At 42.2% G+C, this 68,706-nt stretch overlaps 4 non-coding genes across 4 annotated transcripts; all 4 read right to left on the bottom strand.

Annotated features, from left to right (window-relative positions):
* Positions 1–14,749: 14,749 nt before the first annotated feature.
* Positions 14,750–14,864, bottom strand: trnal-caa (transfer RNA leucine (anticodon CAA)). Its single transcript has 2 exons — positions 14,827–14,864; positions 14,750–14,795 (listed from the first exon to the last, which is right to left on the bottom strand). It is a non-coding gene; the product is annotated as a tRNA-Leu (tRNA).
* A 1,210-nt stretch (positions 14,865–16,074) lies between these two features.
* trnal-caa (transfer RNA leucine (anticodon CAA)) lies at positions 16,075–16,189 on the bottom strand. The gene is made up of 2 exons: positions 16,152–16,189; positions 16,075–16,120 (listed from the first exon to the last, which is right to left on the bottom strand). It is a non-coding gene; the product is annotated as a tRNA-Leu (tRNA).
* A 1,371-nt stretch (positions 16,190–17,560) lies between these two features.
* Positions 17,561–17,675, bottom strand: trnal-caa (transfer RNA leucine (anticodon CAA)). Its single transcript has 2 exons — positions 17,638–17,675; positions 17,561–17,606 (listed from the first exon to the last, which is right to left on the bottom strand). It is a non-coding gene; the product is annotated as a tRNA-Leu (tRNA).
* A 1,371-nt stretch (positions 17,676–19,046) lies between these two features.
* trnal-caa (transfer RNA leucine (anticodon CAA)) lies at positions 19,047–19,161 on the bottom strand. Its single transcript has 2 exons — positions 19,124–19,161; positions 19,047–19,092 (listed from the first exon to the last, which is right to left on the bottom strand). It is a non-coding gene; the product is annotated as a tRNA-Leu (tRNA).
* Positions 19,162–68,706: the final 49,545 nt, after the last annotated feature.

Below are 68,706 nucleotides of genomic sequence, written 5' to 3'. Positions count from 1 at the left end.
ACTGCTATATCAGCGATGACATAATAGAAATCGAAAGATGTATTCGTAATGAAGAGAAACCCAGGTCCAACCCTCCGGTCCAGCCACAGACAGCCACAGAAGTAGTATAGATGGCGGCATCACTTATTTTGACAGCTGGAAGTCTCGCCCTCCCTATGTACCTTTGAACCGAAACTCCTCTCTCCTTCCCAGCACCCCCCTTAGGTTATCATTTGACCCTCCCTTGTCAGCCATCTTGGATGATATTGGCTATTTTGGATGTCAGCCATCTTGGCTGACATCGGCCATTTGTAAGGTCATAGGTCATCTGGTAAGATGGTAGCTATTTTGTTAGGGTGACATCCATCATGGTGAGTGTCCAAGTGCACCTCACCCTGCTGGTGTGGAGATGTAATGTTTAATAGCGTAAACTGTGTTTTTAAGGTTATATTGTTTTATGATACTGTGTTGGAAGATTAAGAAATAAGAAAATAAAAGTTTTATATATTTTAGGTTATAATGTTTTATGATACTGTTTAAGTAAATAAAAAGAATAAGAAAAGTTATATATATATATATATATATATATATATATATATATATATATATATATATATATTAGGTTATATTGTTTTATGAAACTGTTTTGGTAAATTAAAAAATAAGAAAAGTTTTAAATACATATATATATATATATATATATATATATATATATATATATATATATATATTAAGGTTATATAGAGAATAAGAAAATAAAAGTTTTATATTTTATTTTAGGTTATATTGTATACATTTGAGAAAAATAAAAGTTGTAAATACACATATACATTTTATTTTAGATTATGTTTGATTATACTGTTTTAGTAAATTAAAAAATAAGAAAAATAAACGTTGTATATATATTTAAGGTTATACTGTTTTATGATACTGTTTTAGTAAATTAAAAAAGAAACATGAATATTTACCCAGAGTGGGATTTGAACCCACATGTGTTTTTAGTTTATATGTTTTATGATTAGGCTTAGGATGATACTGTGTTGGCAAAATAAAAAGGTAAGAAAAAATCAATTAAGAAATGTATAGACTTACATATATTGCATGTCATTACATATATATTTAAGCAAACACTGATAAACACACATACCTATATCTCTTTAGTTTATATTTATCAATAGACAATAGAGAACAACAGTGAAATGTATAGAATTATTTCTGTACATTTTGACCAGCCCTGTACTTATTATATTTGTTACATTAGTGAATGCTCAAACGTAGCCTTAACATGTATCATATTTAAGAATATACTGCATTTCATTCCATTACACACACACACACACACACACACACACAAACATATATATATATATATATATATATCTTGTAAGGTTTTATTTATCAATAGACACTAAAGACATGCACACCACTTTTCTTAGAGAGACACAGTGAAGCACTATTTGTGAATACTCATATGTAATAAATAATATATGTATATATGATTTGTTTGTGCTCAAATGTATAGAATTAATAAAATACACACACACACACACACACACACACACACACACACACAATGGTGACTTTTATTGTGACAAACAAGCATTTTACAACATGGAACATAGTCAGAAGTAGAAAAAGATACTCCATGAAATGTTGTATAGATACTTGTAATCATTAATTTCTGGTTCACAACACCAACATTGGACAGAAAGAAACACTGACCTGTACGGAGTAATGTCATTTCCAGCATATTCCATATATATTCTATTAAGTCTTTCACTCTTGGCTTCTTTTTCAAAGTTATACCAGGTTCTGGCGACAAAGTACATCAGGTATCTATTGTAAATAAAGTGAGAAACACTTAAGTTTCTATTCCTTTGGAAATACCTTATTTTTCAAACCTACAAATACATGGTGACAACTGCAAGCATGACACACATACAAAACACAGAAATAGGGACCACATTGCAAGGATATAATAAGCACAGATGGTATTTTACTGCAAATTTTAAGTTTTGTAAAATTATTTATATAACTTCTAGGAATAATCTGCAAACTACATAGTGAAAATGCAATCAGTCTTCAGGAAACACACACAGCAGACTGAAATAAGCACAACGTCATATTTATATGAACCAAAACTGCATTCTACTAAACCCTGAAACTCTGAAAAATCACTACAAACTCTATGTTTTGTAAAATGGCTTATTTCACAGACACAGAAACAAATAGGCTCACCCTCAACATATTCCAACACTTACAAAAATTATGATGTAAACTTAAAGGTTTACCAGTAGTACAGGGGTATTATTAATCTATTCATGCAACTTTTAGACACTTGTTTAATACAGAGCTAACAACTGCATTGATAACGGGTAGCAGGGCTTTGACAATGCTGTGCAGTGGGGTTTAAAATGACTTTGTAGGCCAGGGCTTCAAAACCTTACCCCATTTTAACATTGTCAAATTAGCCTCCAACCCCTAAAATACTAAGACATGTTTTTTGTATCATATGTATCATGTTGTATTACTATGTACATTAATGTGGTTTATAATTTTGATTTAATTTGACATAATTGTATCATATTTTTAATTACAAATTCATATATATAAATAACAAATACTATATAATAATAGTAATAATAATGCAAAAACATATTAAGCAATCATATTTTTACTTACAAAATAATATATATAAAATAACAATATAATAATTTAATAATAATAATAATAATTTAAAAACATATTAAACAAAACTCACCCTGACTTTGTCACAACCTCAGGATGGGGAACCTCTGCTGTAGACCCTCATCCACTCTGTCAACAGTTTGTAGGTGACATGTGCAGAAACATGAAAACTCAGTCTTGGTGGGGTGTTTCTGTCCAGTGGTCTGATCTGATACAACTTTCTACTACATTTCATATTCTATTAAAATAGAACAAATTAGTAGTTCATAAAAAAGTGTTAAATCTGCTACTCTTATGAGTGTCTCTACAGCCCCTCATTGCTCCCTTGCATTACAGAGCATGACACGTGCTCTTCACATTGAATTTCACATTCATGTTGATGTAGGACTCGTCAACACAAAACTGTACAAAAATACATGAAATACGTAAACAATACAAACATTAAGAACAGAAACCACTTTCAATCTGACATTTCACAGTATAGAAATTAAATAAGTTTGAATTACCTCATGGTTTTCCTCAGGCTCGGAGCCAGGCCCCATGTTGCCATCAGCGTCAGAAGCTGAGCGCTCTGTGTAAGATTCAGAATAACGTTCAGCTGTGTGCGGTGGAGAGGGGAAATGGCGATGCAGAGCAGGCAGAGTGTCTGTGAGACGGGTCTCTGTCCTGCTTGTCCTGCAGAGCCTCTCTTATCTGAAATGGCACTGGACACAACCAAAGCAGCAACGTCCCACAGGCAACAGGTCCTTAAGAGAGAACACTGTCAAATTTAACATTCAATAAAAGTCCACAGTTTTGACCATTTTCAGTTGAATTAATCCTCCGCATCAAATGCATTGAGACCATACACAGCTTTCAGATGCCTTGTACTTTAAGATATGTTGTATATTTAGGCTACCCTGTTATTGCTTGAATAAAATGTTATTTTAAGAGAGCAGTAAGAAAAAGGGGGAACAAAGATATATAATTCAATTAATAATTTTAAGCACTCTTGCCATTAGAAATAACTAAGATGAAGGCCTAAACTGGCTATCTAGTAACTGTTTAAAAATAAATGGTTTTCCGTGAGTGTGCTAAAGAAATGAACTTCTCATTTCTGTCATTACAGTGAACTAACTGGAATACGTACAGCATACACCTAACAATTGCTAAGAATTAAATGCTTTTCTTTATGAAATGTAAGATTAGTGCTCAAAATAATTAGACATCTATATTTCTACCTGGGCTTGATTATGTTGACAGTTTATGGCTGTGCTTTGCCATTAATCCAGATTTCACCTTGTTCTCTATGGGTTGGTTTCAGAGCATGATTAGCACTAGTTTAAGTACATTACTCAGAATATGTCACTCACCATTGTTTGGTATACAAAATGATTTAGCCTGAAGGACAATAAAGCATTGGTATATAGTACTATACTAGGCTAGCAAAAGTAATTTACCCATGTACATAAACAACCTACAGTCTGAATTCAACCTTCTTGGCTCTGTCTCACATGTACCAACTTTTAAAATCTCAATTTGACTTACTAGTAAAAGTTACAAAGTGAGAGGGATTTAACCATAGACAAAGAATGATAGGTTGCATATGCAACCCCGGTTATCTGAGAAAAGAAGGACTTCCCAAGGGGGAGGGGTTTTCAGCGTGCATCGCTGGAACGCATCAAAGACTTTTGTCTATCAAAGCTGCCATTGGCCCTTGTGCCCGTCACTCAAACAGGACCCTTCCACTTCCTGTTTGTATAAAAGGTGATGGCTGACCGGAGTGCTCGCTGCGCGCGTACGTTGCAGTGCACGAGCGTGGTATTGACGGTATGGAGAGACCCCGTTCCTTCTCCTCCCGTCCCCGCTGCTGTGCCACGTGTGGCCACCGCATGCTACCGGCTTGGAGTGGTGACGTGATCTGCCCCCTCTGTCAGGGACCGGGGGTCCTAGTCACGTCCTGAAAGACAGGGGGCGAGATGCTGCTCCAGGATGGACCAGATCTGTGCCCTACTGGCTGCTCAAGGTTTATTTAGCCGCCCTCTCCTCATGTCATGTCAGGATTGATGGCGAGCCTCCGGGCCCTCATTTTTTAGCAGCGCAGTTTCTGAAATTTGCCCGCATGGCGCCTTGATGTAGTGCTGGACGCGCTTTCCAAGGCCCCATTTGAGCCCTTGCTCATATGACTTAAGGTTTGCGTCACTGAAGACGGCGTTTTTGCTGGCAATCACGTCAGCAAAACGTGTGAGCGAGTTACATGCCCTGTCTGTTCACCCTGTGTGTGTGCGTTTTGCAGGAGATGGTTCCAGGGTTACACTTTGGCCTAATCCTGCATTCCTCCCGAAGGATATGTCTCCTTTCCATATCAACAGGCCTATTGAGTTAATGGCTTTCCATCCTCCACCCTTCTCTTCGGAGGAGGAGAGTAGGCTACACCTGTTGTGCCTGCTGCGGGCTCTCAGGTGCTATTTGAAGCGCACCAAGGACATTCGATGCTCGGACCAATTGTTTGTGGCCGGGCGCTTTCAAAGCAGCGCCTCTCGCACTGGATTGTGGACACCATTACCACGGCTTATGAGTCAACTGGAGCCCCAGTGCCTGAACACCTGCTGGCCTACTCGACTCAAGGTGTAGCCACGTCGTGGGCCCTTTTTCCAAGGCGCCCCACTGGCAGACATCTGTGCGGCTGCGAGTTGGGTCTCACCGCACACCTTTGTTCGGTTCTACAGGCTGGACGTGACAGGCCCAGTTCCTTCTATTGGGAATCCGGTGTTGGCTTCAGCTGAGTCGCAGTAGCCTGTTAGGCACTGGCTCCTGGCTTTTCTATCCCTGTCTGCCCCTGTTGAGCATGCTTGGGAAAAGCAATGCAGAACCGTTATCCCTTCCTACCGGACTGTGACTTGTATACAGTTCATTCTATAGGTGGGAGTGCATGTGTTTTTTACACGTGTACCCCGCCATTGTACATAGTTCCTTTGTCAGCAGGCCTTGGCCCCTCCCTAGCTATACTAGCTGTGCTGAGGGCCGCTGCTGCTGTATTCAGCAGTAGGCTTTGAGTTTGCTCTTGTGCCCCGTTGTGTATATAGTTCATTTATTGACATCAGTAGAGCATCTGTTGCCGCTAGCTGCCGCAGTGGGTAACCTGCTCCTGTGTCTTGTGTGTGGTGCATGAACTGGCTCCTGCGCCCCGCAGTGTATATAGTTCTTTAGAATATACAGTTGAGCTTGTCCGCTCCTTATTAAGTTTAGCATGGACAACTGCTCCTGTTGTTAGCGAGGGCACTTGTGCTTCGCTATGTATATAGTTCCTTTGCCAGCAGTCTGTGGCCCCGCCCTAGCTATGCTAGTACTGAGGCCACTGCTGTGGTGTCCAGCGGAAGGCACTTGAGTTGGTTCTTGTTGGTCCACTGTGTATATTGTTCCATTATTCATAATTGAACTATCCAGCAGTGGCTATCTAGCCTGGTTAGCCCGCTGTATGTTGAGCACGGGCTGCGACACTACGCCCTGTGCTTATATGGTGTGGTCTGGGTATTGGCCCTGCTCCTAGCCCTGCTAGTAGAGCAGGAGGCTGCTATTACTAGGCTTCATGGTAGGCACAAGGTCTTGTTGCCTGTGGATACACCATTGCTTATTTCTTCCCAGTTCAGCGTGACTGTGGTCTTCGCGTCTGAGCAGCACAGATGTGGCCCAAGGGGCCCCTGTGGTTCTATCATAGAGTTGGTACGGCTCCTAGTAGGTTCGCCTCGGGGCAGGCTCTCTTACCAGCTCGCTGCCTCCTCCCTTGCGACGGTTTGGTTATACTGTAACCCCTCCCCCTTGGGCAGTGCTTCTGACTCGAAAGATAACGATAGGTTGCGTATGAAACCCCGGTTATCTGAGAAAAGAAGCACTGCCCAAGGGTTGCAAGCTCGCGCGGGAGTTCAAGCTCCCAGCAAAAAGAGGAAGTCCTTGTGCAGACGTCACCTTTTATACAAACAGGAAGTGGAAGGGTCCTGTTTGAGTGATGGGCACAAGGGCCAATGGCAGCTTTGATAGACAAAAGTCTTTGATGCGTTCCAGCGATGCACGCTGAAAACCCCTCCCCCTTGGGAAGTCCTTCTTTTCTCAGATAACCGGGGTTGCATATGCAACCTATCATTCTTTGTCTATGGTTAAATCCCTCTCACTTTGTAACTTTTACTAGTAAGTCAAATTGAGATTTTAAAAGTTGGTACATGTGAGACAGAGCCAAGAAGGTTGAATTCAGACTGTAGGTTGTTTATGTACATGGGTAAATTACTTTTGCTAGCCTAGTATAGTACTATATACCAATGCTTTATTGTCCTTCAGGCTAAATCATTTTGTATACCAAACAATGGTGAGTGACATATTCTGAGTAATGTACTTAAACTAGTGCTAATCATGCTCTGAAACCAACCCATAGAGAACAAGGTGAAATCTGGATTAATGGCAAAGCACAGCCATAAACTGTCAACATAATCAAGCCCAGGTAGAAATATAGATGTCTAATTATTTTGAGCACTAATCTTACATTTCATAAAGAAAAGCATTTAATTCTTAGCAATTGTTAGGTGTATGCTGTACGTATTCCAGTTAGTTCACTGTAATGACAGAAATGAGAAGTTCATTTCTTTAGCACACTCACGGAAAACCATTTATTTTTAAACAGTTACTAGATAGCCAGTTTAGGCCTTCATCTTAGTTATTTCTAATAGCAAGAGTGCTTAAAATTATTAATTGAATTATATATCTTTGTTCCCCCTTTTTCTTACTGCTCTCTTAAAATAACATTTTATTCAAGCAATAACAGGGTAGCCTAAATATACAACATATCTTAAAGTACAAGGCATCTGAAAGCTGTGTATGGTCTCAATGCATTTGATGCGGAGGATTAATTCAACTGAAAATGGTCAAAACTGTGGACTTTTATTGAATGTTAAATTTGACAGTGTTCTCTCTTAAGGACCTGTTGCCTGTGGGACGTTGCTGCTTTGGTTGTGTCCAGTGCCATTTCAGATAAGAGAGGCTCTGCAGGACAAGCAGGACAGAGACCCGTCTCACAGACACTCTGCCTGCTCTGCATCGCCATTTCCCCTCTCCACCGCACACAGCTGAACGTTATTCTGAATCTTACACAGAGCGCTCAGCTTCTGACGCTGATGGCAACATGGGGCCTGGCTCCGAGCCTGAGGAAAACCATGAGGTAATTCAAACTTATTTAATTTCTATACTGTGAAATGTCAGATTGAAAGTGGTTTCTGTTCTTAATGTTTGTATTGTTTACGTATTTCATGTATTTTTGTACAGTTTTGTTTTGACGAGTCCTACATCAACATGAATGTGAATTTCAATGTGAAGAGCACGTGTCATGCTCTGTAATGCAAGGGAGCAATGAGGGGCTGTAGAGACACTCATAAGAGTAGCAGATTTAACACTTTTTTATGAACTACTAATTTGTTCTATTTTAATAGAATATGAAATGTAGTAGAAAGTTGTATCAGATCAGACCACTGGACAGAAACACCCCACCAAGACTGAGTTTTCATGTTTCTGCACATGTCACCTACAAACTGTTGACAGAGTGGATGAGGGTCTACAGCAGAGGTTCCCCATCCTGAGGTTGTGACAAAGTCAGGGTGAGTTTTGTTTAATATGTTTTTAAATTATTATTATTATTATTAAATTATTATATTGTTATTTTATATATATTATTTTGTAAGTAAAAATATGATTGCTTAATATGTTTTTGCATTATTATTACTATTATTATATAGTATTTGTTATTTATATATATGAATTTGTAATTAAAAATATGATACAATTATGTCAAATTAAATCAAAATTATAAACCACATTAATGTACATAGTAATACAACATGATACATATGATACAAAAAACATGTCTTAGTATTTTAGGGGTTGGAGGCTAATTTGACAATGTTAAAATGGGGTAAGGTTTTGAAGCCCTGGCCTACAAAGTCATTTTAAACCCCACTGCACAGCATTGTCAAAGCCCTGCTACCCGTTATCAATGCAGTTGTTAGCTCTGTATTAGACAAGTGTCTAAAAGTTGCATGAATAGATTAATAATACCCCTGTACTACTGGTAAACCTTTAAGTTTACATCATAATTTTTGTAAGTGTTGGAATATGTTGAGGGTGAGCCTATTTGTTTCTGTGTCTGTGAAATAAGCCATTTTACAAAACATAGAGTTTGTAGTGATTTTTCAGAGTTTCAGGGTTTAGTAGAATGCAGTTTTGGTTCATATAAATATGACGTTGTGCTTATTTCAGTCTGCTGTGTGTGTTTCCTGAAGACTGATTGCATTTTCACTATGTAGTTTGCAGATTATTCCTAGAAGTTATATAAATAATTTTACAAAACTTAAAATTTGCAGTAAAATACCATCTGTGCTTATTATATCCTTGCAATGTGGTCCCTATTTCTGTGTTTTGTATGTGTGTCATGCTTGCAGTTGTCACCATGTATTTGTAGGTTTGAAAAATAAGGTATTTCCAAAGGAATAGAAACTTAAGTGTTTCTCACTTTATTTACAATAGATACCTGATGTACTTTGTCGCCAGAACCTGGTATAACTTTGAAAAAGAAGCCAAGAGTGAAAGACTTAATAGAATATATATGGAATATGCTGGAAATGACATTACTCCGTACAGGTCAGTGTTTCTTTCTGTCCAATGTTGGTGTTGTGAACCAGAAATTAATGATTACAAGTATCTATACAACATTTCATGGAGTATCTTTTTCTACTTCTGACTATGTTCCATGTTGTAAAATGCTTGTTTGTCACAATAAAAGTCACCATTGTGTGTGTGTGTGTGTGTGTGTGTGTGTGTGTGTGTATTTTATTAATTCTATACATTTGAGCACAAACAAATCATATATACATATATTATTTATTACATATGAGTATTCACAAATAGTGCTTCACTGTGTCTCTCTAAGAAAAGTGGTGTGCATGTCTTTAGTGTCTATTGATAAATAAAACCTTACAAGATATATATATATATATATATATATGTTTGTGTGTGTGTGTGTGTGTGTGTAATGGAATGAAATGCAGTATATTCTTAAATATGATACATGTTAAGGCTACGTTTGAGCATTCACTAATGTAACAAATATAATAAGTACAGGGCTGGTCAAAATGTACAGAAATAATTCTATACATTTCACTGTTGTTCTCTATTGTCTATTGATAAATATAAACTAAAGAGATATAGGTATGTGTGTTTATCAGTGTTTGCTTAAATATATATGTAATGACATGCAATATATGTAAGTCTATACATTTCTTAATTGATTTTTTCTTACCTTTTTATTTTGCCAACACAGTATCATCCTAAGCCTAATCATAAAACATATAAACTAAAAACACATGTGGGTTCAAATCCCACTCTGGGTAAATATTCATGTTTCTTTTTTAATTTACTAAAACAGTATCATAAAACAGTATAACCTTAAATATATATACAACGTTTATTTTTCTTATTTTTTAATTTACTAAAACGAATCATAAAACATTATAACCTAAAATAAAATATCAAACTTTTATTTTCTTATTCTCTTTTTATTTACTAAAACAGTATCATAAAACAATATAACCTATTGTTATATATATATATATATGTATATATATATTAAACTTTAATTTTTCTTATTTTTTAATTCACTAAAACAGTATCATAAAACAATTTAAACTAAAATATATATATATATAAATCTGTATTTAAAACTTTTATTCTCTTTTTATTTACTAAAACAGTATCATAAAACAATATAACCTAAAATATATTAAACTTTAATTTTCTTATTTTTTAATTTACCAACACAGTATCATAAAACAATATAACCTTAAAAACACAGTTTATGCTATTAAACATTACACCTCCACACCAGCAGGGTGAGGTGCCCTTGGACATTCACCATGATGGATGTCACCCTAACAAAATGGCTACCATCTTACCAGATGACCTATGACCTTACAAATGGTCGATATCAGCCAAAATGGCTGATATCATCCAAGATGGCTGACAAGGGAGGGTCAAATGGTAACCCTGGGGGGTGCTGGGAAGGAGAGAGGAGTTCCGGTTCAATGGTACATAAGGAGGGAGGGTCAAAGGGTAACCCAGGGTGGTGCTGGGAAGGAGAGAGGAGTTCCAGTTCAAAGGTACATAGGGAGGGCGGGACTTCCGGCTGTCAAAATAAGTGATGCTGCCATCTATACTACTCACAGACACAGTTAGCCACAGCCACGGCTTCTTCCAATTCTCGTCAGTGTTCCAGATTCAATGTTTTTTTTCTTCAGTGACGTTGTAAACACGCACGTGGGGAGCACATCAAAACCCAGTTTTGTGATTCAGTTACAGCAACAACTGACACAGCGGAGCAGTAGGGGTTGTAGCATTTTTTGGTCCAAGGTCTGGATCACAGCGACTGAGTGGTCCGGACCTCGGCACTGTGGTCCACGGAGTGGTCCCGATCACGTAACGCAAATTGGGATGGGTTTTTGTTTTGTTTTTTTGGACACAACGTATAAAACCCATTTACTGTCAAATATATTATCGACATATCCAAACTACAAACATAATGATCATAAATGTACAATATTAATAGTATAATTCTCATTTGTAACATAGCCGATAGCTGATTTCTTTTTTAATCTTATCTATCAGACAATTTGTAGGAAGCTGTGCTAACGTTACTCTGAAAAATGCGCTTACATTGAGCAACTTTGTCATTCTGAATGAAATTATTCAAGTTATTAATTTTTCCTCATCATGACTGAAGAGAAAAGATAGCTTATTTAGAATCTTATCTTTAATTTAATGTCAGCCTATTTACATGTCCTCTGTTTGCGCTCTGCCAAGAAATGTTTTATCAACTTTGGTTAAACCATATCTTCCTTATTTTATCACTGTGAGATCTAGCAACATTAAAAACAAAAGCATAGGTTGTTTTGTTTATGTATGGTTAACATTGTAATAGTTGGTATTTTAAAGAGAGATTATAAGAGATGTATTAACGTATTGATCATCTGATGCCCTTTGTCTTTTCTTGAAGGATAATGTCATTATGAAGAAGATAAAACTTTTTTTTTTTAAACACCTCCCCCCACCAGGATTAGGGTCGCCTCCGCACTGTTTCTACTGAAACAAAAAAACAAGTGTCAATCTCTGCAGGAATCTACTCCGGCTCCCCCTTCTGGTGATGAAGAGGAACCCGAGTCCAAGATGCTTCCAACCAGCCCTCAGGCGCTCCCTTCGGCTGTAGGTCACGCTCCAGGGGGCCGGGGGAGTTAAGAGGGAGTCACTGGACGGGGACGACAAACGCCTCCAGTGACAGACGGACGCACACAGAGAGAGAAAGAGACAGAGAGAGAGAGTTGCACTTCCTCCTGCAATGCAATAAATATGCCCAAAATAAGGGACACATTCCTTAACAAAATAATGAATGCCACCCTACCTTTGACAAAACTGAGAAAAAATTAAAATGGTCAGTCCTCCTGGAGGAGGGGCACACAGCCTCCCTGGCTGCCCAATATGTCACCACCTGCCACAGCCTGAGGGGCACAGTGACACATGAGCACCAGCTGTAAATAAAATGTAAATACTCATTTGTAATGCATGTCATTGTATTTCCAAAAAGGAATCTGTAAACACTAAACCTATTTTCTTTAGTTCTATGTATTAAAGATCATTTATAGTTTATTACATTTTGTTTTTCTGTACTTTTATACATCTTATTGTGATTTTGGCAGGACGCTGTCTGTCACGGCATGGCTGCTGCTGACGCACACTAATTAGGTGCTCATGTGTTGCAGCCGTGTTGTCCGCTGCTTCGCAGACAGCTTGTGAGCTCACGGCTGCATGCAATGAGCACTGAGGCGACTGTGACGTCATTGGCAGGTGTGCTTCATCTATTTAATCCCTCTCCTTCCCCGAGGGAGACAGCTAACCATTGAGAAGGAGGACTGGTGATCCTACCTCTGACTGCCCGGAGCACCCTGTTTATGTGGATGTTTTGTGTGCTGGTTTTGCCTTGTTTTCCCCTTTTTGTGTTTTTTTCTGTTGGACTATTGTGAACCCCAATAAAGCTCGGACACCGCCGGAACCCGAGACTCTCTCCGTTTATTGTGTCCGGCATTTACAATTGGTGGCCAATGTGGGGAAGCTTTGTGACATACTTACCCTGAACTCTGTACCCGGAAGGACAGCTATGGAGGCGTCTCCAGTGGAACAGTTGTTGGCCCCAGTGGTGAAGCTGCAGGCTCAAAAACAACAAACTCTCGAGACGCTTGTCCAGCAACTTCAAGTACCAACTCCTGCACCTAACCCTGCTGTGGCCGCAGCAAACCCAGCTTGGGCAGGTCTGCAGGTTCCAAAGATGGGACCGGAGGACGACCCAGAGGCTTTCTTCATCATCTTTGAACGTACTGCCCGGTGTTGCGGCTGCTCTGAATTTCTGTCCAATATTAAAGATCCTAGGCTCTCATTGTCTGATTTGGCTGGGGCACAATTGGGACATGTCTCTTGGGACCGATCACCATTAGTGACTGCAGGTGATGAGCGGGGCAGGGACAGCCTTCCCTCTGACTCCAGTCGTGTAGCAGCCAACAGTACCCTGTTGGACCCAGGGGAAGGAACGAGTTCTGGGACTCACCTCCTCTCTCCTTCTTCCCGTGGAAGGCCCAATACTGGATCCCACCTTCAACAGGTTTTCCGATTTCGCTATGGACCAGACACAGGATGATGCCCTGGGACGTATATATGACCAGGTCAGAGTTGTTGATGGTTGCATAGTGAATACACAGAGGGCACTTTGTGTTTCTCTCCAAACCAGCAGCCAAACCGGTCATGCTGGATGATGTTGCAGGCAGAATGACGTTCACCACGGTGCCTCCAGACTCTTTCACGAATACCAATCGAGCTGCACGGTGCTGGGCTGTGAGCACAGGTCCCACTAGAGGATGATGGGCCCTCATGCCACCCTCATAGAGTCTGTTTCCTCCTGTTCCTCCTCGCACAAAGAAGCAGATACTGGTCCTTCTGGTTCTTCTGATAGCACGTATGGATGTGACATCCTGGAGGAGCTGGACTTCCTACTCTACATTAATTGGGCTGCAGGGAGCGCCTCATAATACCAGTAGTGACAAGGACACTAGCAAAAGGCAAAACTAGAGAAGAATCAGTCAGGAAGGATAAGGAGAGAGCAATCGTCCGTGGCCACCACCTGCAAAACCATTCCCTTATTGGGGTGGTCTTGCTGTTTCCTCTCTCCGGTGCACCTGCTGTCACTTTCATTTGCACCAAAAAAGGAGACAGTGATTCACAACCGCTTAGGCTTCCTAACTGTACAGATTAATATGCCTGAAGTGTAACTGACTTGGTGTTATGCTGTGATGATTACTTGTTCCCTTATTTTTTTGAGTGGTGTATTATAGAAGATAGCCTTGAGAATGAGGCCACAGAATTGCGGGATTCCGTGACTTTCAACACTTATGAAACCGAGTCGAGGTGACGAAAAGCTAAATGTTTGGTTGGCAACATGGCTTAGATGTGCCATTCATGAAACTTGTGTTGATTCTTGAAGCCATTGGCTTTGCTTCCCTCTCCAAGTCTGTATAATTAAGAATTGGCAGGAGCCCACGAGTTGAAACAATCAGAGGACAGAATGCAAATGAAGTGTTCTGAGAAAAGCAAAGCAGAGAAAGGACATTTTCCCGTGTGCATGTAGATGGCCGACTTTGACACGGCTTGATGAAGTCTTGAGGATCCTACCACTGCTTAAGTGCACTACTACGCTTGCCTTCAGGGAGTGTCGTCTATAACTTTCAAAAAATAGGACTCGAACTAGGCAGACGAGCACCTTGGATTGGCCTGGGTCGATGTGAGGATCGAACCCAAGATCTTGTAGTTATTAACACCATGCTCTAACCAACTCAGCTAACCAGCCAGCAAAAGCAATCTCTCTGCCAGGCATTTGCTCATGTTTATGTAAAATGGCTGCAAAATGCATTACACACAAGTGTGAAAAGAACACTTTTGCAATTCCTAGCATTGGTGATGCTATAAACCAATCTGTCAGAAGTGGGATTTGAACCCACGCCTCCATCAGGAGACCAGAAAACCCTTCTACACTCTTCAAGGGAACAACACCTTGAGTCTGGTGCCTTATACCACTCGGCCATTCTGACAGGATGTACATGTCCACCGGGAGATTATATAGTGCTCAAGAAAACTGCGGGGACACTTAAATCACACATCCGATCTCCGTGATCGAAGTCTAGGAAACCTCAAAATCTTCACTGTACATTGCAAAATTCGTAACTCTCCCACCTTCATGCTTTTGAGACTGTACTGGGAGACACAGCAAACTTTCTTCAAGCGCCACGTATGGATGTGCCATACTGGAGGAGCTGGACTACCTGTGCAACCTGAATGGGCTGTAGGGAGCGCCTCATAATACCAGTAGTGACAAGGACACTAGCAAAAGGTAAAACTAGAGAAGAATCAGTTAGGAAGGATAAGGAGAGAGCAATCGTCTGTGGCCACCACCTGCAAAACCATTCCCTTTTTGGGGTTGTCTTGCTGTTGCCTCTCTCCGGTGCACCTGCTGTCACTTTCATTTGCACCAAAAATGGAGACAGTGATTCACAACCGCTTAGGCTTCCTAACTGTAAAGATTGATATGCCTGAAGTGTATCTGACTTGGTGTTATGCTGTGATAATTACTTGTTCCCTTATTTTTTTGAGAGGTGTATTATAAATGATAGCCTTGAGAATGAGGCCACAGAATTGCAGGATTCCGTGATTTTCAACACTTATGAAACCGAGTCGAGGTGACGAAAAGCTAAATGTTTGGTTGGCAACATGGCTTAGATGTGCCATTCATGAAACTTGCATTGATTCTTGAAGCCATTGGCTTTGCTTCCCTCTCAAATTCTGTGTAATAAGGAATTGGCAGGAGCCCATGAGTTGAAACAATCAGAGGACAGAAGGCAAATGAAGTGTTCTGAGAAAAGCAAAGCAGAGAAAGGACATTTTCCCGTGTGCATGTAGATGGCCGACTTTGACACGGCTTGATGAAGTCTTGTGGATCCTACCACTGCTTAAGTGCACTACTACGCTTGCCTTCAGGGAGTGTCGTCTACAACTTTCAAAAAATAGGACTCGTACTAGACAGACGAGCACCTTGGATTGGCCTTGGTCGATGTGAGGATCGAACCCAAGAGCTTGTAGTTATTAACGCCATGCTCTAACCAACTGAGCTAACCAGCCAGCAAAAGCAATCTTTCTGCCAGACATTTGCTCATGTTTATGTAAAATGGCTGCAAAATGCATTACACACAAGTGTGAAAAGAACACTGTTGCAATTCCTAGCATTGCTGATGCTATAAATCAATCTGTCAGAAGTGGGATTTGAACCCACGCCTCCATCAGGAGACCAGAAAACCCTTCTACACTCTTCGAGGGAACAACACCTTGAGTCTGGCGCCTTAGACCACTCGGCCATTCTGACAGGATGTACATGTCCACCGGGAGATTAAATAGTGCTCAGGAAAACTGCGGGGACACTTAAATCACACATCGGATCTCCGTGATCGAAGTCTAGGAAACCTCAAAATCTTCACCGTACATTGCAAAATTCGTAACTCTCCCACCTTCATGCTTTTGAGACTGTACTGGGAGACACAGCAAACTTTCTTCAAGCGCCACGTATGGATGTGCCATACTGGAGGAGCTGGACTACCTGTGCAACCTGAATGGGCTGCAGGGAGCGCCTCATATTACCAGTAGTGACAAGGACACTAGCAAAAGGCAAAACGAGAGAAGAATCAGTCAGGAAGGATAAGGAGAGAGCAATCGTCAGACGGCACGTATGGATGTGCCATACTGGAGGAGCTGGACTACCTGTGCAACCTGAATGGACTGCAGGGAGCGCCTCATATTACCAGGAGTGACAAGGACACTAGCAAAAGGCAAAACGAGAGAAGAATCAGTCGGGAAGGATAAGGAGAGAGCAATCGTCTGTGGCCACCACCTGCAAAACCATTCCCTTTTTGGGGTTGTCTTGCTGTTGCCTCTCTCCGGTGCACCTGCTGTCACTTTCATTTGCACCAAAAGTGGAGACAGTGATTCACAACCGCTTAGGCTTCCTAACTGTAAAGATTGATATGCCTGAAGTGTATCTGACTTGGTGTTATGCTGTGATGATTACTTGTTCCCTTATTTTTTTGAGAGGTGTATTATAGAAGATAGCCTTGAGAATAAGGCCACAGAATTGCAGGATTCCGTGACTTTCAACACTTATGAAACCGAGTCGAGGTGACGAAAAGCTAAATGTTTGGTTGGCAACATGGCTTAGATGTGCCATTCATGAAACTTGCGTTGATTATTGAAGCCATTGGCTTTGCTTCCCTCTCCAAGTCTGTGTAATTAAGAATTGTCAGGAGCCCACGAGTTGAAACAATCAGAGGACAGAATGCAAATGAAGTGTTCTGAGAAAAGCAAAGCAGAGAAAGGACATTTTCCCGTGTGCATGAAGATGGCCGACTTTGACACGGCTTGATGAAGTCTTGTGGATCCTACCACTGCATAAGTGCACTACTACGCTTGCCTTCAGGGAGTGTCGTCTATAACTTTCAAAAAATAGGACTCGTACTAGACAGACGAGCACCTTGGATTGGCCTTGGTCGATGTGAGGATCGAACCCAACACCTTCTAATTATTAACGCCATGCTCTAACCAACTGAGCGAACCAGCCAGCAAAAGCAATCTCTCTGCCAGGCATTTGCTCATGTTTACGTAAAATGGCTGCAAAATGCATTACACACAAGTGTGAAAAGAACACTGTTGCAATTCCTAGCATTGCTGATGCTATAAATCAATCTGTCAGAAGTGGGATTTGAACCCACGGCTCCATCAGGAGACCAGAAAACCCTTCTACACTCTTCGAGGGAACAACACCTTGAGTCTGGCGCCTTAGACCACTAAGCCATTCTGACAGGATGTACATGTCCACCGGGAGATTAAATAGTGCTCAAGAAAACTGCGGGGACACTTAAATCACACATCGGATCTCCGTGATCGAAGTCTAGGAAACCTCAAAATCTTCACCGTACATTGCAAAATTCGTAACTCTCCCACCTTCATGTTTTTGAGACTGTACTGGGAGACACAGCAAACTTTCTTCAAGCGCCACGTATGGATGTGCCATACTGGAGGAGCTGGACTACCTGTGCAACCTGAATGGGCTGCAGGGAGCGCCTCATATTACCAGTAGTGACAAGGACACTAGCAAAAGGCAAAACGAGAGAAGAATCAGTCAGGAAGGATAAGGAGAGAGCAATCGTCAGACGGCACGTATGGATGTGCCATACTGGAGGAGCTGGACTACCTGTGCAACCTGAATGGGCTGCAGGGAGCGCCTCATAATACCAGTAGTGACAAGGACACTAGCAAAAGGCAAAACGAGAGAAGAATCAGTCGGGAAGGATAAGGAGAGAGCAATCGTCTGTGGCCACCACCTGCAAAACCATTCCCTTTTTGGGGTTGTCTTGCTGTTGCCTCTCTCCGGTGCACCTGCTGTCACTTTCATTTGCACCAAAAATGGAGACAGTGATTCACAACCGCTTAGGCTTCCTAACTGTAAAGATTGATATGCCTGAAGTGTATCTGACTTGGTGTTATGCTGTGATGATTACTTGTTCCCCTATTTTTTTGAGTGGTGTATTATAGAAGATAGCCTTGAGAATGAGGCCACAGAATTGCAGGATTCCGTGACTTTCAACACTTATGAAACCGAGTCGAGGTGACCAACAGCTAAATGTCTGGTTGGCAACATGGCTTAGATGTGCCATTCATGAAACTTGCGTTGATTCTTGAAGCCACTGGCTTTGCTTCCCTCTCCAAGTCTGTGTAATAAGGAATTGGTAGGAGCCCACGAGTTGAAACAATCAGAGGACAGAATGCAAATGAAGTGTTCTGAGAAAAGCAAAGCAGAGAAAGGACATTTTCCCGTGTGCATGTAGATGGCCGACTTTGACACGGCTTGATGACGTCTTGTGGATCCTACCACTGCTTAAGTGCACTACTACGCTTGCCTTAAGGGAGTGTCGTCTATAACTTTCAAAAAATAGGACTCGTACTAGACAGACGAGCACCTTGGATTGGCCTTGGTCGATGTGAGGATCGATCCCAAGAACTTGTAGTTATTAACACCATGCTCTAACCAACTGAGCTAACCAGCCAGCAAAAGCAATCTTTCTGCCAAGCATTTGCTCATGTTTATGTAATATACCTGCAAAATGCATTACACACAAGTGTGAAAAGAACACTTTTGCAATTCCTAGCATTGCTGATGCTATAAATCAATCTGTCAGAAGTGGGATTTGAACCCACGGCTCCATCAGGAGACCAGAAAACCCTTCTACACTCTTCGAGGGAACAACACCTTGAGTCTGGCGCCTTAGACCACTCGGCCATTCTGACAGGATGTACACATCCACCGGGAGATTATATAGTGCTCAAGAAAACTGCGGGGACACTTAAACCACACATCGGATCTCCGTGATCGAAGTCTAGGAAACCTCAAAATCTTCACCGTACATTGCAAAATTCGTAACTCTCCCACCTTCATGCTTTTGAGACTGTACTGTGAGACACAGCAAACTTTCTTCAAGCGCCACGTATGGATGTGCCATACTGGAGGAGCTGGACTACCTGTGCAACCTGAATGGACTGCAGGGAGCGCCTCATAATACCAGTAGTGACAAGGACACTAGCAAAAGGCAAAACTAGAGAAGAATCAGTCGGGAAGGATAAGGAGAGAGCAATCGTCTGTGGCCACCACCTGCAAAACCATTCCCTTTTTGGGGTTGTCTTGCTGTTGCCTCTCTCCGGTGCACCTGCTGTCACTTTCATTTGCACCAAAAATGGAGACAGTGATTCACAACCGCTTAGGCTTCCTAACTGTAAAGATCGATATGCCAGAATTGCTGGATTCCGTGACTTTCAACACTTATGAAACCGAGTCGAGGTGACCAACAGCTAAATGTCTGGTTGGCAACATGGCTTAGATGTGCCATTCATGAAACTTGCGTTGATTCTTGAAGCCATTGGCTTTGATTCCCTCTCCAAGTCTGTGTAATTAGGATTTGGCAGGAGCCCATGAGTTGAAACAATCAGAGGACAGAATGCAAATGAAGTGTTCTGAGAAAAGCAAAGCAGAGAAAGGACATTTTCCCGTGTGCATGTAGATGGCCGACTTTGACACGGCTTGATGAAGTCTTGTGGATCCTACCACTGCTTAAGTGCACTACTACGCTTGCCTTCAGGGAGTTTCATCTATAACTTGCAAAAAACATGACTCTTACTGGACGAACGAGCACCTTGGATTGGCATTGGCTGATGTGGGGATCGACCCCAAGATCTTGGCGTTATTAGCACCACACTGTAACCAACTGAGCTAACCGGCCAGCAAAAGCAATCTATCTGCCAGGCATTTGCTCATGTTTATGTAATATGGCTGCAAAATGCATTACACACAAGTGTGAAAAGAACACTTTTGTAATTCCTAGCATTGGTGATGTTATAAATCAGTGTTTTAGAAGTGGGATTTGAACACACGCCTCCATCCATCCGTCAGACGGCCAGCGCTGAAAGCTCAGAAGCCTCCGGTTTGAACCTGGCTTCCGGCGCCTGCCACCGCTGGCTCAAGCCGGAGGAGCACTCCGCCACGGAAGTTGCCGACCTGGTGGCCTTGGAGCAGTTCATCTGCCATCTCCCACGTCCTCACGTCCAACCCGAAGACCTGGAGGAGGCCTCCAGGCTGGCACAGAACCATCATTGCCTGGGACGATGCCACCTTCTGATGCCCGATGGCAGGCACCCTCCCTTCCGTTCCCAAGACCCCGACTGTCCTGGATACCAGCACGTTGCCAAACACCACACCTAAACATGTTTCTCCCCAACCCACTTCCCCTTCTTGCCTTGCCCGTCCCAAAAACAAATCTGTCTCCTTAGCTCCTTCTTTTTCTCTCTCTCCCGGCAGTGTGCGGTCCCCTGGAAAAACCACGGTGATGTGCCGGCGTTGCGGGCAGCCTGGACATCGCCCGGCCGGGTGCTCGCTAGTGAAAACTATCTATCTAATATTAAGGATCATAGGCTCTCATCTGATTTGGCTGGGGCAGGTCACCTGGGTCGTGACAAGACCTTAAGCCGGATAATGGACCGATTCTTCTGGCCAGGCATCAAAAAGGTGGTAGAAAGATGGTGTGCTGCCTGTCCGGAGTGCCAGAAGACCAATGCCAGTGCAGTACCGCGGGCTCCGCTGGTACCGCTGCCTCTCATGGAGATAACATTTGAGCGCATTGGGATGGATTTGATTGGTCCGTTGGAGAAAAGCTCCCCGGGGTATCAATTTGTGCTGGTCATAGTAGACTATGCCACTCGGTACCTGGAGGCAATTCATCTACGGACAATGTCAGCGACTAGGATCGCCGAGGAGCTGTTTAAGGTCTTCACTCGGGTGGGGATCCCAAAGGAAATCCTGACAGATCAGGGCTCTCCATTCATGTCAAGCGTGATGCGAGACCTCTGTAGGCTGCTGGGGATAAAGTCCATCAGGACCTCAATCTATCATCCCCAGACAGACGCCCTAGTGGAGCGCTTTAATAAAACCCTAAAGAACATGATCTGTAAGTTTGTGAGCACAGACGCTCGGGACTGGGACAAGTTATTGCCACCCCTGCTGTTCGCTGTACGCGAGGTGCCCCAGATGTCCACCGGCTTCTCTCCCTTCGAGCTGCTGTACGGGAGGCGGCTGAGGGGCATCCTCGACTTAATAAAGGAGGACTGGGAGGCGACCGCCCCCTCCCAGACCTCTATGGTACAGCACATCCTGCACCTGAGAGATCGGCTATCGGCACTGGGGAAACTTGCACAGTCGCATCTCTTACAGGCCCAGGAGCGACAACAGCGCATGTACAACAGGAGAGCCCGGTTACGATCGTTCACCCAAGGACAAGGTACTGGTGTTATTCCCAAATTCAACATCTAAACTGCTGGCTAAGTGGTAGGAACCCTTTGTGGTCACACGCCGCTTAGGGGATGTTGATTATGAGGTGTGTCGCCCGGATCGTCGGTGGGAAAAGCAGATCTATCATCTGAACATGCTGAAGAAGTGGCGAGAGGAGGAAGCATTGGGTGCTTCTAGTTCCCCCCACAACAAAGAGTCTGAAGCCGCTGTTTCTGAGGTTCGCACTGAACTCAATTTAACAAACGCCCATTTAACAAACGCCCAGAAACAGCAGGTTCGCTCTTTATTGTGCCACTTCCAGCATGTCTTTTCTCACCGACCCGGGCTCACACCTCTCATTGAACACCACATCCACACGGCACTGGACACCTGCGTGCGTGTCAAACCCTATCGCACCCCTTATTACAAAAAGTAGGCTGTCAATGAAGAGGTGCAGAAGATGTTGGAGCTGGGAGTCATTGAAAAGTCACAATCGGAATGGTGTAGCCCTATAGTCTTGGTGCCAAAGCCTGACGGCAGCACTAGATTCTGCGTTGATTATAGGGAGCTCAATGCAGTGTCTAGGTTTGATGCCTATCCGATGCCCCGTGTGGATGAGTTGCTGGATCGGCTGGGCGCTGCTCACGGAAAACCCGGGCAAGTGAACAGTTGGGAGGAGGGAGACCAAGTATCTGGGGTACCTCTTAGGAGGGGGGCAGGTACGGCCAGTCGTTGACAAAGTGACCGCTATTGCCTCCTGTCCGCCTCCTAAGTCCAAAAAGGAAGTTCGGCAGTTTTGGGGGTTTTCCAGGTATTATCACCAGTTTCTGCCGGACTTTGCCACCCTGGCTTACCCCCTGACCGAAGTGACGCGAAAAGGTGCTCCAGATACGGTCCAGTGGACGGAGCAGTGCCAGGTGGCTTTCCAGGCGATTAAGGACCGCCTCTGCCAACACCCTTTTTTTAAATGCCTTGACTTCTCTCTCCCTTTCATTCTACAGACCGACGCCTCAGAAGTTGGAGTGGGCGCGGTCCTGTCCCAGAGTGTTGGGGGTCAGGAACACCTCGTCCTCTATCTAAGCAAACAATTATCGCCCAGGAGCGTAAATATAGCACCATTGAAAAGGAGTGTCTCGCTATAAAGTGGGCTGTGCCCTGTTTATTTAATCCCTCTCCCTCCCCGACGGAAGCAGCTAACCGACAAGAAGGTGGACTGAGTCTATTACCCCTGTCTGCCCAGAGCACCCCGATTGTGGACACTTTTTGCTTTTGCTTTTGCTTTTGATTTTGTTTTTGTTTTGTATCTCCGCCCTTTTTTGACATACCTGAACTCAATAAAGCCCGGACACAACCGAAACCGGAGACTCTCCCTCTCTCTCTCCCCGTTATTTGTGTCCGGCTTTCACAGTAGGCTATTCAAGAAGGGGGGCTCAAAGATGGCCAGATATAAATGTATCTATTTTATTTTATTTTATTTATTGTGCTTTGTTGGCACAGTGTTTAAAGTTCAGTCTTAAATATATATTTTTTAATTGTAGTTTTGTAATTGATTTTGTCTTTGAAAAGCAAGACAAAATAATAAAAAGCACATTTTAGACTATTTAATTTATGCAATGGTGAAAAAATTGTCAAAATAACTGAAATGTAAAAAACAACAAACAAAAAAAAACTATCAAAACAATCTGATGCATTTAAAAGAACAATAACGGTCAATGCATTTGACAAATAAAAAAACCATCAAAACATTCACAAACAGTGAAACCAGTGCTATTTAGAAATAATTAATACAATCATTTCCATAATTTCTTTACGTACTGTTGGAAATATACCATCTGGCCCAGGTGATTTGTTTGTTTTTAATTCTGCTAGTCCCTTTACTACCTCCTCCTCATTTATCCTGATCTCTCTTAGGGTTTGACTGGACTGGTTGTTAACCTGTGGCATGTTATCTGTTTTTTCTTTAGTAAAAACCTCAATATCGTCAGCTCAGCATACCTTAGTATAACTTAATATAAGCAACAGAGATGCTGCTGTGAAGGAGTGCAATAGTCTCTATAGCTGCTCTGTCACAGCCACCTCAATAAATACATCAATTCATTAACCATTGTATTGACTTCAACCATTTAAACACATGTAATGTTTTGCTTTATGCTAGGGGTGGCTAACCCTGGTCCTGGATTTGAGCCCCCACCTCCCCAGGGATCTGTATTGGCAAACTGCTGAGCTGATGATATTGACTGCAAAGGGGAATCTCTCTGGAATGGTCCATTATACAGGGGAGCTAAAGACCTCCAGGAAAGCACTAACCTGTGGCCCTGGGGCCCTGGGGTTTGTCTGCCTAACGCTCGTCCTCTGTTCTTTGGGTCTGCACTGGTTCTGGTCCTATCTGACCAACCTGTTCTGAATAGGGCAGTGGTTCTCGACCTGCGGCCCGTCACACATGGAAGTGCGGCCCACGATATGACACCCACATTTAACACTACAAGCGCAGAGCCGGTCAATTTGACCGTTTTGGTTATTCAAATTTGAATTATACTGTGTTCCAAAATACACTGCGCATATACCCATTCGTGACTATTCCTAACTATATGTATTAAACATGCCTACAGCGTTTTAGCTGCATAAACACGAAAATAAATAAGTTATAAACACATTTACCTAGAATAGCCAAAATCGGGTTATTTTGACTGGTCATTTAAATACATAATAAATCAAATATAACACATAATCCTGCCTTCCCTTTACAATAGAGTCAGTCTGGCACTCAAGTGGCGATCTCTACCTGTCTACAATCTTTCATGTGCTTGAAAAACACATGCATTGTACAGCATTACAGGTGTTTTCTTACAACTGTAGTAAGATTGAGTGGATACAGTGATTACCCGCAAATCAACATGGATTTGAAACGGAGATTGAAGAGAGCTCGTTTTGGAAATTGGACAAGTAAAATCATGTTCTGTGAAATTGCAGTGTCTCACCACACAATAAGATGAGTTACAACAACCTCAACTTGAACAGAATTGTAAAACTTTAAATAACGTGTTCAGGTAACCACAAAACATATGTTCTATGAACGTTTTGTTTAATGCGCATGTGCCAAAACCATCACGTCATGATGACATACTACTTTACCGGAGTTGAGACATTTTTTGTATTAATTAGCATGGGATAAAGTTGCTGATCATGCAAGAAAAGATGAAGTAGCCCGCGTTTGAATGATTATAGATGGACTTTGTGGATTGCAAATAATGAAATTAATAAGTACAGTGGGGGAAAAAAGTATTTGATCCCCTGCTGATTTTGTACGTTTGCCCACTGACAATTAAATGATCAGTCTATAGTTTTAATGGTAGGTGTATTTTAGCAGTGAGAGACAGAATAACAACAAGAAAATCCAGAAAAATGCATTTCAAAAGTTATAAATTGATTTGCATGTTAATGAGGGAAATAAGTATTTGACCCCTTCGACTTAGTACTTGGTGGCAAAACCCTTGTTGGCAATCACAGAGGTCAGACGTTTCTTGTAGTTGGCCACCAGGTTTGCACACATCTCAGGAGGGATTTTGTCCCACTCCTCTTTGCAGATCCTCTCCAAGTCATTAAGGGTTCGAGGCTGACGTTTGGTAACTCGAACCTTCAGCTCCCTCCACAGATTTTCTATGGGATTAAGATCTGTAGAACTGGCTAGGCCACTCCTGGACCTTAATGTGCTTCTTTTTGAGCCACTCCTGTGTGTTTTGGGTCATTGTCATGCTGGAATACCCATCCACGACCCATTTTCAATGCCCTGGCTGAGGGAAGGAGGTTCTCACCCAAGATTTGACGGTACATGGCCCCGTCCATCGTCCCTTTGATGCGGTGCAGTTGTCCTGTCCCCTTAGCAGAAAAACACCCCCAAAGCATAATGTTTCCACCTCCATGTTTGATGGTGGGGATGGTGTTCTTGGGGTCATAGGCAGCATTCCTCCTCCTCCAAACACGGCGAGTTGAGTTGATGCCAAAGAGCTCGATTTTGGTCTCATCTGACCACAACACTTTCACCCAGTTCTCCTCTGAATCATTCAGATGTTCATTGGCAAACTTAAGACGGGCCTGTACATGTGCTTTCTTGAGAAGGGGGACCTTGCGGGCGCTGCAGGATTTCAGTCCTTCATGGCGTAGTGTGTTACCAATTGTTTTCTTGGTGACTATGGTCCCAGCTGCCTTGAGATCATTAACAAGATCCTCCCGTGTAGTTCTGGGCTGATTCCTCACCGTTCTCATGATCATTGAAACTCCACAAGGTGAGATCTTGCATGGAGCCCCAGAACGAGTGAGACTGACAGTTATTTTGTGTTTCTTCCATTTGCGAATAATCGCACCAACTGTTGTCACCTTCTCACCAAGCTGCTTGGCGATGGTCTTGTAGCCCATTCCAGCCTTGTGTAGGTCTACAATCTTGTCCCTGACAGCCTTGGACAGCTCTTTGGTCTTGGCCATGGTGGAGAGTTTGGAATCTGATTGATTGATTGCTTCTGTGGACAGGTGTCTTTTATACAGGTAACGAGCTGAGATTAGGAGCGCTCCTAATGTCAGCTCGTTACCTGTATAAAAGACACCTCGGAGCCAGAAATCTTGCTGATTGATAGGAGATCAAATACTTATTTCCCTCATTAACATGCAAATCAATTTATAACTTTTTTGAAATGCGTTTTTCTGGATTTTTTTGTTGTTATTCTGTCTCTCACTGTTAAAATACACCTAACATTAAAATTATAGACTGATCATTTCTTTGTCAGTGGGCAAACGTACAAAATCAGTAGGGGATCAAATACTTTTTTCCCTCACTGTAAGTAATGAAAGTTGAGGAAGAATGACTATTTTGTCAATTAGACTTGGTTTATAGTTGTGAAAACTTGAAAAATTAAGTTCAATTAATATGTTTTTCAGTTGACTTAACTAAAAATTCTAAATGCTTATTAATTGATAGAGTACGTTGGCTCAATTTACTGCATGTTATTTCAACAGTGAGTAAACTTAACACTTCATGTTTGCTAAACTGAGTCAAAGCAACAAGATGACTTGACTAAGTCATGTTGCGTCAACAAATAATTTTTACAGTGAAGTGGTTACATTTATGATTTGAAGAAATGTGGCTTCATTTTTAGTAAGTGGCTCAACTGAGTGTAGGTCCTTGTTTTGTGAAAGTATGCCTCAAAGCTAACCATATTGTGACCGCAGTTCACCATTGGTCGTTTGAAAATATCAACTAGCATGTGCTCTCTCTGGTTGGTTCCCTGACTAATTGAGGTAGAAAGCAGTCGTTTGCCCTCTAAAGCATTTCTACTTCTGCTTCTGTAGTCTCAACTGGGCTTTCCCAGTCAATGTTTAGGAAATCTAAAACCCCATTATAACAGCCACTATAGCCCAATTCAGAAATCGTTTAAAGTGGTAATGTTATCTCTGAATAACTAGTTGTGTGCAAGTTTCTATCAGCTACTTTCAGAGAACAAAAGTAGTGAGGGAGTTCAAGGGTGACGATCTCGAGTCATTGTACTTTTTCCCTGCATGCTTTGAAGACAGGCGATACGTATACTACGCAATACTTCAGGTACAAGTTCAGAACCGGACAGCCGTCTTTAGACTCTTTAATAAAGGCAACAATTCCACTGTATCCCCAGACGGGGGAGCTACAACGTTAACCTAAATTAATCAGTGGGCCGTAAGTCTGGGTGTCAAATAAGCACCTGGGCCACAACAGGAGCGTAGCCATGGGTGGGCCTGGGTGGGCCTGGGTGGGCCATGGCCCACCTACTTACCTCTCAGGTCCACCCAATCAGAGAGTGTAAAATTTCTCAAGCGTGTTAAAAAAACATTATAAATACAAGATTCTGAAGCAATAACGTGTTTCAGCAAATCACAGGCTTTATTCCAAAGCATGGGGGCTGGTTCATTTCAAGTCTAATGGTTACATTTTGGCTAAGTTATGCACAAGCAGGTTATAACTGGCTGTGGTAAATGTTTTTTTACGTAGTTCATCACACCATGACAACTGAACAAATGTAGTTGTGAACAGAGTTCCTACAAATGGTGAAACAAAATTATTTGTTGAATTATTTCAAAAGACGAGAAGAGAACTATCAGAACAGCACATTACACAACCTGATAAATCACCAACTGCATCAGAAGAAACCAATATAAGCACTGCTTTGCATCCACAGGCCAGTGTTGAATTCGGAAAGGAAACATTTAACTGTCCCTCGGATTTATAAGGAATAGATGAGTCACCTACATGGCCAAAATTGCAGGCATTTGCTTTAATTTGTGTTAAATCCCAAAGTTTTTCATCACAGTGGTGGTATGAGAAGTATCGCTGGATGGAATACAGCATAGCCAGAAATGCAATTATCTGTAGATATGCAGGCATTTGTTCTGATTCCCACACTGAAGAAATGTTCACTAAAAATGGTTTTAAAGATTGGAAGCATTTGAATCAGAGCCGTTCAAAACATGAAGCAAGCAATTGGTACTGTCCATCCGAAGGTTACAGACAAAGCCACACAGAAACATTTTTAATCGGTTAAATCGGGATTCCAGGAAGGCTTATTTGAGAGGAATTGTGATTAAAGCTGTGACTGACATTCTGATGTACTGCACAAAGCAGTGAATGCCAATCAGGGGTCTCAGAGAAGCTCTACATAAAGGACATTTCTCTGAGCTATTTAAAGTAAACATGATAGTGAAATACAAACCTGTCTTGAAGAACTCCGCAAAAATGCAACACTATGAGCCCTGATACTCCAAAAGAGCTACTGCTTTACCATCACACACACCTCATCACGGGGTACATTTCAAGACCAGCATCAGTTCAGTATAGACCAGTGTCTCTATGGTTACCTTGTCCCAGTACAGACCAGTGTGTCTCTATGGCTATTATTATTATTATTATTATTATTATTATTATTATTATTATTATTATTATTTCTTGGCAGATGCCCTTATCCAGGGCGACTTATAACATAAGTGCTATACAAATTGCAAGAATACAGTTAAGTACAAGGCATCAAATATTACAAATACAAATTTACATTGTACAAAGCAATTCAAACTATAATACATTTTACAACTTCCAATTTACACAGGAAAGTACAGTAAGTGAGGTCATACATCCTGGAACGTAAAAGCTAAGTGCTGTCAAGATGTAAGGTCACAGTCAAGGGTTACGGGAAAGGGAGCAAGGGGGAAATCAATCAATAATACAAGTATTAGTAACACAAGAAGCATGATAAAATGCTGTGAAGTGCTATCTTCCAGGGAATAGAAGGACTAATACGTAATATTACTAATGGTTACCTATGTAGAAGCCCCAGTATAGAACAGTGTCTCTATGGTTACCTATGTAGAAGCCCCAGTATAGACCAGTGTGTCTCTATGGTTAGCTATATAGAAGCCCCAGTACAGAACAGTGCGTCTCTGTGTGTAGTCACAAAAACACAGATGGAAAATATTCTAGAACCAGAGGGAATTCTAGATGGGCAGGAACCAGAACCCTTGGATGATCTAGAGCTAGAGAGGGAGGATTCCCCTGTTGTGAGATGCTCCCAGAGACATAACAAGGGTACACTTCCAGTAAGCTTAATAGAAGGGTATTTACAAAAAATATGCAGTGTTTTGACATTATAGATCACAGACCCCTTAAAAGGTATCCTGAAATTGCCTGGAATGTTTTGATATATAACCTGTATTAATTCAGCAGGTTTTCAACAGGGGGGATACTGTAAGGGATACTACTTTGTTCAGAATATGGTATTGTTACATTAAGAACACCAGAGAGGTCTAATGTAAGGGATGGCTTCGCAAACCAACTGAATTACTGAATCGCCTAACCTGCTGTCCAATCGGAATGTAGCTTTCTCGAGAAAAAGGGTGGGCTGTAGTTCGGGAAGAGTAGTCGCCATGATTAGTTGAGTGTGCTAATTGGAGCTGTGTAGTGTGCAGAGGAAATAAACATGTTTTTTATATGAAAACAATGAACTTTGTTTCTGAACACTGGCCTGCAATTGTGTTTCTTTTCAAGTTTTTTTTTAGAAGAGACTGTTCTAGGTGCAAAGTGAACTGGACCCGTGTGACACGCAGTTAATGACTGCCCGTGTTGAACTAAGATGACTACAGTGAGATTTCCTGGCCAAACTCGGGCAAAGGATAGCGCAGGGTGCACCTGCACCTGAGTTTTTGTCAAAAAGCATTGTGATCAGAGAAGGTAAAAAGGGAAAAACGCAAGTAAGCAGCAATAGCATTTTCTTTCTTTGAAGCATAGCATGACCATAGTTTTTCTATTGTATAAGTATCTTGGTGTAGGGGTGTCTCGTCTGTCCTGTAAGATTCGGGAGGGTAGGAATAATTTAGTTATCCTCTCTGTTTACTTTTTGTGTGCCCCATTACTGTTAGTTCAGGTAGCCATTGTGAATTTAAATCTTGAACCCTACTTTGCCAAATTAGGTCACAGCTATACTTCGGTATGTAAAAAAAAGATGGGCACATACCTCAAATTTGGGGGGTATAGGGACGAACTGTGTTGGGGGCGCGGACTTAGATCCTTTAGTTTCTCATCCATCCAAGATATCTAGCTTAGAACCCCTACAACAGCAGGACATTTACAAACTCCTCGTTACATATGGTTACCTATGTAGAAGCCCCAGTACAGAATGGTGTCTCTCTATGGTTACCTATGTAGTAGCCCCAGTATAGACCTGATGCTGATGAATTGAGGTCCGGGGGGGCTGGGGGGCTGCGAAAGTGAGGTCCGGTGGGGTCCAGGTTTCCTTCTTTGTTACCATCACTTAAGTTTACAAAGTGATCAAACACCAGAGGCTTCTCTGACATTGTGAAAGTGCTTGTCCAAATCAGTAGGCAGTGGGTCCTCAGCCAGTCCAGGTTCAATCACAAAATCAGGGTTCTCAGTAACAGTCCAAATCAAAAACACAAGCAATCCTTAAAATATATATATATTAACACAGTCAAAACCACCACAATCTTTCTACCCAACAAACAAGGAGAGCGAGGTAGGTCCTTATATAGTAAGTTTTAGAACAGTGGGTAATTTAAGATGGTTCTTGTGATATATCCTTCCCAACAAGAGCGCAGGACTAGGACACTGTCTTGTATGAGTGTCTGTTAGGTGGATGAGGAACTCATTGGCTGAGATTCAGATAATTATTACAAAATAAAATTGTAACCCCAGTATAGGACAGTGTCTCTCTATGGTTACCTGGTCCCAGTATAGAACCGTGTGTCTCTATGGTTACCTCTTTCGTATGCCCAGTACAGACCAGTGTGTCTCCATGGTTACCTATGTAGTAGGACCAGTATACAATAGTGTGTCTCTATGGTTACCTGTGTAGTAGCCCCAGTATAGGACAGTGTGTTTCTATAGTTACCTAATCCCAGTTTAGAACCACATGTCTCTATGGTTACAGGGCTCTACGTTGACTTTTTTCCTCAGGAGCACTGTTACCCTAAATTGAAAAAAATGTAGGGGCACAGTCCAAAATTTAGGGTCACACTCAGAAGAAAAAACAATTAGTGGTACATCATCATAAATGGTTCATATTTAATGCTAAAATGAAAAACAAATGTAACAATGTGCAAGACATTTAAATACAGTGCTGTACAGTGGAGCCTTGAGAGAGCAGAAGATCACAACAATATTAATATGAATACTTCGCGCACTGCGCAGTTGGCGCCCCTTCCTCAGATTCTGTTGACTCTTCTGGAGAAGCAGCTCGGCCGACGTGACTTGTTTGCTGTCCAATGGCATCAGTCAAATATATTTTAAAACACACCCTCCCTTTCCGTAATTGCTTCTGAAAATGCTGCAGCAGCGGCTCTATTTTTCAGCACTTCCAAATCTCACAGCCACTGCAAATCTCGCAGCTGCTGTTTTATGTTTTCAGCAGTTGCACTTCAGGGCCACCGTAAGAAACAAACTAGGTGTAGCTCAAGTAACAGAAAGGTTGAGTACTTGTGTGGTTTAAACGGGTCCACTGTGCCATCCTTAATGGACAAGTTTTCGGTCCAGACATGTACCAGCTGAATGTCTCCATCCTGCCATCGGCTCAAGTGCGTCTCTTCAGTTTTCTGTGTCATTGTGCCCGCACCGTGTGAGTTCACCTGTGCACATGTTGCAGCAAACTCTTCAGTGTAAATTCCATGTAAAGTGCTCCTTTACTTTCCACGGGTGTAGCTGTTGCCTCTCTCAAGGTTTTTTCTAGTAGCTGCGCCCCAGGTAGACCCAAGTAATCGACGATTAATTACATTTTAAGATTTTATTCGATTTTAATCAACTTTATCGCTAAGTCGTTGGCAGCCCCGCTGTCGCTGAGTACTACTGTATCCGTAAGTGTGTTTTAATGACGCCAGATGGTAGGTGATTGGATGTTGTACCAAATGTACCGCTGCAGCACTGGGTCATGAACGTCATTCACGGTTCTTGTAGTTTTCATTGCCTAATTAATGTTAATTGCGACAATACACAACCGAACTACATTTCCCACATTTTCTAACGTAATAATGATTAGTGTAAAATATAATTATTATCAAAATCCTGTCAATGTAGTATTTACTTATAGAGTTCAAATATTGTATACGCACTGTGCGCCCAAATTGTATTTCACACTCGCACAACATTATTTTCACTCACAAATTCGAGCATAACGCTCGCACTGTAGAGCCCTGGGTTACCTATGTAGTAGCCCCAGTATAGACTAGTGTGTCTCTATGGTTACCTATGTAGTAGCCCCATATAGACCAGTGTGTCTCTATGGTTACCTATGTAGTAGCCCCAGTTAAGACCAGTGTGTCTCTATGGTTACCTATGTAGTAGCCCCATATAGAGCAGTGTGTCTCTATGGTTACCTATGAAGTGGCCCAAGTATAGACCAGTGTGTCTCCATGGTTACCTATGTAGTAGCCCCAGTATAGACTAGTGTGTCTCTATAGTTACCTATATAGTAGCCCCAGTATAGACCAGTGTGTCTCTATGTTTACCTATGTAGTAGCCCCAGTATAGACCAGTGTGTCTCCATGGTTACCTATGTAGTAGACCCAGTATAGACCAGTGTGTCTCTATGGTTACCTGTATGTATGTAGTACAGGGGTAGATCTTAACTATTTTTCCCACTAGCCAACAGGACTAGTGGCTCTCAAGTTGCACTAGCCCGCCAATTTGGATCCAGTCCTGATTTTAAATTATTGTCAGGAAAAGAAAATTGTTGAAAATATTGTCAATTTGTATTATTTAAAACTGTAACAAACTTTGTTATTTCTTATTTAATTTGCACTCACTGTCACTCAATGTTTTGTCAATTTGCTGCATCATTCAGGCTTCTAAATGTGCTGTATTTGAACAATACCACTTAAAACACATGAAATACAGAGTATTCAAATTCCAGCTGCCATTTGGCCTGAACTGTAATACTTATAATTAAGAAGTCACACGCATTGAGTGACATTGCCTTCAAGAATCAAAACATTTCATAAACATGGAACCATCGATCTTCATCGATTTTTACCAATCATTGTTTCATTATCAATTCACATCTGATTCATATACTCCTGAGCATTCTGAGGCACAACGTGAAAAGTAAATTTTAAAATCAAAAGTCTGAGAGTAGAACATCAACTGGACTAGAATCTGAGCCCTCATTAAAACAACAATCCATTCAACAATAGACTAGTCATAGGCAGGACCATACTGGACTAGACCCAAAGAGAAACAGTTCCCACTGACTAGTGACTGACTAATGCAAGCCAGCTTGACTACTGTATAATTAACAGACTTCTCACTACGTTTGACACAACATTTGGCACAATGTGACAATTATAAGTCTAACTCTATAATACAGTCCATCTAATAGACCAGAGACACACTGGTCTATACTGGGGCTTCTACATAGGTAACCATAGAGACACACTGTTCTACTACAGGGGTCGATCTTAACGCGAGCCCACTTGCCAATGGCTAGTGCAGATCGTTGCGGGTCAGTACAGATTCTCTAGAACTAGTCCGTGTGGCTAGTGCATATTATCTTACGTTTTACAGCTGTTACGATTTAAATCTACAGATTTTTCCTCGGTGCGCTATTCGGTGCGCTATTCGGTGCGCTAGTTTCGCGCATGCGTGCAACTGACAATGTGCCAGCGGTTGCGTTCGGTTTGTGTCCTCCAGCCTTACTCCGGTAGTATTTTATTTAGAAATGTACTGGAAACGATCGCTACTAGCGCACGTCAAGATGTAATCGAATGTACCACTTGCAGCAGACAACAGAGGCAGTCTGTGGAGTGACCAGAGCATCATTAAACGTGAGTATAATCCTAAAACAAAGCCAAAAGACAAGAAAACGTGTGTATCAATCCTTAAATACAGTTGCATAGACCATAAATAAGCTACGTTAAAATACAAGTAAACGTATAGAGTGATATTGTGCAGTTAGGGATGGGCCATTTGGTATTGGGGGGGGTACTAGATTAAACTGAAGAAACTTTGTGCATAAATCCTTTAACACAGTTGCATACACCATAAATAAGCAACACCGTATTTAAGTCAATATATAAGCAAACATATATGATATAGATAGTGATATTATGGAGCTAGGGATGGGCCATTTGGTTTGTTGGGCGCTCACTATGGGTCGACCCTGGAGAGCTGTGGTGCAGGTGAGCGTTTCTCTCTCCTTATTTCCCTTTCTTCCTTTTCACTCTCGTCCTTTCTTGTGTTTGGTTTCAGCGCAGGGCACACACCCTGATTTCCAGTAACCATTCTGAACCGTTTTATTTTATTTCTCCAGGTATGGTGAGGACAATGACGCTTTTAAAGTGGAGAGTTTCCCCAGCAGCGGCGATGATGACAATAACTAAGGAAGTGACGAGTGCCACAGAGAAGGTGACGTCAGACTACCACTCGGGCTCCACCTCGGTCTAAGACAGCAGCACCTGGGATGTCCAGCACGTCCCTCCCGCCACCCCACACACACACACACACACACACACACACACACACACACACACACACACAGTGTACCGGTACTGAGCCAGCACTGTCCCCAGTCCCCTGGATCCAGCGATAATATAGAGAGCACAGAATTAAAGCGAGAAAAGTAAATTCGGATAATTGTGAAAGTCTACAGAAGCCCCCGCACTGCGACTGTCTGTTTACTCTGATGGTGCTCAATTCATGTTGCCGTTCTAGACAAGCGGCCTTGTGTCATTAATGCTGGCTGAACACGGCTGATCGTGGCACAGAGCGCCAGCAATTGTGAAAAGGCACATTAAATGGTTATGGTTCCTTTCATCGCTTAGCTGGCTTGCCCTGTGTGATAAATGTCTGAGCTTTTATCGAGATCATGTATTCTACAATTTATGACAGTTGAGCAATAACATATAAACTGTTTTGCAGGTGCCTGATTTTGTGTGCCAGCCTGTTCCAGCATGGCAGCAGCTACCCAGGAATAAGTGTGTTCTGTACATAGCGTAGTGCTTTGCCAAACATAGTGCATTGTTTCTCTGACAGCAGATGGTGAAAGTTATCTAATATGTAAACATTGGTACAGGATTAAGTTAGTAACTCAAAGGTGTTGCCCTTTGGGTCAGATTGCAACACAAGTGGAGGATACGCACTAAATTGCAGCCTAGTATATAATTTCCTGGGGGATTGTACGCACCTGCGGCTTAAACCAATCAATTAGCAACAAACAAATGATCCGGAGGTCCGATATAGAGCAGAGGAACAGCTTTCCAAAGCCCAGTGGGTCATAGGGAACATGTTGCCTTTGTGATTGAAAGATGCTTCTTAAATAATGCTCAATTTGCTCTGCTTGTGCAACCAATGCATATATTGTTAGAAAGTGAAATTGATAAGCGGGATACTCATTTTGCTGCCCTTATCCTTGTAGAATTTGTAATTCGTGTTCAGATCCTTTATGGAGAAAAAAATATGACATTCAATGTGCATCAATTTACTCCTCTGGCCTCAAATGTCAATAATTGGGGAGCCCTGTGAGCACATTCTGCTTCTTATTTTGAAAATGGAAATGGAAAGCTTGTTAAGCTGTTGAGGTGCACCACTACACAGTTAATATGTTTATGCTGTCAAAGACTCTCCATTTAGCAATCTACACAACATTACTGAAAGGGTATCGAATTTCTGTAGCAAATTAACTGAACCACCAGTTTTTTTTTTTTAAAGGAAAATTAATAAAATCGTCTTGAATGGTTCAAAAACTGTACTCCTTGGTTTAAGTACATTTGAAGAAAGGTTTAGGCTTAATCCACCTTCAGCTTATAGCTGTTTATAGGCCATCAGGCCCCTATTCCTGTATTATGACCGAATTTAGCGATCTCTTATCTGACTTAGCCATACACCATGGTAAACTCATTATTTTGGGGGACTTTAACATACATATTGACATTAAAGACGACCCCCTCAGTGTTAGTTTCTTGTCCCTATTGGAGTCTGTAGGCTTCACTCAGCATGTGTCAGGACCCACACATCATCACAATCACACACTGGATCTAGTTATTACCCATGGGGTACAGATTCACAACTTAATAATATCACCCCAGAACCAGATGATTTCTTACCACTGCCTTATTACATTTGAGCTGCCTGGAGTAGAATCAGACACACAGGAGAGGAACATAGAAACTTGCTGCCTAAATCCTACTGCTATTCATAAGTGTACTACTCTGTTGCCAAATGCTAGCTTTATCAAAACAGGATCTGTAGATGAATTATTAAATCATTTCAACAATACACTAAGCACTGCTTTAGATACAGTAGCTCCATTAAGGACACGACAGATTAAAGCAACAAACCACTCACCATGGTTTAACGAACACACTCGCTCACTTTAAACAGGATGCCGTAGATATGAACGTAAATGGAGAGCAACAAAACTTCCATATGGTCTTCCATATGGCATTATAAAAAGATACAAGCAAGCCCTGTCCTCTGCTAGGTCTGCCTACTACTCTAATTGAATAAAGACGCATAAGAATAACCCGCGTTTTCTTTTTAATACAATATCGACACTTACTAATCAGCATTTAAAGCCTTCAGAGGTTATCCCCCCCAATATTATCTGCAATGACTTCATGGATCATTTCAATAGCAAAGTTAACGGCATTAGAAAACAGACAGAAGTGGAAACACACACAAATACTATAGCCGATGTCTGCAGTCCTTCACAGCCCCTGCCTACCTTGGACTCACCTTGGGAATTATTTTGATTTTATTATTTCCATTTTGTATGTATTTCTTTGTAATATCTAAATAGGCACACATCAAACTCATAGACCAAATCAGATTGTTTTCATGTATATTACATATATATGTAAGCATTATTTTTATTCTTCGTTTCCAGAATCCAGCGGACAGTATACTGTGACTCAGACTCCATCAGTGAAATCTGTTCAGCCAGGAGAGACACTCACTGTGACCTGTAAACCCAGCAGTGCAGTGTATATTAACAACATCCTACACTGAGACCAACAGAAAACTGATTTATTTTGCCACTACCCGTCAGTCTGGGATCCCCATTATAGTGTTGGGCTGAGGTGAATGAGGGCCCAGAGTGTGAGCCATCTCTGAGTGACTGTGCTACACTGCTCCACAATATCACAATATGTACTGCTGGTCATAGCAATACAACAGTAACAATACCCTGCACACAACACATGCCCTTAATAAGCTCCTTCTCTGTCAGAGGGCAGCCTGAGACACGTCTTGGAATCCAGCATGACTTCACTATTGACAAATAGTACATAGATTAAAAAAAAAAAGTTTCTACCTACTTTAGTCAGCTAATGTGTCACCTCACCCCTTTCTAGAAAATAAAATGATATTTGTTACATCAGTAATACTTGCATATCATATGAAAGAGGGAGACTGGGACAGAGATTAATCTGATTAGACATTAGTATTAAACTGGGATCTCTGACAGGGGTAAAAATCGAAGAAAACCAGGAAAGTGTCCCACCCCTATCAAGTCCCACCTGTGTTCACAGCTCCCAACTCATCTAACTGTCTGTGACAGGATTTGGATGAAGGAAGCTGCTCTGCATACCTCTCCTCCCCGAGGTAACTGGATTTAAACTGGATTTTAGGTAACTTTTGTTTAATCATGCTGACAATGGATTTTATGTATTTTTTGCTTTGTTTGTATCCATCTTTAAACTACTGTTATATTATGATTTGTAACGTACAATAGTTTTAAAAGTCATCTGTCTAATTGCCACTTGGTGAACGGGTAGTTGGGGTTTCTTATTTGAATGGTTTCTCTTTTGGAGTTGAGTTGTTACAATGATCACGATTTGTTTTCACATTTAGAGTTTGGTTTGTAGTGTGGTTTATTTGTTTATTTTGCTTCACTAACCCCAGTCCGCCTGTGGCATTTAAGATGAATAATAATTGAATCGTTTATTGTATATCCTGCTTTTATTCTTGGATTTTTGCTTGTAATAAACTGTTAAACATTTTGTACAATTTATTCCGGTCTCTGCTTACTTTTATTTGATTAAAAAGATCTTGTAGGGGGAAACCTGAGTTGTGCGCATTATATCTAAAACTATTTGGGCGAAACGAGTGGCATGGTCAGTAATTTAGCCAAGGGTAGAGTGTACACATCAGCCACCTGGTTACAATTATTATGATGCACAAGACAATATGCATTATTGTGAAAAAAAAAATATATAGAGAGAGTCTGCCCATGATGACATCTGTCTAGGTCAGGAGTCAGTGCAATCGTCTAACCCAGTGGTTTTCAAACCGGTCCTGGAGTACCCCCTGCCCTGCTGGTTTTTGTTCCAACTGCAGCGTACATTTTGTTGTCTCAAATTTGCATAGCAGTTATGCTAATCAAATATAATTTTGCTTAGCAACACGAGTTGCTTGATTAGCAACTTAAATTGGTCTACCAATTATCAAAAGTGGTGATTATGATTTGTTCTCATGACATATGATATGTGCATTCTTATCTACATTACTTTGCATGCATTTTAGATTGTGAAATGCATTTTACAGATATTTGCATTGTTGTTTAATGATTGCATGTTGCAGGTGTGTGACTGTAGATAATATCCTGCCCTATGCTCATCCCTGTACCCAAGTTATACCACCAAGACTTCCATGCTTCTCCTGTAGTATGTAGTCAAGCCTTTCCAGAATCCTGCACAGTACTATCCATCTCTGCTCACAGACTCTGACTGCATTGTCTACTTATTAAATAATGCCTGCATTCACCATTGCATAGGAGAGGAACTGGTGTGCTAATACAAGTTTGAAACTCTATAGATGCATAACATTCAGCATCAGACTGAATGCAGATCATAATATCTGTCTTGACTAATACAGTTATGCGCTTGACTTTCAATACAACTTCTTTATTTAACCCACTGAGGCCCCCCATTTTTGCCTGATTTTACTGTTGTCATATAGCTCTGTAACTACAAGGGCTAAAGGCAAGTATCTTATATCTCAGCACAAAATGGAAATTTGGAAAATAACAAATAATTGTGTTTGCCCCACCAGAGTTAATACAGAACTCACAAAAGTGAAGAAAATCAAAAGCGCTTATAAGAAAAAATTAATTTATTGTAAATATAACACTTTTTTAGTACTCCAGGTAGACTTTTGACACTGGACAGTGAAACTTCGAAGTCTTATGAACTTGTGTAAAAATAACTACTCAAATCTGACCTCCAGAACAGAAATTACAGCCATTTATATTAGACTACCACCAGCCGGAATAACTATATACAAGTACATAAGAATGCTAAACAGGGAAACAGAATTCCAAACATCTGGCTTTTGAATATTGTCACTTCAGGCCTTACATAGACACAGGCTATTCTTTACAAGAGCTCCTATCTATGTTGATGCAGTAACTCATCCCAGCTACCACGCCGCCCTGGCGTTTTATTCTTGCAAACAACACACTGTCAGTGGCTTTCATAGTGCTGTAAACAGACTCCGCATGTATAATTTGTTTCTGAAAGCTGAGGTGTTTTATTTATTTTGTCAGATTGCATTTTTTCTACTTTGTATTTGTTTTTTCGTGCTGTATGGCGTCTTTCTGCTGTCTGTGAATCGCCTCTATTCTGTGCGCTCTGTGCCTCTCACACAAACACGCAGCGCAGCCAAGTGCTCGGATATGGGCGTGTCTGGTGTAATTGGAAAGCTACAGCCCTGCCCTGTATGAGTGACAGACCCGCTGGCCAATGAGGGACGGGATTCGGGTAACAGGGCACGGAGTGCGGGCCGCCTCTCGGGCGTCACAATAAAAAAAAAAATACGCGTTTCTTAAAGGGGAGGTACCTCAGCATTGCTTATACGCATTTTCGATGCTTGATTTGGGTCGGAAAAACGTATTTTAATGCATCGCAGAATCAGCGAATCAATGAAGAAAATACATCGCAAATGGAGGTGAATTTGTCTCACTTATTACGATGTGAACCCTGACAAAATGTTCACTGCAACATCTTAAATTGCTTAATTAAATCCTTAATTGACCTAACAAAGCAATATACCATTCAATTAAGTAATTAAAACCTAAATTGGAACAAAAACCAGCAGGGCAGGGGGTACTCCAGGACCGGTTTGAAAACCCATGATCTAACCCATAGCAGCCTAATGCGTTGTATTTCTAGCTACTGGGAAGGGTGCTATTTTATTGTGTATGTATTCACACTGAAATTCAGACGTTGCATTACGGGTTCGCCATCCCTGCCATAGTGTGTGTGTGTGTGTGTGTGTGTGTGTGTGTGTGTGTGTGTGTGTGTGTGTGTGTGTGTGTGTGTGTGTGTGTGTGTGTGTGTGTGTGTGTCTGTCAGTCCGACAGAGCAGAGCAGCGGCTGCAGCTGCGTGATTTCCAATGACACCGACACGTTCAAAAGAACCGTAACGTCGGAGCTCATCAATACTACAGTCTTTAATCATTTAGCACCGGGGCCCGTTTAATACCGGGTTGGTACACAGCCCTTCTCATGGCCAGTGAAGCAGTGTTTTTTTTTTTTTTCTTATCTAGTGAAGTGAATGTGCTAACGTTACTTAAAGGTTAAGCTTTCTAGCTGACGTTTTATTTGCTAGTCTACCAGCTCCTCACTTTTGCCATGTTCAGCTTCGCCTATCATACCTGGTGTTCATGCTTTGCAAGAAATGTGGCCATTGCCTCTCTGCTTCTTTCGATTCCTTTTCCTCTCTGTCCGCTGATTTTTGTCTTTGGTGAGGCATTTTGACTCGCTAGTCAGTTTCCGCTTTGCTGAGCTGCAAAATGCACATCAGTGTGTTCCGCACATCTGACTGGCCAAGTGTTTCGACCGCACCATTTTCACAATAACAGCGGGGGAGTGGGGTATCAGATGTCCCGCTGCGTGAGGCTTCCTCTAGTTCAACTGCGTGTTGAGCTTTCTTTTCATACTTTCCCTGCCATGGAAGATACTCTCAAAAAGTGGATACAAAATATTTGGTGTGAGCAGTTCAGCATAACCCCTCATACTAGCGTCTGCAGTCGCCACTTTCAAGAGGAAGATTTGAGTGAGCCTAAGCTCCAGCCTAAACGGTCCCGAATTAATAAATTGGACAGTTTACTGTACAACCATGATAATAAGAAATCAATTCTGTACAACATGAAAAACAGGACAAAAACAATTTCACTGATGAACAGGGGTGATTTCTAGGATTTTGAAAATGGGGTGGGGGCCATAAGGAGGCCATGATTATTACAGAGAGGTCTGCTAGGGGGGTCTGGGGGCATGCTTTTAAAATTGGTTTTAAAAACTCAGTTTGTAAGTCAAGATTGAAGCAAATTACAAGGATAAGCTGGGCTATTCATAACAATCCAGCATTCATGTACCACCATATTTACTACCATTTGCTAGTGACAAATGTATTTTAAAATGAACACAATAGACAACGGTGATGCCTTCTTGCCATGAACACAAGACAATACAGACAACTTTTCCACCCGCCTCACCCCCAAAAGTGCTTCAATATGGACACATTCCTTGAGCATGTGTTCAGTGCAAGAGGGAATGGTATTAGTGAACAAAATAGGATCCCCTTAATATGCAAAAACAAAGAAAATGCCTGACTGGAGAGAATGGGTACACAACTCCCCCCAACATCACTAGAATGCATCTTTAACACTGTATGTTAAGAAGTCCCTTTTACAACAAAGTGTTATGATCTCAAACAAGTATTTACATGCAAAACAAAATCTATGTATTAATGTCTGAACAATAAGTTATGAGTGTAACATTCAATCCCTGGACCCTTATGTAACATTATATACTGTGCAAATATATACAAATAGGTCAAATAAAAAACAGCACTTCTTTGTTCAATACATGGCAAAAAGGTGCTAAAATGCTTTACCAAGAAAAGAACACAAAAACTTGTGAGCTAAAACATATTTTTTTAACAATCAATAACAAACAATAAATAACATTAACGATTAGTATTATTTTTACTAAAAAGAATATCATATTTGTTTTAGTTAATATGATTAATGTATATAAAAATTATTTACTTTGAAAAACCACACTATTAAATGAAAATACATTTTAACACTATAACAAGGTAATATAGTACAAATATAACTGAAGAAACAGTAACAGCTAAACACTCAAAGATAGAGGAGGAGCAACCTCCTCTGCCTCTGTGGACCAGCCTCCTCTGATGTATGGTAACCCTAAACTAGCTATCACCATTCATCAAATTGTCAGTGTCATACCAGAAATAAAATCCAGCACAGCAAGAGTATTTCAATGGTCAACTTACTGCGCACTGTCTGGTTCTGAGACTGACCTGCAGTGCGCATTGGAGAGCAGAGCGCAGCAGCAGGTGCGTTTGATCCAGAACTGCTCTCTCGCACCTCTATGCACCAGCCTCCTCTGGTATGTAGGAAGGTAGCAGTGGCCACACTGAACACAGGGCCTGATCTGTAATCAATGTATACCAGTGATGGCACCAGTGACTTTTCTAGTCTTAAACCCCCCCACCAAGAATTGGGTCTGAGTTCATGGTCATTGTGCTTGTACATTAGTTGAACTAGTTTAAGTGTATGCGTTACAATGTTACAGTATCCTTGTATGTGCTCGCTTTGCTTTGTGGAATGATGTTCTTTGCTTTATTGTTGTGTGTTTCAGATGATCATTTTATCATTTTCAGAGTTAGCATAACTAAAGATTCAGCAATAGTTTGGTGTTCATATGTGTGTAGTGTTATTGCTTTTCAATATAGTGTGCCCAGTGTGCATAATGAGAAACATGTTCAGCTCATCTGCTGTGATGTTACGTATATCAAAAATGTCAACCCTCCACAGACACACACACACAGAGACACAGACACAGACGCACTGATAGGGACACATTTTACTCCCTCAATAAACAGGCGGACAAGGAATAATCAGGACCTGATTTGACTGAAATAATACCAAAAAAGTTTATTGAGCTACAACGAAGCGCTCCGGAGATGGTCACTGGGCAAGACACATCTAAAGTTTTTCTAAAGAACTTGCTATCATATACAAGAGGACTCCCTTTGGTTTCTGGGCAACTAGATGATGGTAATGAGGTACCTCAAACTTTAACACACACGTCTCCTGTGTCTTACATTATGTTCTTTCTATGTCCTTGGATGAAAATGTTTTTCTAAAAATCACCTGCACAGAACTACTGTACCTGTCCTCTCCGGAGCCATACACAAAGCTTAAATTCATATATGGGTTACACAATCTTGCTGCAACAATGGTGGGAATATAATATATTTGGCACTCAGACAGGGCACTATCCCACATCACACACAGAGACACACACACACAAGCACAGACACACACAGACAGCCAGACACACAGACAGTGTGCTTGACAAATACTTCCCCTCACAGTCAAGTCAACATGAGCCGCATTATCTAAAAGAAGAACCCATCATTTCCTTTTGTGTCAATATCAGCGAGACAGGGATTAAAAAACACATCTGAAAATGCTACTTGTACAAGCACGCTGAGATGCCCCGTCATCAGTAGGCGTGCAGAAGAGCATCATCACCGGTTGTTCATGTGGCTCTGTGGTGCAATGTATAGTGTGTTGGACTTCTAGTGAAAAGCACAGTGGTCATTCAAAGGTTGTGGGTTTGAGCCCACCGGAGTCAGTGCTCACTTCATGAAACTTACAGCTTGGTGGGCTTCTTTGTGACTGCCAGAGGTATCTTGCAGTCAAGTGCCTCGCTGACACCTTCTTTTCTTACTTTTCTGGAACGCTGACTTTGTCCCAAATCCTTGCCTGACTCTCAAGACCTCATACGCTGCTTCTTTTCCTAGCCACTGTCACTGTACCAGTCCCCCTCCGTGTCAGTTGCATCTCCGGGAACAGCTGGATCAGGTGGCCTTGTACTTAAGGCCATGGACTACTAAGCCGTTGTGTTTTGCACACGTGGCTTTCTATCCCACCTTCGTCGTGGGCATTCCTTGTTTGACATTTCTTGACGACTGACGCCGTGTACGTCCAATGGACAGTTCCAAGATTCACAAGACAGAGCTACTTGTGCATTATTGCCCGCTTAACCTGGCTGCCTCTCGAGTGAGCAAAGCATGGAAAGTGGCTGCAACAGAAATCAAGACGGTGGAATCGGACAGAGTATACACCACGCTCGTCGGGAGGGATCGGCCTGCAACATCTTGCCTAACCCTGCTGGGATGGGCTGGAAAGCATACCCATTGCACTTGCTTGCAAGCTGAAGACTCAAGTCAACATGAGCCGCTTTTACCAAATAGAAGAACCCATCATTTCCATCCGTCTCAATATCAGCGAGACAGGGATTAAAAAAACACATCTGTAAATGCTACTTGTACAAGCATGCTGAGATGACCCGTCATCAGTAGGTGTGCAGAAGAGTATATTGCCAATGTCTTGTGTGGCGCAATGGATAGCGTGTTGGACTTCTAGTGAAAAGGGCAGTGGTCATCCAAAGGTGGTGGGTTCGAGTCCCTCCAGAGTCAGTGCTCACTTCGTGAAACTTAGAGCTTGCTGGGCTTCCTCGTGACAGCCAGAGGTATCTTGCAGTCAAGTGCCTCGCTCACACCTTCACCTCTTACTTTTCTGGAATGCCAACTTTGTCCCAAATCCTTGCCTGACTCTCAAGACCTCATACGCTGCTTCTTTTCCTAGCCACTGTCACTGTACCAGTCACTGTACCAGTCCCCCTCCCTGTCAGTTGCGTCTCCTGGATCAGGTAGCCTAGTGATTAAGGCCATGGATGAGTGTCTTCACCGGACAGTTTAGTTGTTCTGTGTCACAATGGATAGTGTGCTGGACTTCTAGTGACACAGACACACAGAGACACAGACACTAGAATTCAATATTCAATGTGCAAACAAGTTTAGCCAGAAGAAACAGAACTCTTTCAATCAAGAAATCATGAATATACATTACAATTCAATTCAGATTATGCATAATACAATTGTATATTTGCTGCGTTCCCTTCCCTACACTCTGTGACATCACGGAACTCTCTCACCTGACAGCAAAGACATCACAGAGTGCAGACACACAGACAGACACATGCACAGATAGCCTAACCCTCACGCACAGATTAGAGATGCACCGAATGTTCGGTAACCTAAATTATTCAGCCGAAAATAGCAAAAAAAGCTGTTTCCGTGTTCTGCCGAATAAGTGAAAAGACCGAACAATGACGTTTTTGATGACGCGATCAAATAGCAGCCAGCTATTGCTGTTTATTCTGTATTCACTGTAACGAATGCATAGGTGTGTTTCCGAACGCAGAGCGGCAGTCTGACTGTGGTGTGCAGATGAAAAGCCAATCGTTTTGTCAAGTAGACTGTATAAATTAGCTAGCTAGATAGTTCTTATACATTTTGTATTTCTCTGTTGTGACTGGAAAACATTGCCACAAGGAAGCTAATGTAAGACATTTTCGTTGCAGCTCACATTGCTAAACTGGCAATTGAAGGAAAATGTATAAAAAAACAAACAAACATATTGTTCGGTCAATTACAGCTTACAAAATATTCCTTTATAAAACAAATAGTCACAACCTTTATAGTTAATTTGAAATTGTGACAATAAAAAGTTGTGATAATGTCGGGACAGTAATACAAGAGTCTGACACGACATGCATGAGAGTTGAAAGGTCTGCTATTATTATGCCATTTCCATACGTCTTCTAATGTATTTTTACATAGATATTTATTAATCAAAGTTGTTGTGTTAGATAAGTATTCATCAATTGCATCAATTACAACGTATTAATTTGTGTTGAAATGATTTGCGTCCTGCATTTTTTGCTGCATAGCAGAGATTCTGCTGAAGAGAAGCGTGCGTTTTGTTTGCATCGCGTCTTCGTTGGCGTGCATCGTATTGAACAATGGAAGGACGTTACTGTCTGTCATCATTCCTAGAGATGATGTATTTTTTAACCAACCACAGTCCGTGACCGTGAATATCTTGCCAATCCAATGAAATCCTTTTAATGACGTACAGAAACACAGAAAAGGGAGTAGCACTGAAGAGGAAGAGGAGTATGAAGAGCAATAATGTGTCACCATACAACACCCCTTCTCATGTGTCAGTGTATTTATACAGATCCCCCTCAGCTGCCATGTTATTGCATATGTGATTGATTAATTTGAAGACGATGCTCCCGCCTCTATTAGCAAGTGTTATAATTCAATAGAATGTAATGTTTTGATCAAAGACCTTATAAAACTTATAAGTAGAAACTGTGTGGGAGCATGTTTTTTCTATCCAGATCCTTTTCCCTCATACACACCTATCTAGTCTATACAGGTGTGTAATTATCTTTTGTTATAGTGATTGATTCATTACCTGAATAATTGCCACTTTTGAACATGTTCACCACAAATTTATGCACCCTCAGTCAGTTATAGGCCTAATGTAGGTGTGACAGCCCACTGTCTGTCACGGCACGGCTGCTGCTGACGTCCGCTGATGAGGTGCTCATGTGCCGCAGCTGTGTTGTCTGCTCCCTCGCTAACAGGCTGCACACTCACGGCTGCGGGCAATGAGCAATCTCCCTCTCTCTCTCCCCGTTAGTTGTGTCTGGCTTTCACATTTGGTGGCCGATGTGGGGAAGCTCCGCGGTATAATCATCCCCAACTCCCTACCTGGTGTGTGGAAGGACGGCTATGGAGGCAGCTTCCGTGGAACAATTGCTGGCCGCAGTAGTGCAGTTGCAGGCTCAGCAACAGCACACCCTGGAGACGCTGGTGTAGCAACTTGTCTCTGCTGTAGCCGCAGCGACTCCGGCTTGGGCTGACCTGAGGATTCCGCAGATGGGGCCGGAGGATGACTCGGAGGCTTTTCTTACCATCTTCAAGCACACCGCCAGGTGTTGCGGCTGGCCGGAGTCGGAGTGGGCGGTACGCCTGGCTCCCCTGTTCACCGGGGAGGCGCAGTCTGCCACCCGAGTGCTCCGTCCCGAGGATGCCTTGACTACAAAAGACTGAGGGACAGTGTCCTGGACCGGGTCGGTCTGACGTCGGACGGCCAGCGCCGAAAGCTCAGAAGCCTCCGGTTCGAACCCGGCTCCCGGCGCCTGCCTGCTCGCTCAAGCCGGAGGAGCACTCCGCCACGGAAGTTGCCGACCTGGTGGCCTTGGAGCAGTTCATCTGCCGTCTCCCACGTCCCCCCGCAGAGTGGGTGCAAGCCCACCAACCCGAAGACCTGGAGGAGGCCACCAGGCTGGCAGAGAACCACCTCACTGCCCGGGACGATGCCACCTTCAGATGCCCGATGGCGGGCACCCTCCCTTCCATTCCCAAGACCCCCTCTGACCCGACTGTCCTGGATACCAGCACGTTGCCAAACACCACACCTAACCATGTTTCTCCCCGACCCACTTCCCCTTCTCGCCTTGCCCGTCCCAAAAACAAATCTGACTCCTTAGCTCCTTCTTTTTCTCTCTCTCCCGGCAGTGTGCAGTCCCCTGGAAAAACCACGGTGATGTGCCGGCGTTGCGGGCAGCCTGGACATCGCCCGGCCAGGTGCTCGCTAGTGAAAACTGATTGCTCCATGGTTTGTGCTGCTCGCCCCTCCTCTCACCCCGGTTCAGCAAAAGACTTCATGGTACTGGTAAGAATTGGGGGACGTGAAGTCAAGGCCCTCCTGGACTCCCGTTGTAGCAAGACACTGGTCCAGGATGGCCTGGCTCCTCGGGGCACCGGCAGGCGAGGCACTAAAGTAGCTATAAGGTGTATTGATGGGGACATACACTGGTACCCCACGGCCCAGGTGAATATAATGATTGGTGGGGAGACCTATAAGATGGACGTGGGGCTCGCCCCTCGTTTGCCATTCCCGGTGGTCCTAGGGTGGGATTGGTCTGAATTTCTATCTAATATTAAGGATCATAGGCTCTCATCTGATTTGGCTGGGGCACGTGTGGGACGTGGCTCTGGGGGCCGATCACCCTTAGTGGCTGCCGGTGATGCACACAAAGTACCTATGGCAGGTCACCTGGGTCGTGACAAGACCTTAAGCCGGATGATGGACCGATTCTTCTGGCCAGGCATCAAAAAGGAGGTAGAAAGATGGTGTGCTGCCTGTCCGGAGTGCCAGATTACCAATGCCAGTGCAGTACTGTGGAGATACCATTTGAGCGCATTGGGATGGATTTGATCGGTCCGTTGGAGAAAAGCTCCACAGGGTATCAATTTGTACCTGGAGGCAATTCGTCTACGAACAATGTCAGCGACTAGGATCGCCGAGGAGCTGTTTAAGGTCTTCACTCGGGTGGGGATCCCAAAGGAAATCCTGACAGATCAGGGCTCTCCATTCATGTCACGCGTGATGCGAGACCTCTGTAGGCTGCTGGGGATAAAGTCCATCAGGACCTCAATCTATCATCCCCAGACAGACGGCCTAGTGGAGCGCTTTAATAAAACCCTAAAGAACATGATCTGTAAGTTTATGAGCACAGACGCTCGGGACTGGGACAAGTTATTGCCACCCCTGCTGTTCGCTGTACGCGAGGTGCCCCAGGCGTCCACCGGCTTCTCTCCCGTCGAGCTGCTGTACGGGAGGCGGCTGAGGGGCATCCTCGACTTAATAAAGGAGGACTGGGAGGCGACCGCCCCCTCCCAGACCTCTATGGTACAGCACATCCTGGACCTGAGAGATCGGCTATCGGCACCGGGGAAACTTGCACAGTCGCATCTCTTACAGGACCAGGAGCGACAACAGCGCTTGTACAACAGGAGAGCCCGGTTACGATCGTTCACCCAAGGACAACGTACTGGTGTTATTCCCAACTTCAACATCTAAACTGCTGGCTAAGTGGCAGGGACCCTTTGTGGTCACACGCCGCTTAGGGGATGTTGATTATGAGGTGTGTCGCCCGGATCGTCGGAGGGAAAAGCAGATCTATCATCTGAACATGCTGAAGAAGTGGCGAGAGGAGGAAGCATTGGGTGCTTCTAGTTCCCCCCACAATAAAGAGTCTGAAGCCGCTGTTTCTGAGGTTCGCACTGAACTCAATTTAACAAACGCCCAGAAACAGCAAGTTCGCTCTTTATTGCGCCGCTTCCAGCATGTCTTTTCTCACCGACCCGGGCTCAAACCTCTCATTGAACACCACATCCACACGGCACTGGACACCTGCGTGCGTGTCAAACCCTATCGCACCCCCTATTACAAAAAGTAGGCTGTCAACGAAGAGGTGCAGAAGATGTTGGAGCTGGGAGTCATTGAAAAGTCACAATCGGAGTGGTGTAGCCCTATGGTGTTGGTGCCAAAGCCTGACGGCAGCCTTAGATTCTGCGTTGATTATAGGGAGCTCAATGCAGTGCTCAATGCAGTAGGTTTGATGCCTATCCGATGCCCCGTGTGGATGAGTTGCTGGATCGGCTGGGCGCTGCTCACGGAAAACCCGTGCAAGTGAACAGTTGGGAGGAGGGAGACCAAGTATCTGGGGTACCTCTTAGGAGGGGGGCAGGTACGGCCAGTCGTTGACAAGGTGACCGCTATTGCCTCCTGTCCGCCTCCTAAGTCCAAAAAGGAAGTTCGGCAGTTTTTGGGGTTTGCCGGGTATTATCGCCAGTTTCTGCCGGACTTTGCCACCCTGGCTTACCCCCTGACCGAACTGACGCGAAAAGGTGCTCCAGATACGGTCCAGTGGACAGAGCAGTGTCAGGTGGCTTTCCAGGTGATTAAGGACCGCCTCTGCCAACACCCTTTTTTTAAATGCCTTGACTTCTCTCTCCCTTTCATTCTACAGATCGACGCCTCGGAAGTTGGAGTGGGCGCGGTCCTGTCCCAGAGTGTTGGGGGTCAGGAACACCCCGTCCTCTATCTAAGCAAACAATTATCGCCCAGGAGCGTAAATATAGCACCATTGAAAAGGAGTGTCTCGCTATAAAGTGGGCTGTGCCCTGTTTATTTAATCCCTCTTAAATACAGTCTTAAATACATATTTTTTAATTGTAGTTTTGTAATTGATTTTGTCTTTGAAAAGCAAGACAAAATAATAAAAAGCACATTTTAGACTATTTAATTTATGCAATGGTGACAACATTTTCAAAATAACTGAAATGTAAAAAACAACAAACAAAAAAAAACTATCTAAACAATCTGATGCATTTAAAAGAACAATAACGGTCAATGCATTTGACAAATAAAAAAAACATCAAAACATTCAAAAACAGTGAAACCAGTGCTATTTAGAAATAATTAATACAATCATTTCCATAATTTCTTGATGTACTGTTGGAAATATACCATCTGGCCCAGGTGATTTGTTTGTTTTTAATTCTGCTAGTCCCTTTATTACCTCCTCCTCATTTATCCTGATCTCTCTTAGGATTTGACTGGACTGGTTGTTAACCTGTGGCATGTTATCTGTTTTTTCTTTAGTAAAAACCTCAATATCGTCAGCTCAGCATACCTTAGTATAACTTAATATAAGCAACAGAGACGCTGCTGTGAGGGAGCGCAATAGTCTCTATAGCCGCTCTGTCACAGCCACCTCAATAAATACATCAATTCATTAATCATTGTATTGACTTCAACCATTTAAACACATGTAATGTTTTACTTTATGCTAGGGGTGGCTAACCCTGATCCTGGATTTGAGCCCCCACCTCCCCAGGGATCTGTATTAGCAAACTGCTGAGCTGATGATATTGACTGCAAAGGGGAATCTCTCTGGAATGGTCCATTATACAGGGGAGCTAAAGACCTCCAGGAAAGCACTAACCTGTGGCCCTTGGGCCCTGGGGTTTGTCTGCCTAACGCTCGTCCTCTGTTCTTTGGGTCTGCACTGGTTCTGGTCCTATCTGACCAACCTGTTCTGAATAGGGCAGTGGTTCTCGACCTGCGGCCCGTCACACATGGAAGTGCGGCCCACGATATGACACCCACATTTAACACTACAAGCGCAGAGCCGGTCAATTTGACAGTTTTGGTTATTCAAATTTGAATTATACTGTGTTCCTAAATACACTGCACATATACCCATTCGTGACTATTCCTAACTATATGTATTAAACATACCTACAGCATTTTAGCTGCATAAACACGAAAATAAATAAGTTATAAACACATTTACCTAGAATAGCCAAAATCGGGTTATTTTGACTGGTCATTTAAATACATAATAAATCAAATATAACACATAATCCTGTCTTCCCTTTACAATAGAGTCAGTCTGGCACTCAAGTGGCGATCTCTACCTGTCTACAATCTTTCATGTGCTTGAAAAACACATGCATTGTACAGCATTACAGGTGTTTTCTTACAACTGTAGTAAGATTGAGTGCATACAGTGATTACCCGCAAATCAACATGGATTTGAAACGGAGATTGAAGAGAGCTCGTTTTGGAAATTGGACAAGTAAAATCATGTTCTGTGAAATTGCAGTGTCTCACCACACAATGAGTTACAACAACCTCAACTTGAACAGAATTGTAAAACTTTAAATAACGTGTTCAGGTAACCACAAAACATATGTTCTATCAACGTTTTGTGTAATGCGCATGTGCCAAAACCATCACGTCATGATGACATACTACTTTACCGGAGTTGAGACATTGTTTGTATTAATTAGCATGGAATAAAGTTGCTGATCATGCAAGAAAAGATGAAGTAGTAAATCTTGAACCCTACTTTGCCAAATTAGGTCACAGCTATACTTCGGTATGTAAAAAAAAAGATATCGCAGGATGGGCACATACCTCAAATTTGGGGGGTATAGGGACGAACTGTGTTGGGGGCGCGGACGTAGATCCTTTAGTTTCTCATCCATCCAAGATATCTAGCTTAGAACCCCTACAACAGCAGGACATTTACAAACTCCTCGTTACATATGGTTACCTATGTAGAAGCCCCAGTACAGAATGGTGTCTCTCTATGGTTACCTATGTAGTAGCCCCAGTATAGACCTGATGCTGATGAAGTGAGGTCCGGGGGGGCTGGGGGGCTGCGAAAGTGAGGTCCAGTGGGGTCCAGGTTTCCTTCTTTGTTACCATCACTTAAGTTTACAAAGTGATCAAACACCAGAGGCTTCTCTGACATTGTGAAAGTGTTTGTCCAAATCAGTAGGCAGTGGGTCCTCAGCCAGTCCAGGTTCAATCACAAAATCAGGGTTCTCAGTAACAGTCCAAATCAAAAACACAAGCAATCCTTAAAATATATATATATTAACACAGTCAAAACCACCACAATCTTTCTACCCAACAAACAAGGAGAGCGAGGTAGGTCCTTATATAGTAAGTTTTAGAACAGTGGGTAATTTAAGATGGTTCTTGTGATATATCCTTCCCAACAAGAGCGCAGGACTAGGACACTGTCTTGTATGAGTGTCTGTTAGGTGGATGAGGAACTCATTGGCTGAGATTCAGATAATTATTACAAAATAAAATAGTAACCCCAGTATAGGACAGTGTCTCTCTATGGTTACCTGGTCCCAGTATAGAACCGTGTGTCTCTATGGTTACCTCTTTCGTATGCCCAGTATAGACCAGTGTGTCTCCATGGTTACCTATGTAGTAGGACCAGTATACAATAGTGTGTCTCTATGGTTACCTGTGTAGTAGCCCCAGTATAGGACAGTGTGATTCTATGGTTACCTAATCCCAGTTTAGAACCACATGTCTCTATGGTTACAGGGCTCTACGTTGACTTTTTTCCTCAGGAGCACTGTTACCCTAAATTGAAAAAAATGTAGGGGCACAGTCCAAAATTTAGGGTCACACTCAGAAGAAAAAACAATTAGTGGTACATCATCATAAATGGTTCATATTTAATGCTAAAATGAAAAACAAATGTAACAATGTGCAAGACATTTAAATACAGTGCTGTACAGTGGAGCCTCGAGAGAGCAGAAGATCACAACAATATTAATATGAATACTTCGCGCACTGCGCAGTTGGCGCCCCTTCCTCAGATTTTGTTGACTCTTCTGGAGAAGCAGCTCGGCCGACGTGACTTGTTTGCTGTCCAATGGCATCAGTCAAATATATTTTAAAACACACCCTCCCTTTCTGTAATTGCTTCTGAAAATGCTGCAGCAGCGGCTCTATTTTTCAGCACTTCCAAATCTCACAGCCACTGCAAATCTCGCAGCTGCTGTTTTATTTTTTCAGCAGTTGCACTTCAGGGCCACCGTAAGAAACAAACTAGGTGTAGCTCAAGTAACAGAAAGGTTGAGTACTTGTGTGGTTTAAACGGGTCCACTGTGCCATCCTTAATGGACAAGTTTTCGGTCCAGAAATGTACCAGCTGAATGTCTCCATCCTGCCATCGGCTCCAGTGCGTCTCTTCAGTTTTCTGTGTCATTGTGCCCGCACCGTGTGAGTTCACCTGTGCACATGTTGCAGCAAACTCTTCAGTGTAAATTCAATGTAAAGTGCTCCTTTACTTTCCACGGGTGTAGCTGTTGCCTCTCTCAAGGTTTTTTCTAGTAGCTGCGCCCCAGGTAGACCCAAGTAATCGACGATTAATTACATTTTAAGATTTTATTCGATTTTAATCAACTTTATCGCTAAGTCGTTGGCAGCCCCGCTGTCGCTGAGTACTACTGTATCCTTAAGTGTGTTTTAATGACGAGGCGGCTAACGCCAGATGGTAGGTGATTGGATGTCGTACCAAATGTACCGCTGCAGCACTGGGTCATGAACATCATTCACGGTTCTTGTAGTTTTCATTGCCTTCTCGGTTAATTGCGACAATCCACAGCCGGACTACATTTCCCACATTTTCTAACGTAATAATGATTAGAGTAAAATATAATTATTATCATAATCCTGTCAATGTAGTATTTACTAATAGAGTTCAAATATTGTATACGCACTGTGCGCCCAAATTGTATTTCACACTCGCACAACATTATTTTCACTCACAAATTCGAGCATAACGCTCGCACTGTAGAGCCCTGGGTTACCTATGTAGTAGCCCCATATAGACTAGTGTGTCTCTATGGTTACCTATGTAGTAGCCCCATATAGACCAGTGTGTATCTATGGTTACCTATGTAGTAGCCCCAGTTAAGACCAGTGTGTCTCTATGGTTACCTATGTAGTAGCCCCATATAGAGCAGTGTGTCTCTATGGTTACCTATGAAGTGGCCCAAGTATAGACCAGTGTGTCTCCATGGTTACCTATGTAGTAGCCCCAGTATAGACTAGTGTGTCTCTATAGTTACCTATGTAGTAGCCCCAGTATAGACCAGTGTGTCTCTATGTTTACCTATGTAGTAGCCCCAGTATAGACCAGTGTGTCTCTATGTTTACCTATGTAGTAGCCCCAGTATAGACCAGTGTGTCTCCATGGTTACCTATGTAGTAGACCCAGTATAGACCAGTGTGTCTCTATGGTTACCTGTATGTATGTAGTACAGGGGTAGATCTTAACTCATTTTCCCACTAGCCAACAGGACTAGTGGCTCTCAAGTTGCACTAGCCCGCCAATTTGGATCCAGTCCTGATTTTAAATTATTGTCAGGAAAAGAAAATTGTTGAAAATATTGACAAATTGTATTATTTAAAACTTTAACAAACTTTGTTATTTCTTATTTAATTTGCACTCACTGTCACTCAATGTTTTGTCAATTTGCTGCATCATTCAGGCTTCTAAATGTGCTGTATTTGAACAATACCACTTAAAACACATGAAATACAGAGTATTCAAATTCCAGCTGCCATTTGGCCTGAACTGTAATACTTATAATTAAGAAGTCACACACATTGAGTGACATTGCCTTCAAGAATCAAAACATTTCATAAACATGGAACCATCGATCTTCATCGATTTTTACCAATCATTGTTTCATTATCAATTCACATCTGATTCATATACTCCAGAGCATTCTGAGGCACAACGTGAAAAGTACATTTTAAAATCAAAAGTCTGAGAGTAGAACATCAACTGGACTAGAATCTGAGCCCTCATTAAAACAACAATCCATTCAACAATAGACTAGTCATAGGCAGGACCATACTGGACTAGACCCAAAGAGAAACAGTTCCCACTGACTAGTGACTGACTAATGCAAGCCAGCTTGACTACTGTATAATTAACAGACTTCTCACTACTTTTGACACAACATTTGGCACAATGTGACAATTATAAGTCTAACTCTATAATACAGTCTAATAGACCAGAGACACACTGGTCTATACTGGGGCTTCTACATAGGTAACGATAGAGACACACTGTTCTACTACAGGGGTCGATCTTAACGCGAGCCCGCTTGCCAATGGCTAGTGCAGATAGCTGCGGGCCAGTACAGATTCTCTAGAACTAGTCCGTGTGGCTAGTGCATATTATCTTACGTTTTACAGCTGTTACGATTTAAATCTACAGATTTTTCCTCGGTGCGCTATTCGGTGCGCTAGTTTCACGCATGCGTGCAACTGACAATGTGCCAGCGGTTGCGTTCGGTTTGTGTCCTCCAGCCTTACTCCGGTAGTATTTTATATAGAAATGTACTGGAAACGATCGCTACTAGCGCACGTCAAGATGTAAGCGAATGTACCACTTGCAGCAGACAACAGAGGCAGTCTGTGGAGTGACCAGAGCATCATTAAACATGAGTATAATCTAAAAAAAAAAAAAAAGACAAGAAAATGTGTGTATCAATCCTTAAATACAGTTGCATAGACCATAAATAAGCTACGTTAAAATACAAGCAAACGTATAGAGTGATATTGTGCAGTTAGGGATGGGCCATTTGGTATTGGGGGGGGGTACTGGATTAAACTGAAGAAACCTTGTACATAAATCCTTTAACACAGTTGCATACACCATAAATAAGCAACACCGTATTTAAGTCAATATATAAGCAAACATATATGATATAGATAGTGATATTATGGAACTAGGGATGGGCCATTTGGTTTGTTGGGCGCTCACTATGGGTCGAACCTGGAGAGCTGTGGTGCAGGTGAGCGTTTCTCTCTCCTTATTTCCCTTTCTTCCTTTTCACTGTCGTCCTTTCTTGTGTTTGGTTTCAGCGCAGGGCACACACCCTGATTTCCAGTAACCATTCTGAACCGTTTTATTTTATTTCTCCAGGTATGGTGAGGACAATGACGCTTTTAAAGTGGAGAGTTTCCCCAGCAGCGGCGATGATGACAATAACTAAGGAAGTGACGAGTGCCACAGAGAAGGTGACGTCAGACTACCACTCGGGCTCCACCTCGGTCTAAGACAGCAGCACCTGGGATGTCCAGCACGTCCCTCCCGCCACCCCACACACACACACACACACACACACACACACAGTGTACCGGTACTGAGCCAGCACTGTTCCCAGTCCCCTGGATCCAGCGATAATATAGAGAGCACAGAATTAAAGCGAGAAAAGTAAATTCGGATAATTGTGAAAGTCTACAGAAGCCCCCGCACTGCGACTGTCTGTTTACTCTGATGGTGCTCAATTCATGTTGCCATTCTAGACAAGCGGCCTGTGTCATTAATGCTGGCTGAACACGGCTGATCGTGGCAAAGAGCGCCAGCAATTGTGAAAAGGCACATTAAATGGTTATGGTTCCTTTCATCACTTAGCTGGCTTGCCCTGTGTGATAAATGTCTGAGCTTTTATCGAGATCATGTATTCTACAATTTATGACAGTTGAGCAATAACATATAAACTGTTTTGCAGGTGCCTGATTTTGTGTGCCAGCCTGTTCCAGCATGGCAGCAGCTACCCAGGAATAAGTGTGTTCTGTACATAGCGTAGTGCTTTGCCAAACATAGTGCATTGTTTCTCTGACAGCAGATGGTGAAAGTTATCTAATATGTAAACATTGGTACAGGATTAAGTTAGTAACTCAAAGGTGTTGCCCTTTGGGTCAGATTGCAACACAAGTGGAGGATACGCACTAAATTGCAGCCTAGTATATAATTTCCTGGGGGATTGTACGCACCTGCGGTTTAAACCAATCAATTAGCAACAAACAAATGATCCGGAGGTCCGATATAGAGCAGAGGAACAGCTTTCCAAAGCCCAGTGGGTCATAGGGAACATGTTGCCTTTGTGATTGAAAGATGCTTCTTAAATAATGCTCAATTTGCTCTGCTTGTGCAACCAATGCATATTTTGTTAGAAAGTGAAATTGATAAGCGGGATACTCATTTTGCTGCCCTTATCCTTGTAGAATTTGTAATTCGTGTTCAGATCCTTTATGGAGAAAAAAATATGACATTCAATGTGCATCAATTTACTCCTCTGGCCTCAAATGTCAATAATTGGGGAGCCCTGTGAGCACATTCTGCTTCTTATTTTGAAAATGGAAATGGAAAGCTTGTTAAGCTGTTGAGGTGCACCACTACACAGTTAATATGTTTATGCTGTCAAAGACTCTCCATTTAGCAATCTACACAACATTACTGAGAGGGTATCGAATTTCTGTAGCAAATTAACTGAACCACCATTTTTTTTATAAAAAGGAAAATTAATAAAATCGTCCTGAATGGTTCAAAAACTGTACTCCTTGGTTTAAGTACATTTGAAGAAAGTACTAAGAGCAACAGGTGACCAAGTCTTGGATGGATATCATATGTATAATCACCAAATATGTATTATCAATAAACAAATGGTTCTTTCATTAGAATATAAAAACGTGACTCTTCAGAGCACCGGTCAGGCTGCAGCCTCACAGTCCTACACTGCAGTCTGCCTGTAACTTCCAGCATAACCTGACCCCGATCGTAGATCCATGCCTGGGGGCATCGAATAAATCACATAATCCTGAAATTAAATCTTATACAAACAAAATGAATAGTTATCCTATTAAAACAGTAATTTTTCATTGGCTTGGAGAGACCTGGTTAAGACCAGACGACACTATTCCATTAGTAGAAGCCTCCCCTATTGACTTCTCTTAATGCCAGAAGGCCCGTACAACAGGCCGTGGGGGGGGGGCCTAGCCACCATCTACCGCACAGACCTGCGCCTATCTACTAAGCCATTTGACAGCTTCACATCTTTTGAAATTCACCAGGTTTAGGCTTAATCCACCTTCAGCTTATAGCTGTTTATAGGCCATCAGGCCCCTATTCCTGTATTATGACCAAATTTAGCGATCTCTTATCTGACTTAGCCATACACCATGGTAAACTCATTATTTTGGGGGACTTTAACATACATATTGACATTAAAGACGACCCCCTCAGTGTTAGTTTCTTGTCCCTATTGGAGTCTGTAGGCTTCACTCAGCATGTGTCAGGACCCACACATCATCACAATCACACACTGGATCTAGTTATTACCCATGGGGCACAGATTCACAACTTAATAATATCACCCCAGAACCAGATGATTTCTGACCACTGCCTTATTACATTTGAGCTGCCTGGAGTAGAATCAGACACACAGGAGAGGAACATAGAAACTTGCTGGCTAAATCCTACTGCTATTCATAAGTGTACTACTCTGTTGCCAAATGCTAGCTTTATCAAAACAGGATCTGTAGATGAATTATTAAATAATTTCAACAATACACTAAGCACTGCTTTAGATACAGTAGCTCCATTAAGGACACGACAGATTAAAGCAACAAACCACTCACCATGGTTTAACGAACACACTCGCTCACTTTAAACAGGATGCCGTAGATATGAACGTAAATGGAGAGCAACAAAACTTCCATATGGTCTTCCATATGGCATTATAAAAAGATACAAGCAAGCCCTGTCCTCTGCTAGGTCTGCCTACTACTCTAATTAAATAGAGACGCATAAGAATAACTCGCGTTTTCTTTTTAATACAATATCGACACTTACTAATCAGCATTTAAAGCCTTCAGAGGTTATCCCCACCAATATTACCTGCAATGACTTCATGGATCATTTCAATAGCAAAGTTAACGGCATTAGAAAACAGACAGAATTGGAAACACACACAAATGCTATAGCCGATGTCTGCAGTCCTTCACAGCCCCTGCCTACCTTGGACTCATTTAATGCAGTAAATCACCAGGAATTGGTCTCCTTAATTACTAAAATGAATACTACAACCTGCGCACTAGACCCTATATCCACTAAACTGCTAAAACAATCTCTGCCATTCATTATTCACATAATACACAATATTATTAATTATTAGTTTTTTGTTTTTCTCTCCTCCGTGCCTAAATGGTTTATTTATTTAAATGTTCACTTTTTTTTATTTTAGATCAAGTAAACTGTTTACAGGTCTATATTTATTTTACTTTATTGTATTTATGTATTATTTTATTTTGCTGTACATTTGTTGTGTTTACCACTCTGTAAAGCACTCTGTGGCTACCCTGTGATTATTGATTGAATAAACTAAACCAAGAGAAGTCCAATGACACTGGTGCTTTAGTATAGGATGGCACAATTGGTGAAGTCAGCATATGTTTGCTTCGAACGTGTCCAGTGCAGAGAGTTTCTTTTACAGACTTTACTATATTTTCTGGATTGTCTGTTACATAACCAAGCTATACATATGGCTTGATTTTGTTTTCCCTTGCCTTGCCTTATACCATTTCCTAATATTTTGGTTAGGTACTGTGTTATTTTATGAGGGGTAAAAAATACATTACATTTCCTATTAAAAGTAAGATAAGACAGAGTTGAGAAAATAAAGTAAAATTAAATGTAATTTGTATATTTTGTTTAATTGTGAATGTATTGTATACAAATTACAGATTGTTTTGTTGAATTTTGTAACTTTCGGTGACAATCATGTTACACAGTTAATTTGTTTTATTTAAACTATTTGAATTCTTCTGATTAAAATATAAAAATGTAATTCTAGTAGTCCCACAGTTGGTTAGTACAATTCCTAACAGAAACTACATCATTAAATCAAATCCGGAATAAGGTTCTTTAAAATAACCAATCAGGGGTAGGAAATAAGAACGTTTCCAAGGCATTGAATATCCCCTGGAACACAGTAAAGGCCATTATTAAGAAATGGAGATAAAATGTCAAGACTGTGAATCTGCCTAGATCAGGTCATCCTCAAAAACTGAGTATCTGGGCGAGAAGGGCACTAGTCACAGAGGCCACCAAGAGTTACAGTCTTCCACGGCTGAGCTGGGGGAGACAGTGCAGACTGCAGCAATAGCCTGGGTGCTTCACAAAAGTGGCCTTCATGGGAGAGTGGCAAAAACGAAAGCCATTGTTGAAACAAACTCACATCAAATCTCGGCTAGATGAGTCTGATAAGACCAAAATAGAGCTTTTTGGCCTCAACGCCAAGCACTATGTTTAGCGCAAGCCTAACACTGCACATCATCCTGAGAACACCATCCCTACCGTGAAGCATGGTGCTGGCAGCATCATGCTATGGGGATGCTCTGCATCAGGACAAATACAGGGCAAAATGGATGCAGCAAAGTACAGAGAAACCCTGGAAGAAAACCTGCTGGAGTCTGCAAGAGACCTGGGACTTGGGAGAAGATTCACCTTCCAGCAGGACAATGACCCCCAAACATACAGTCAAAGCCACACTGGAGTGACTTAAAAACAAAAAGGTGAATGTCCTGGAGTGGCCCAGTCAAAGCCAGGGCCTCAATCCAATTGAGAATATGTGGAAAGATTTGAACATTGCTGTTCAGCAAAGGTCCCCATCCAACTTGATGGAGCTTGAGCAATTTTACAAACAATGGGCAAACATTGCTGTTTCCAGATGTGCAAAGCTGGTAGAGACTTATCCACATAGACTCATGGCTGTAATTGCTGCCAAAGGTGCCTCTACCAAATACTGACTGAAGTGGGTGATTACTTATGCATTCAATTATTTTCTGTTTTGTATTTGTAATTCATTTAGAACAATTTGCAGTTTTCACTTTGACATTATGGACATTTTCTGTGTTGATCAGTGGCAAAAACTACAAAAACTGATTTCCTGTTGTAACACAAGGAAATGTGGAAAAGTCCAAGGGGAGTGAATACTTTTGAGAGCCACTGTATACAGTGTATATATATGTGTGTGTGTGTTTGTGTGTGTGTGTATATATATATATATATATATATATATATACACACACAAGTTAAATATAAAAACAATAGCACTAGTCAGCAACTTACAACCTACTTTTATTTTTCTATTTGCAGGGTTCACACAAACATATATATATATATATATATATATATATATATATATATATATATATATATAATCGTTTAATTCTATAATATTTAAATATAATAGCCTACATTTAAAAATAAAATAAAAATATGACTTACCTGTACTACTCACCCATTCCCAGTCACCTCTCCCAGCTCCCTTCATTCAATCATTCAATCACATTCCTGAAACCCATGTGCACTTCCACAATGCCCCTCTGCTGCCATTCACCCTGCACCTCCCAACCTGGTTTTCTGTTCCACTTATAAACCCCTCACTGTCTCTCACACATTGTGAAGTTCTGTCAGCTCTTTCTACAATTCCAAGCATTCTTTCTTGTTTAGCCTTGTCTCAGCCTTGCTCCTTGACTTCCCGACCACGACCTTGCTCTTCCCGTTTGCCTCATCGCCAGACTCTTGCCTGTGACCACGACCACGTCTTTGCCTTGCCCTTGATTGCCCTGTTCTGATCGTATCTGACCCACGACTGTCTGACCACTTCTACCACGCACTGCAACTGGTTCCCGTGTTCCTGTGCCCCACGGTACGTTACAGAAACTTTACCTGCTTCTTAGAGATTTGAAACGCTCTTCATTGTAACGCGTGCAGGTTACCTGCAGGTGACGGCGAGTAGTTAAGAGAAATAACCCACACGCTGGGTTGAGATCTCAGAGCAGTAAGAAACTAGACTCAACACACAACCCAATGATTGGGTTCAAATTATTACCCAGCACATTTCACAGTGTAGACTCAGGGTAGAAAAGGCTACTCTCCATGCATGCTGGGAGAGGCTTAGAGCAAGGAGTGCTGTTTTACTCATCTGTGTTCAACTCTCAATAAAGGAATTTAATTAAAAAACATAACATTTTGTATTCATATATTTTTTTTTTATTTTTAAATAACAATGCTGGAGATTTATGGGAATTTGCATATCAAATACACAAGAAAACATGAGCTATAACACAGGGAATTAAGGCTATTTAAGATTGTGGAGAACAATAATAGCAGATTATAAGATAATTGGGATTTTAAACCTGACTCTCGTGTATTATTGATAAGTGCATGCAACTTCATAATTGATCACTAATAACCACCTTGAGCATACATTGCTTTAGATCTTGATCAAGGCTGAAAGAAAGATCATCTCATTGCCAGTTTAGCTGGTCACTTTACCAGCATAGCCAGGTTACATGGTCAACAAACCAGCTTGACCAAGTTGGTCTTTCAAATGACCATCTCCCACCATCATATTGTCATTTACCAGCTTTACCAGCATCAAACCAGCTAAACCTACTTGGACCAGCAATAGACCAGCATTGCCCATCATGAACCACCTTAGACCATCTTGGAATTGAAGCTGGTCTGAGCTGATTTTCTCAGCAGGGCAGGGAGACAGTAGACAGGTGAAGTTGATAATAAAATTATTAGAAGGGAAACCACAAAACTTGAGACAGGGGTGACAGCTAGCGGTGATCTGGGGAATCCATGCAGCAGGTCCGACAACGAGACACTTGGCACCGGCAGCACATGCTTCAGTGCTCTGGGAGTGTTTATAGCCTGTGAGTTTAACACTTCATGACTGACAGCTGCCCTTCATGCCAACACAATACACATCAACAATGGCTTTCATCACCATGTTCATCTGGACACTCTGCACTCAGGGTGGGAATTATTTTGATTTTATTATTTCCGTTTTGTATGTATTTCTTTGTAATATCTAAACAGCCACACATCAAACTCATAGACCAAATCAGATTGTTTTCATGTATATTACATATATATGTAAGCATTGTTTTTATTCTTCGTTTCCAGAATCCAGCGGACAGTATACTGTGACTCAGACTCCATCAGTGAAATCTGTTCAGCCAGGAGAGACACTCACTGTGACCTGTAAACCCAGCAGTGCAGTGTATATTAACAACATCCTACACTGAGACCAACAGAAAACTGATTTATTTTGCTACTACCCATCAGTCTGGGATCCCCATTATAGTGTTTTGGGCTGTGGTGAATGAGGGCCCAGAGTGTGAGCCATCTCTGAGTGACTGTGCTACACTGCTCCACAATATCACAATATGTACTGCTGGTCATAGCAATACAACAATAACAATACCCTGCACACAACACATGCCCTTAATAAGCTCCTTCTCTGTCAGAGGGCAGCCTGAGACACGTCTTGGAATCCAGCATGACTTCACCATTGACAAATAGTACATAGATTAAAAAAAAAAAAGTTTCTACCTACTTTAGTCAGCTAATGTGTCACCTCACCCCTTTCTAGAAAATAAAATGATATTTGTTACATCAGTAATAATTGCATATCATATGAAAGAGGGAGACTGGGACACAGATTAATCTGATTAGACATTAGTATTAAACTGGGATCTTTGACAGGGGTAAAAATAGAAGAAAACAAGGAAAGTGTCCCACCCCTATCAAGTCCCACCTGTGTTCACAACTCCCAACTCATCTAACTGTCTGTGACAGGATTTGGATATAGGAAGCTGCTGCATACCTGTCCTCCCCGAGGTTACTGGATTTAAACTGCATTTTAGGTAACTTTTGTTTAATCATGCTGACAATGGATTTTATGTATTTTTTGCTTTGTTTTTTTTCCATCTATAAACTATTGTTATATTATGATTTGTAACGTACAATAGTTTTAAAAGTCATCTGTCTAATTGCCACTTGGTGAACGGGTAGTTGGGGTTTCTTATTTGAATGGTTTCTTTTTTGGAGTTGAGTTGTTACAATGATCACGATTTAGTTTCACATTTAGAGTTTGGTTTGTAGTGTGCTTTATTTGTTTATTTTACTTCACTAACCCCAGTTCGCCTGTGGCATTTAAGATGAATAATTATTGAATCGTTTATTGCATATCCTGCTTTTATTCTTGGATTTTTGCTTGTAATAAACTGTTAAACATTTTGTACAATTTATTCCGGTCTCTGCTTACTTTTATTTGATTAAAAAGATCTTGTAGGGGGAAACCTGAGTTGTGCACATTATATCTAAAACTATTTGGGCGAAACGAGTGGCATGGTCAGTAATTTAGCCAAGGGTAAATTATTATGATGCACAAGACAATATGCATTATTGTGAAAAAATATATAGAGAGAGAGAGTCTGCCCATGATGACATCTGTCTAGGTCACTCACAGCAATAATTGCCCTCATAGAAATCTTGCACAGCGTCAGGGGCGGCGGCGGGGTATGGCTTGGTTAGGCTACAGCCCCAACTTAGCACCACCATGGAACAACCAAGAATATCACCGAGCAGAATAAGTGCCAGCCAGTTCCATTTGCGTCACTGCGTCATTGCTGCGTGAAACTGCGGGCGTTAGCATGCAGTGTAGTGATGCAGCGCATCACACATTACACTGATCTGAGTCAAATTAGTTAACGCTAGCTAGCTAAGTAATTTGGGAAATTGGAACATTGTTAGCATTATTATGGATCGATCCAACCACGACAACCGGCAGATTGTGCTCCTTTGAAAACGTAAATGCCGAGTTTGAATATATTTTAAATAATAGGGTCGATTTGGAAACTGTGCTGACTTTGTCGTGTTTTGTGTGGCCTCGGCGGCCACCTCTTGTGCTCCGTTAATTACTGTAGCACTCTCTCTCTCTATCTGTCTCTCTCGGTGTCTCTCTATCTCTTACTTTGTGTGCGTGTGTGTGAGGGGAGTGTGACGCGTGATGTACAATCCGCTGGGTTTGACAGACAATGTGAACGACTTTAAATAGCATGCATAGTAATTATTGCCTGAACTCAGTAGTAGTGACCGTCCACGTCTGTTGCTCTCGATGTAATTTTGCGTGTGAAAAAAGGAGTCAGTGCAATCGTCTAACCCAGTGGTTTTCAAACCGGTCCTGGAGTACCCCCTGCCCTGCTGGTTTTTGTTCCAACTGCAGCGTACATTTTGTTGTCTCAAATTTGCATAGCAGTTATGCTAATCAAATATAATTTTGCTTAGCAACACGAGTTGCTTGATTAGCAACTTAAATTGGTCTACCAATTATCAAAAGTGGTGATTATGATTTGTTCTCATGACATATGATATGTGCATTCTTATCTACATTACTTTGCATGCATTTTAGATTGTGAAATGCATTTTAAAGATATTTGCATTGTTGTTTAATGATTGCATGTTGCAGGTGTGTGACTGTAGATAATATCCTGCCCTATGCTCATCCCTGTACCCAAGTTATACCACCAAGACTTCCATGCTTCTCCTGTAGTATGTAGTCAAGCCTTTCCAGAATCCTGCACAGTACTATCCATCTCTGCTCACAGACTCTGACTGCATTGTCTACTTATTAAATAATGCCTGCATTCACCATTGCATAGGAGAGGAACTGGTGTGCTAATACAAGTTTGAAACTCTATAGATGCATAACATTCAGCATCAGACTGAATGCAGATCATAATATCTGTCTTGACTAATACAGTTATGCGCTTGACTTTCAATACAACTTCTTTATTTAACCCACTGAGGCCCCCCATTTTTGCCTGATTTTACTGTTGTCATATAGCTCTGTAACTACAAGGGCTAAAGGCAAGTATCTTATATCTCAGCACAAAATGGAAATTTGGAAATTAACAAATAATTGTGTTTGCCCCACCAGAGTTAATACAGAACTCACAAAAGTGAAGAAAATCAAAAGCGCTTATAAGAAAAAAATAATTTATTGTAAATATAACACTTTTTTAGTACTCCAGGTAGACTTTTGACACTGGACAGTGAAACTTCGAAGTCTTATGAACTTGTGTAAAAATAACTACTCAAATCTGACCTCCAGAACAGAAATTACAGCCATTTATATTAGACTACCACCAGCCGGAATAACTATATACAAGTACATAAGAATGCTAAACAGGGAAACAGAATTCCAAACATCTGGCTTTTGAATATTGTCACTTCAGGCCTTACATAGACACAGGCTATTCTTTACAAGAGCTCCTATCTATGTTGATGCAGTAACTCATCCCAGCTACCACGCCGCCCTGGCGTTTTATTCTTGCAAACAACACACTGTCAGTGGCTTTCATAGTGCTGTAAACAGACTCCGCATGTATGATTTGTTTCTGAAAGCTGAGGTGTTTTATTTATTTTGTCAGATTGCATTTTTTCTACTTTGTATTTGTTTTTTCGTGCTGTATGGCGTCTTTCTGCTGTCTGTGAATCGCCTCTATTCTGTGTGCGCCCCGTCTTCCCCATGTGCGCTCTGTGCCTCTCACACAAACACGCAGCGCAGCCAAGTGCTCGGATATGGGCGTGTCTGGTGTAATTGGAAAGCTACAGCCCTGCCCTGTATGAGTGACAGACCCGCTGGCCAATGAGGGACGGGATTCAGGTAACAGGGCACGGAGTGCGGGCCGCCTCTCGAGCGTCACAATAAATTTAAAAAATACGCGTTTCTTAAAGGGGAGGTACCTCAGCATTGCTTATACGCATTTTCGATGCTTGATTTGGGTCGGAAAAACGTATTTTAATGCATCGCAGAATCAGCAAATCGATGAAGAAAATACATCGCAAATGGAGTTGAATTTGTCTCACTTTTTGCGATGTGAACCCTGACAAAATGTTCACTGCAACTGAGGTCTTAAATTGCTTAATTGAATCCTTAATTGACCTAACAAAGCAATATACCATTCAATTAAGTAATTAAAACCTAAATTGGAACAAAAACTAGGGGGTACTCCAGGACCGGTTTGAAAACCCATGATCTAACCCATAGCAGCCTAATGCGTGGTATTTCTAGCCACTGGGAAGGGTGCTATTTTATTGTGTATGTATTCTCACTGAAATTCAGACGTTGCATTACGGGTTCGCCATCCCTGCCATAGTGTGTGTGTGTGTGTGTGTGTGTGTGTGTGTGTGTGTGTGTGTGTGTGTGTGTGTGTGTGTGTGTGTGTGTCAGTCCGACAGAGCAGAGCAGCGTATGTATAGTGTGTTGGACTTCTAGTGAAAAGGACAGTGGTCATTCAAAGGCTGTGGATTTGAGTCCCACCAGAGTCTGTACTTATTCCCTTAAACTTAGTGCTTGCTAGTCTGCCTCATGACAGCCAGAGGTATCTTGCAGTCAAGTGCCTCGCTGAGACCTTCACTTCTTACTTTTCTGGAATCCCGACTTTGTCCCAAATCCTTGCCTGACTCTCAAAACCTCTAACGCTTCTTATTTTCCTAGCCACTGTCACTGTACCAGTCCCCCTCCGTGTCAGTTGCATCTCCGGGAACAGCTGGATCAGGTGGCCTTGTACTTAAGGCCATGGACTACTAAGCCGTTGTGTTTTGCACACGTGGCTTTCTATCCCACCTTCGTCGTGGGCATTCCTTGATTGACATTTCTTGACGAGTGACGCCGTGTACGTCCAATGGACAGTTCCAAGATTCACAAGACAGAGCTACTTGTGCATTATTGCCCGCTTAACCTGGCTGCCTCTCGAGTATACACCACGCTCATCGGGAGGGATGGGCCTGCAAGATCTTGCCTAACCCTGCTGGGACAGGCTGGAAAGCATACCCATTGCACTTGCTTGCAAGCTGAAGACTCAAGTCAACATGAGCCGCTTTTACCAAATACAAGAACCCATCATTTCCATCCATCTCAATATCAGCGAGACAGGGATTTAAAAAACACAGCTGTAAATGCTACTTGTCAAATCACGCTGAGACGCCCGGTCATCTGCAGGCATGCAGAAGAGTATCTTCGTCGTACAGTTTTGTGGTTCTGTGCCACAATGGATAGTGTGCTGGACTTCTAGTGACACACACACACACACACACAGACACTACAATTCAATATTCAATGTGCAAACAAGTTTAGCCAGAAGAAACAGAACTCTTTCAATCAATAAATCATGAATATACATTACAAATCGATTCAGAATATGCATAATACAATGTAAAAGCCAGACACAGGGAGGGAGAGAATCTCTGGTTCCGTTGGTGTCCGGGCTTTATTGTGGTTCACAGGGTAAACGGGACAAAATACAAGGGGTAAAAACAACCAAAACAAAACGTCCACACAAAACAGGGTGTCAGGGTTGGGAGTGTCAGTCCTCCTTCTCAGCGGGTTAGCTGCCTCCGTCTGGGAAGGAGAGGGATTAAATAGATAAGGCACAGCTCACAATCGCCTCGGTACTCATTGCCCGCAACCGTGAGCCCACAGCCTGTTAGCGAGGGAGCAACAACACAGCTGTGGCACATGAGCACCTCATCAGCAGACGTCAGCAGCAGCCGTGCCGTGACAGACAGCGGCCTGTCACATACAATTGTATATTTCGTGCGTTCCGTTCCTGCACTCTCTCATTCACCCATTCTAGCTGAGGCAGCCAGTGAGCCCACACATGTGCTATCCCTTCCTCTTCCTCTCACTTCACTGCTATATCAGTGATGACATC

The sequence above is a fragment of the Amia ocellicauda genome, chromosome 13, assembly GCF_036373705.1.
Source record: "Amia ocellicauda isolate fAmiCal2 chromosome 13, fAmiCal2.hap1, whole genome shotgun sequence".
NCBI lineage: Eukaryota > Metazoa > Chordata > Actinopteri > Amiiformes > Amiidae > Amia > Amia ocellicauda.
This window is presented reverse-complemented; position numbering and strand designations above follow the sequence as displayed.